The sequence below is a fragment of the Narcine bancroftii genome, chromosome 9, assembly GCF_036971445.1.
Source record: "Narcine bancroftii isolate sNarBan1 chromosome 9, sNarBan1.hap1, whole genome shotgun sequence".
NCBI lineage: Eukaryota > Metazoa > Chordata > Chondrichthyes > Torpediniformes > Narcinidae > Narcine > Narcine bancroftii.
The window spans coordinates 6,051,208-6,123,296 of NC_091477.1; the positions used below are offsets into that span (position 1 = coordinate 6,051,208).

At 42.4% G+C, this 72,089-nt stretch overlaps 1 long non-coding RNA gene across 1 annotated transcript; it reads right to left on the bottom strand.

Moving 5' to 3' along the window:
• Positions 1–16,930: 16,930 nt before the first annotated feature.
• On the bottom strand, positions 16,931–37,030 carry LOC138742809 (uncharacterized). Its single transcript, XR_011344416.1, has 4 exons — positions 36,875–37,030; positions 36,199–36,348; positions 22,211–22,287; positions 16,931–18,605 (listed from the first exon to the last, which is right to left on the bottom strand). It is a non-coding gene; the product is annotated as an uncharacterized lncRNA (long non-coding RNA).
• Positions 37,031–72,089: the final 35,059 nt, after the last annotated feature.

Consider the following 72,089-nt stretch of genomic DNA (forward strand, 5'->3'; position numbering starts at 1 on the left):
GAGTGAAGAGTGAGTGGTGGGGCCTTTGAGGATAGAGGCTGCTTTTTTAAGACACTGACTCATGTAGATGTCCTTGATGGAGAGAGGTAATTCGACAGATACATGGACAAAAACTCACCTACTAACCCGATAGCATTTCATTCCCTTGCTGTGAAGACATGTCTTTCATGTATGACTGCTTACTCTAAGATAAACTCATTTATGCCATCCTCAATGTCTACCTCAGAATTCTGGAGCGGAGGAACTGCTGAGAGGCCAACTTTGTCTTTCCATCAAGAGTCTTCAATCCGTCTCTTAACGCATTTCATCCAAATATTTATTTCTAAATGATCTCGCGTGAACAAATCTTGTTGCTTGATAAGGGGATTTAAGATCAAGATTCAATTTATTGCCATATTATAAAAAAATTGTCACATTACATAAAATTGCCTTTTGCCCGCTGTAAGGCAGACAGATTCACCATCAGCAGAAATTGCCTGAAGCGCCTCTTACAGTCAGAGAAAGAGAAGTAAAAGAGAGGTCCCCTCCAGAGTCACCAAGTATCCATGGATTCGCCTCCAGTGCTCCCACAGCCTCCGAAGCCAGACAGTCCAATGTATTGGCAACCCGAGCTCCAGAAACGAACCCCTGACATGATTAGGAACCCTTCAGCACCCTCTTGCATCCTGGTTCTGACACCTGGTTCAGTCAGATTCGCGGCAGTCTGCAGCCTGGTGCGAGTCACTTGGCCACAGTCATCAGCAGGCCCACAGCCTGCGTGGGTTCCTGAAGTCACCAGCAGCCCCACCACCAGTGCAGATCCTTCAGCTGCAGAACCCCTCACTGGTCCGCCACCATGGTCACCGTCCCATGCCTCTCCTCTGCTTCTCCTTCTCAGAACGTGAGGTGGGGGAACTAATATGGAAATGAATGCATAAGAAGAACTGCTTTTATAATCATCTTAATCTAAGTGCTGTAGTTGAAGCGCATCCAATTCACAGGAGGCTGATTAAATATGGATAGAGACAACCTCCATGTAATATTTTATAATTGATATGAATAATGGAACAGTGACCATCTATATAAGAGAATTGGCAGCCCTGCGAATGGGTTGTATATTTTGTTGAACAACTTGATAGGTCTGAGGTCTGAATCCATTTTTATGAAGGACTGCAACAGCCAAATTATATAGTGCTTAGAAAATCAACCAAATTTATCAAGGAAAATATCTCTTCAGTGATTCTGCCTTATTTAATTTCTGTCAAATATCAACCTGAACCTCATTGATTTGTTTTTTTATTCAACATCTCTTGAAGCAATAATTATATGGCCTTGACTAATTTTTTATGAAATCAGCGTGGGATATCAATCATCATTATCTATTTCTTTTAATAAGGTTAACGAGAGAAGCTGTTAACATTTCAGGTTGAAAACCTGAAAAGAATTTTAAAATATGTAATGGCTTCCGAGGAAGGGTCTTTGATCTGAAACATTAACTCCATTTCTCTTACAGCAAATGCTGCTTGAAGGGCCTTGTGCTTCCAGAAGCTGTTGCCTCACTTCAGAAAGGTCCACGCGGTTAGAACGGTTAGCGTTGCGGTTGTAAGAAGTCTATGCTTTCTCCTCGTGTCTGCATGGGATTTCCCCCAGCGTTCTGGTTTCCTCTCATGCTTTAAGATGTACGTTTGGGTGTAAATGGCTGGAATTGGCTTCCACTTTGCGCTTTTAAAAATAAATGAGAAGTGGATTCAGGACAAAAGACAGACGGTCAAACTTCAGTTATAAAACGAAGCAGAAACTTCAACGGGTGAATAAATTGCTCGACTGAGTCAGCTGCATCTCCCCTTCTCTTTACCTTAGTCAAATAAAGGGTTTTCAGTTGCATTTTGTTGTTTAGGATATTCCCTGGAAACACACAAATCTGCAGATGCTGGAATTTGGAGTAAAAATAAGGAATTCAAATATCAGGTATCAGTTTTTGGGTTTCAGGTATCAGGTTTCAGGTATCGGGTATTGTTAATTTATCACGTTTAACACCATATAGCATTAAAACCGAGATAGCATTCCCCTGACCCGGTACAAAATCTGCCTAATAATACAATCAATTTTCAGAAACCTCTGAACGGTAACAAGGAGACAGGTTACATCTAGATGTTATAAAATGTCCAGGTGAACTTAAGTCAGATCAAATACAAAAATGTCCCTTTACTGCTTCAATATTTTTATTAAATTTTACAATAATACAAAATGTAGAAGCTATAATTATCTAAATATAAAGAGGTAAATATCAAAAAGGAAATATACAAATGAGAAACTTATTAAAAAAATCTGTTAAATATAAACTAGATATTAGTCAGTTATAACATGTGGCTAATTGAAAAAGAATTTAAAAAATAGATAAATTCACACTATACTACAAGCTCTACACACTTCCCTTCCGGTTATTTGGTAAATATATAAAATTTCATTGATATTTTAAAAAAACACAAACTCACAAGACAAGATCTAAATTAAAAATGTCCCTTTAGAACAGAGATAAGGAGGAATTTATTTACCCTGAGGATGGAGAATCTATGGAGTTTGTTGCAGTAGACTGTTTTGGAGGCCAAGTTATTGAGTGTACTGAAGATGGAGGTAGATAAGTTCTTGAGAAGGAAAGGAATGGAGGTTCATGGGTAGATACATTGATGAAGGGCTGAAGCCTGAAATGTTGGTTCTGTATCTTTATCTTTGCTATATAATTTACACTGTTTGACCTGATGAGTTTTTCCCGCATTGTGTTTCCACAGTTATGGGCAGAATTCAGGAGAATGGAGTTGAAAAGGATAGTAAATCACCCTTGATAGAATTACGGGATAGACTCGATGGGGCAATTGGCCTAACTCCACTCTTATTGGCCTTATACAATGAACTGTGAAAGCTGGCACATGTTCAATGTTCAGAGGACATTTGGACAGATATGTGGAGAGGAGGGAGTCGAGAAGGATATGTGGATAGGAGGGGGTTGAGAAGGATATGGACTAAATGAAGGAAAATGGGACTAGCACAGAATGCCAGAGACCAGGGGGGGTGGGGGGGGGGGGGAGGCTGATTGAAGTTCATAAAGTGAAGAGGGTTGTCGACAGAGTAGGCAGTCAGAGTCTTTTCCCCAGGGTGCAAATGTCAAATAGCGGAGGGTGTAGCTTTAAGATGATGAAGGGGTAACAATGGAGATGAGCAAGACAACTTGTTTTTAAGTAGAGTGGTTAGTTACATACCCCACTGTGTATTTGGATCATGGATTTCCTCACCTCCAGACCACAATCAGTGAATATTGGTAAGAACATCTCCTCCACAATCTCCATCAGTACTGGAGCACCACAGGGCTGCCTTCTTAGACTCCTGCTCTACTTACTTTACACTGTGTAGCTAATTACGACGACAATACCATCTACAAATTTACCGGTGACGTCACGGTAGGGGGTTGTATAAAGGACGGGCAAGAGTCAACATGCAGAATGGAGATTGAAAACTGGGTTAAATGGTGCACGTCCTCTCTACTTCCATGTTCAGTAAGCAATAAGCAATGCAATTCTGTTTGCTTTCCCAATTTGCTTTATCTGCCTAAGAACGAGAAATAGAACAAGAAGTTAAATCTGACAAGCCTGACATTTGATAACTTGATGTAGTCCCTGTCACTTCTGCTCTTTTGAATTGGCTCATTTATTGTTTTGCGCACCTAATTATAGTGAAAAATAAAACTGTGTGTTTGCGTGCTATCCAGGCAAGTCAGCTCATCCAGCAGATTGTGCAATAATAACAAAGTAATAAACAGTGTAGGGAGTAATCTTACAATAAATGAATAGAGTAGGATAGGATAGAAATACAGTCAAACACAATGTAAAAGCATTTCCTTTTTCTATTGAGAGATTCATTCAACAGTCTGATAACAGCAGGAAAGAAACTTTCCCTGAATTTGGATTCTTGTTCCTATATCATGTAAAATACATTGCTTTTTTCCTCTTTTACTCCTTTGAGTAAAATTAATCTAGCTCATAATGTGTACAACCTCTTTGGCAAACCACAAAGTATGACTAAAACTCTTGGGGATTGATACAAACCAGAAAGCTGAATAAATGGTTGGTTACTTAAGAATGTGAATGAACAGAGGGACATTGGTGTCCAAATCCATACATCACTCAAGGTCACTGCACAGTTTGATAGGATAGTTAAGCCTATGGGATGCTGGGCTTCAGGAGTAGAGAGGTCATGTTGTAACTCTACAAATCTCTGGTAAGACCACATTTTACAGTACAGATACACAGTCCTTTATCCGGACATCTAAAATCCGGAAAGCTCCAAAATCCAGCAAGTTGGGAGAGAGACGGCAGCGTGAGTCGGGCTGACGAGGGAGAGAAACCGGCAACGTGAGTCAGGTGGGCGGGCGGGGTGGGGAGACCTGCAGCCCGAGTTGGGCGGGCGAGGTGGGAGGGAGATGGCAGCACAACTGGAAGGGGGTGGGGGTGGATACAGCAGCACAATTCGGGTGGGTTTAAATCTGGGTTTCCGAAATCTGGAAAAATCTGAAATTCGGGACACACTGTCCCCCAAGGGTTTCGGATAAAGGATTGTGTGCCTGTATTGTGTTCGGTTCTGGTCACTTCATTACAGGAAGGATGTATTTATACTTTTTTTTAAGCATATATGAATCGGCATAACATCGAGGGCTGCATTATAGTGTGCTACATTCTATTACAGAGGTTCTGCAGGGATCTACAACTTAATTACTTCTGATGTTAATTTCAAGCATATTTACTCACCAATTGGCCAGCGTATTAACTGAAAATGCTGTGTGCTACAGATTGAACATTTTTCCAAGAATGAGAGATCACACTTTCAAAACTTGGCCTTTATATATTTGGGATTCAGTGCCTAAATGTTTTTTTCCAACTCTGAGAATGAGGTCACCTCTAATTATAGCCGTTGAAGGTCCCAAGACAAATGAATTTTTAGTTGCTGTTAAATTAGTCCCGAGCATCAAAGATTTCTAATTTAACACTCTTTGCTACGAAAAACTCCATTAACGAAAGTGTGAAAATTCAAATCACACATTGAAGTTTGTTTCCCGACCATAACTCCAGATGATGTTACTCACACTTTCCTCTTCATTAGTGCAAACTAAACTCTACTGTCCTATTCAACTGAGAAGCAGCTTTATCTCATCCAAGGTTGCCAGCATTATTTTCAATTTAGTTACAAGCACATATTTATTCAACACGTTTAATAAAGTAATTCAGTGTGGTGCACTCGCCATTCTGTAGACTGATAGAGAGTACAAATGGGATTGATGGACCTACTCGTGGATATGAAGATGGAGCTAAGTAATTACACTCACTGTCAACAGTCATTCAACAACTCAATAAGATGGTTATTCGAGTTTAGGCATCTGGATAATATTCATGCTGTCACGTGCAAACTAAACAACTTGCATTGCTTTAATATGTCTGATGGCCATTGTACGACATGCTTTGAAACTACAGATGAGAAGACATGAAATGGAGGTTTATTGTCATACACATGAGTAGAATGTACTGAAATTCTTCCTTGTTGCAATCACACGGGTATGTCATCTATACCAACTTCAATGGTGCAAACTAAATTTATGCCAAGAAAGAAAAGGAGATCATAAATATAACAAGGATGGATAAATAAATATTTATAATTGCAAATAGGATTAGAAAATAGAGACATTTAATAGTGCAGGCAAAGCTTTTGATTGTTCTGGTGTAGTTCATGGTCAGTGTTAAGTTGATAGCCTTTGGAAAGATACTGTTCTTGAACTTGTAGGCTTCTCTACCAACTGATCTTACTTGGTGTAGTATGTATGAGATGTCCAACTGGACTGTTCATCAAACAACCTCGAACACTGCACCTTAGTAAAGCGACAAGACTTGAACTTGAACGTAAAGGGGTTGTACTTGTACACTAATCAACTACAATACGCAAAATTTTTCACCTATAATATTCCGAACAAATCTGGATAAAACGTTTTGGATCTCACAGTCAATGTCTCTCCAGATTTAGAACCATAGAACACTACAGCACCGAAATAGGCCATTTGGCCCATCGAGTCTGTGCCAAACTGTTCTTCTACCTCATCCCATTGACCTACACTTGGATCGTAGCCCTCCAAGCCCCACCCATCCATGTACCTATCCATATTTTTCTAACATTTCTAAATTGAACCCTCATTCACCACTTCCGCTGGCAGTTCATTCCACACTACTCTCTATGTGAAGAATTTCCCCTGTTGTTACCTTAAACATTTCACTCTTAACCCACATCCACATCTTGACTCACTTATTTCTTAGTAGAAAAAGACTGCTTGCATTTACTCTGTTTGTACGCCTATAATTTTATCCACCTCATTGTTCGATGGTCCAGGAAATAAAGTCCTCACCCATTCAACCTTTTCCTAAAAGCAAGCTCCTCAAGTTGTACAACAGCCTTGTCAATTTTCTATGTTCTGCTTTAATCATTTTTCAATTTAAAGTAACAGCCCATTCCCAATTAAAGATTATAAAGATTAAATTTATATTTTTTAAAAATTTAGACATATAGCACAATAACAGGCCACAACTCCGTGCTGCATAAATACACCCATTTGACCAGTTTACCTACAAACCCTATACAGATCGCATGGTTAGGGTAGTGGTCAGCACAGTGCCAGCGACCAGGGTTTGAATCCGGTGCTGTCTGTAAAGAGCTTGTATGTTCTACACGTGTCAGCGTGGGTTTCCTCCGGGTGCTATGGTTTCCTTCTACCCTTCAGAATGTATGCGGGTTGTAGGTTAATTGGGCAGCACGGACTTGTGTCTACATTTTAAAAGTATATAAATTTAATCTTTGTATTCTTTTTGATATCCAATTCACGTTGAATGCTTTCTCCCACCCTGTTGAACTTTGGGGTGTGTTACTCAGAAAGCAACCTGCAGCAATGCTATGGAGGCACTACAACTCCCAGAAGGCATCGAACGGGCTATGTGACATCAGTACATGATGATGTCAGTGCGTGCCGGGCGTGTGATTCAGAATTTTAATAGGTTGTGTGGGTTATGAACAGTAAATCTGTTTGATTCTCTCGAAAAACACCTTGTGCGATTATTTCATGGTGTCCACTGTGATCCCAGTGGGTGCAAACCTTCAAATGAGAATTAGTATCAATTTTAAAAGAATTAAAAATAATTTTGACAGTAGTCAGTAAAAACCAGGGGAAGCTTAGAGATCTGAAGGGTAGAAGGAAACCATAGCACCCTGAAGAAACCCACGCTGACACAGGTAGAACATCTAAGCTCTTTAAAGACAGCACCGGATTCAAGCCCTGGTCGCTGGCACTGTGCTGACCACTACCCTAATCATGCGATCTGTATAGGGTTTGTAGGTAAACTGGTCAAATGGGTGTATTTCGGCAGCACGGAGTTGTGGCCTGTTATTGTGCTATATGTTTAAATTTTAAAAATATATAAATTTAATCTTTATAATCTTTAATTGGGAATGGGCTGTTACTTTAAATTGAAAAACGATTAAAGCAGTGCATAAGCTTAGAGATTTGCAAGCCCTATACAAGGCTGACATGATACCCTTAAGGACTCACGTCATGCTCTAATAGGCCTGCTGAATAGATTTCTGACAACGATAAGGCACTTCCTTTTGGTATTTTCCAAATTTCATTTATTCCTTGTGATCAGAATGAGGCTATTCAACCCATCCAGTTTGTGCTATCCTGTGCATCCATGAGTAATGTCAGGGAAAATTATTGTCCTGGCAGACCCATAATGCCATTATCCATTGGCACAATTTGCAGTGGCCAATTATCTTAGCGATGTGGGAAGGAACCGGAGCACCTGGAGGAAACCTATGGGGTCTTGGTGAGAGCATGCAAACTCCATGGAGGCAGAATGGAAGGCCAGGAGCAAACCCACCTGGCAGCAGCTCTGCCAGGTTGTCACCTCTGACAGCAGTCGACTTTGGTCGAGGAACAAGCCTGGGGTCAGGAAGAACATCCCACCCGCAAACCACCCCCCCCCCCCATCATTCTTCAAAATAGTGCCCACAAGTCCTATGCATCCGCCTGAGACATGGGGCTCTGATTTACTGCTTTAAATCTTCTTTCTTTTCCTCTATGTCTTCTCATCTCCATTGTGTAAACAGGTCACAGTTTATCGAGATTCTTCCTGAGCAGAAAGTGATGGATGGTTCCTCTCTGGTGGCTAGTTAGAGTTCATAAGACAAATAAAGTCAGCTATTCCTTGTGGACAGATGTTAACAGCTCAGAATTACCTTGCAAGTCGAGCGCTAACCAGCTTGAACTGAGGAACCCTGCTGGACAAAGGCCACGGGTGACACAATACATGAGAAGTGAAAATGACATGCCTCTTCAGGAGGGGCGGGTTGCTGAGGTGAGGCTTAATTAGCAATGCCAGGCATATGGAGCAGCTCACCCCCATGCTGGAGAGAGAAATACTCGGCCTGTAAAGGGACGTAGAAGGAAAGCAGCAGCTGTCGTCTGCCGATTTTTGAATAAAATTCGTTAAGCAAAGGATCAAATTCATGAACACGCACCGGAGACTGCAAATCCTCAAATCTGAAACCAGATGCAATCTGCTGGATGAGTTACTCCATCGGTTCAAATTCCGGCTCTCCAGCCGGATGGCATTAACATTGACTTCCCAGTTTCTGTTAGGCCTCTCCCCTCTCTCCATCTCTTCCCCATCCTTCTGTCCCCTTTGTCCCCTTTCCTCCAGCTCTCTAACCCCTCCCACTTACCTCTCCATTTGGAGTGCTATCCCCTCCATCCATCACTTTTCAGTTTTTTGCCCTCCCACCCATATCTACCTGTGACCTCTGGCCTGTGGGATTGTGTTCCACTCCCTCCTCCTGTCCCTCTCTCTGCTCAGGCCAGGCCTCAGGCCTGACCTGTTGGTTTTGCATCTTTAAGAACGTCGCATGACCTGCTGAGTTTCTCCAGCATTTTGTGCAAATGTAGGTAAACTTTTGAAAGGGCAAGATTAGAATGAAGAGTCTGAGAATCTGCGTCCAAAAATGAGCAGGGATTCTGCATCATGCAGGAGGAATTCAGCAAGTCCATTGAAGAGGCGGATGGAGTTCAATCCGGACAAGGACAAGGTGATGCGTTTTGGAAGGACAAACCAGAAGGCTGAGTACAGGGTTAATGGTCGGTTACTTAAGATTGTAGATGATCAGAGGGACCTTGGGGTGCAAATCCATACATCGCTCGCTGCACGGGTTGATAGGATAGTTAAGAAAGCCTATGGGACACTGGGCTTCATTAATAGAGGGACTGAATTCAGGAGTAGAGAGGTCATGTTGCAACTCTACATATCTCTGGTGAGACTACACCTAGATAGTATTGTTTTTAGTTCTGGTCCCCTCATTACAGGAAGGATGTGCAAGCTCTGGAGATGGTGCAGAGGAGATTTATCAGGATGTTGCTTGGATTGGAAAATGAGGCAAGGTTAGCAGAACTGGAACTTTTTCTTTGGAGTGTAGAAGAATGAGAGGAGACTTAATTGAGGTCTACGAGATTATGCGAGGCATGGATAGGGTGGACAGCCAGCATCTGTTTTCCAGGACAGGAATTGCAAACACTTGCGAAAACATGTACAAAATGAAGGGAGTGATGTTTCGGGGAGAACGTCAGGGATAAGGTTTTTTATGCAGAGTTGTAAGTGCCTAGAATGCATTGCCAGGGGTGATGATGAAGTCTGAAACATTAGGGATAACTTAAGAGACTCCCAGATAGGCCCATAGATGGATGAAAAATACAGGGTTTGGAGTAGGGAGGGCTTAGTATTTTTTTAAGGAATAGATGGGTCGGCACAACATCGAGGGCTGAAGGGCCTGTACTGTGCTGAAGTGTTCTGTGTTCAACGTCACGCAGTACTTGTGGAAATAGGCAGTCGATGTTTCAGGCCTGAGCCCTTCCTCAGGTGCATGATATTTGTGGCTAACTTCATCCTGGCAGTGCTTGAAATCATGGACAGACATGCCAGTGTTGCAACGGAGTGTGGAATTGAAATTGTTGTCCAATGGGAAGACTTTCTGCTGTTTCCATCTTATTCATAGAAAATCTGATCATTTTCATCAGAACCTTTTTTACATCGGGGTGTAAATTGGGCAGCACAGACCCGTGGGCCAAAATGACCTTTTACAGTGCTGTAGGTCTAAATTGTGTCCCTCACTTGATTGAACAGAATTTCATGGTTTTTCTGGAAAGGAATAAGAAGCTAAGTTGTCAGCATGGCGCTCCAAAGAAAGAAAGAAAATTCTTTTGCAGCCTTTATAATTTCCTTCTCAGAGGAGACCTTAACTCCGGATCTCATCTCCTCTTTCACATCCACTTCATTTGGACAATCTCATGACCAATTGGAAAGGGAATGGACACTCTGACACCATATTGGCTCATGCCTTGTTTAATGCTTCAGAACCATGAGTAAGACTTGGCCATCGAGCCTGGCCTCCGATTAAATGAGGTCATGGCTGATGATCCCCCTAATCATAATTCCACTTGAGACACAAAGACTGCAGACACTGGAAATTCCTGTAATGTCCTTTCAAACTGTGTCTTAAATACTTTCAATAAGGCAGACTCTACTTCTTCCTTGGGCAAGTTCACACCTTCACTACTCTCTGGGAGAAGCAGTTCCTCCTCATCTCTTAAATCGGCTTCCCCGACACCTTGAGGCCCCCATTTCCAGACTTAACCATCAGTGGAAACAACCTTTCTGCTTCTATCTTATGCATATATTTATTAATTTTATATATTTCTATAAGATCCTCGAAACTCCAAGGAGTATAGTCCCATGTGACTCAATCTCTCCTCATCAGCTATCTCCTTCATCTCCGGATTCAACCTGGTGAACCTCCATTGCACCATTTCCAAAACCAGAATACCCTTTCTGGAGTAAGGAGACCCAGAACTGCTCAGACAACTCCAGGTGTGGCCTCACCAGTTTGTATGAGTTTACTCCTTTTCTTCCAATAGTCGCTAAGACTCCGGGATAGATTGGCAACTGTATTCCTGTGGCCCTTTTGGCTGCGATCTATATTCATTTCACTTTACAGCAGCTGTGTTGTCGGTGCTGAGCAATGAAAGGTCAATGTTGTTTTCTACTTCTCGAAATGCAGGAATTCACCTGAGTGCTTGCGAGAAGCACTGCCCTCAGAATGAATCAACCTGCGATCTCTGAGACTGGAAACAGAACAGCCTGCTCAAGTGCTGCAGTACAAATTAAATTATATTTTACACAAAACATGATTGGAATTATTTAAGAGATGCAAGCCAATGAGCAATGTGCACTTGCCTGTTTGGGATAAGCAATGCTGGCTTGGAAGAAACACATTAATGTAGGTGAAACTACTGGAATAAATCTTCAGAAGCCGAACTAAATGTACAAAGAAAGAATTTATACAGGGCTTTTCATAACACCAGCGGTTTCAGGAGAAAACAAGCATATGGATTAAGGGCAGCAGTTGCCCACAGAGATCCTGCGTCAAGATTAAAATTTCTAAGTTTAGATTTGTTGTCAAAGTACACACCTGAATTTTTTAAACATTTTTATATTCAGACATACAGCGTGGTAACAGGCCATTTTGGCCCAAGAGTCAGTGGTGCCCAATTACATCCAATGAACTTACAGCCCCGATATGTTTTGAATGGTGGGAGGAAACTGGAATCCCCGGGGAAAACCCACGCAGACACAGTGAGAATGTACAAACTCCTTACAGACAGCGTAGGACTCGAGCCTTGGTCCCAGTCGCTGGCGCTGTAACAGACAGCATGGGACTCGAACCTCGGTCCCGGTCGCTAGTGCTGTAAAGGCGTGGTGCTAACCATTAGGCCAAATGTGCTGCATTTATTTTATGATCTCACATAAAACGCTGAGATTCTTTTACCTGCGGACCAGATATAATTTCTACAAATCACGAGTGCAAAAAACTGTACTCAAGACATGAATACTAATGAGAAAAATGTAAACAAAGAAAAAATGTAAACAAAATGACTGCCAGTTAAAAAAATTTCAATAATAAACTATATGGAAAATAAGAGATCTTAAATGAATCTCTGATTGAGTTTATCACTGAGGAGTCTGATGGTGGAGGGGGAGCAGCTGTTCCTGAACCTGGTGGTGCGGCTCTTGTGGCACTGAGACCTCTTTTCTGATGGCAGCAGTGAGAACAAAGTGTGTGCTGGGTGGTGTGGATCCTTGATGATACCTGCTGCTCTCCGATGGCACCGTTCCCGGCAGTTTTTTTCCATAGTGAGGAGAGTTTTGCCTCTGACGCCCTGGGCTGCATCCATTCCCTTTTTCCAGTCTTTCTACTCAAAGTTTGCTCCACCATTTCAACAAGATCACCGTTGAGCTGATCTTCAGCCCTGCTTTTCCTCTTGGATGTTGATACCATGGTAGTGGGTTGATTAAGAAAGGGCGGTGAGTTAGCATACAGGAAGGAGATGGAAAATTTGGCTGAATGGCGCACCAACAAAAATCTCGCCCTCAGTGTCACTAAAACCAACGAGCTGATTGTTGACTTCAGCAAGGGGAAGCCAGAGGTGTACGATCCAGTGATCATTAGGGGATCAGAGATGGTGGGGGCGAACAAATGTAGGTTTTTGGGAGATCCTGGAGGATCTTTCTTGGACCCAACACACTAATGGCATTGTGAAGAAAGTGCGTCAGCCCCTCAACTTCCTCAGAAGTTTGCGGAGGTTTGGTATGACACCAGAAACCCTGGCAAATTTTGACAAGTGTGGTGGAAAGTGGGCTGAATGGCTGCATCACAGTCTGATATGGGGACACCAACACCCCTGAGCGTAAAGCTCTGCAAAAGGGGCAAAACACAAATGTCTGCAGACACCATGGTTGAATTGAAAACACAATGTTCTCACTACTACCATCAGGAAGAGATCTCGGTGCCACAAGACTTGCACCACTAGATTCAGGAACAGCTGCTCCCCCTCCACCATCAGAGCCCTCAACAACAAACTCAATCAGGGACTCATTAAAGGACTTTTATTATTCCACATTATTAATATTTCTTCTCTCTGTATTGCACAGTTTGTTTACATTTCTTTATTTGTTTACAGCTGTACATTCAGGGTTTTTTTTGCACTACCAATAAGTGTTAATTGTGTCTGGCCTGCAGGAAAAAGCTCAGTGTTGTATGTGATGTCATGTATGTTCACATGACAATAAATCTGAAATCTCACTAATCAAATTATTGAGTATAGGATTTGGGACTGTTATGGATAGTTATGACATTTTTCAGGCCAAATTTGGGATATTGGGTTGGAGAATGGACTTTTCCTCACCTAACTCCAGGAAAGATATCAATAAGATTGAAAGAATGCATAGAATATTTACTATGAAGTTGCTATGACTTGAGGGAAAGGTTAAACAGGTTAGGACTTTATTCCATGGCAGGTAGAAGAATGAGGGGAAATTTGATAGAGGTAAACAAAATCATAAGGGGATAGCTCAAGTAAATACAAGTAAGTTTTTCCATTGAAGTTAAGGCAGATACAAACGAGAGGGTATGGTTTACAGGTGAAAGGGAATAAAAGTTAATTTGGAGCACAAGGGGGATTTCTTCATTTAGAGAGTAGTGGGAGTGGAATGAGCTGCCAGTTGAAGTGGTGAATCTGTGCCTAATTTTAACATTTAAGGAAAATCTGGACTGGAACATGGGTGAGACAGGTATGGAGGGATAGGGTCTGAGAGCAAGTTGGTGAGACTAGGGCAAAAGAATAGGCATAGACTAGAAGAGCCAAATGGCCTGTATTTGTGCTGTAAATATTCAATATTTCTGTGGTTGAAACCCTTCTATCGAAACTAGGAGCAGGTGTCCATCCTTTCAGAGCCACTTTACCGTCCATTGTGCTGATCAATGTTCTTGCTTTCGAGAGAACATAGAAACAGGAGAAGGAGTTGGACCTCTCCCCTGTCGGGCCTGGTCTGCTATTCAGTAAGATATGGCTGATCTGGCTGTGGACTCAACTCTACTGATCCACCCTTTACTATAGCCCTTAATTCCGCAACCATACAAAAGTCTTTCTGTGCCTTAAATATATTTAGTGAGGCCGCCTCTACTGGTTCCTTGGGCAGAGAATTCCACTGATTCATTGCTCTTCTCATCTCTACCATAAATCTTTGTCCACTGCCCTGAATCTTGAGGCTACATCTCCCAGTTCTAATCCTATGTCCGTTACTGTGCTGTATGTCTAATTTAAAAAAAAATTAAGGTAACTCCTCACATTCTTCTATGCTCCAGCAGCCTAATAATCCCAATCCTACCTCGTATCTCAGTACCGCAAATAAAACTTTGCTTGCCACCCTCCACTTTATATCAGGGGTAGGAAAAATGTTTGCCATTTTGGAAGGCCTGGTCAGACAAGGAACAGTTATACAGAGCAGGCCATGTCTTTCAAATTTGATTGAGTTTCCTGTGGAGGTAATAAAGGCGGTTGTTGAAGGTCAGCAGTGGATGTCATCTACATTGTTGTTAGTAAAGCATTTTACAAGGTCCCTCTTGGTTGGCTGATCCAGAATATGGAAACCACTGCTTCTTGTGAAATGTATTTGTGTGTGTGTCTATTTAACTATCCACGCACATACTAAACATATATGCATAAACACCAACACACTCATATGTGCACATGCACACGCATGCATACATAATGTGTGCACACTCACACATACACACAAACAAAACAAACACACACACACACCATTACATTTTCCCAGACATTCTTGCACATACAAAGACATGTTTACAGCTAAATGAAGGCAAATTTGAGGCTATCCTATGTTGTCCCCCAGAGAGTCATGCTGGATAAATGTCTGTCAGGATAGATGCCGGTGACGAGTGATGTGCCTCAGGAATCGGTGTTGAGTCCCTTGTTGTTTGTCATTTACATTCATGATTTGGATGATAGAGTGGTAAATTGGGTTAGTAAATATTGGGAGTGATACAAAAATAGAGGGAGATGTGGATAGTGAAGATGGTTTTCAGAGATGGCAGAAGGCTTTGGACTGCTTAGAAAAGTGGGCTGAAAGATGGCAGATGGACTTTAATACCTGTAAGTATGAAGTACTTCATTTTGGGAAGAATAATCAAAACAGGACATATGCAGTGAAGGGGAGGGCATTGGGGAATGCAGAGGAACAAAGGGATCTTGGAATAATGGTTCGTCATTCTTTGAAAGTGGAATCTCATGGGTAGAGTGCTTTTGGATTGCTGGCCTTTATAAATCAAAGCAAAGAATATAGGAGTTGGGAAGTGATGTTGAGACTATTCAAGGGATTGGTGAGGCCAAATTTGGAATACTGTGTGCAGTTCTGGTCTCCAAATTATAGGAGGGATATCAATAAGATAGAGAGGGTGCAGAGAAGATTTACTAAAATGTTGCCTGGATTACAGTATCTAGATTACAAAGAAAGATCGATTAGACTAGGTCTTTATTCATTGGAGCGTAGAAGGTTGAGGGGGGATTTGATAGAGGTATATAAAATTGTGAGGGAGATAGATAGAGCAGATGTGAATAGGGTCTTCCACTTGAGGGCAGGTGAAATGGGAACAAGGGGTTGGGGGAAAAGATTTAGAAGTTACATGAGAGGGAGCTTCTTCACTCAGAGAGTGGTGGTTGAGTGGAATGACCTTCCGGAAGAGGTGGTTGGAGCAAGGTCAATTTTGTCATTTAAGAAAAAGTTGGATAAGTGCATGGATGTAAGGGGGATTGGAGGATTATAAGCAGGTTGCAGAAAAGTGGGACTAGAGAAGATCACTTAAATCAGTACGGACTTGAGGGGGTGAGATGGCCTGTTTCCGTACTGTAATTGATATATGGTTATATAATTCTACCAATATTATCTCCAATAGTCTTGGTAACTTATCCACCTTCTTTACCCCGATGTCAAATCCCCTGGACTTTAAATAGTTGCCTCGTTGTGATGTCTTTTTGATCTGTACAGGACTTTGGTCAATGTGAGTTGTTTTAAATGTGCTACATAAATAAATAAATTGGACTAAACATGAGCATGTGTGTGCACACGCAAACACACACACATGCGCGTGCGTGCACACACAAACACACATGGACTCATTCTATTAGAGCTTTTAGGATCTGTGGTTGTTTTTAACATTTTCAGAAATTAAACTTATAACATTCCTGCAAAGATTGTTTGATTCACTTCCTCGCAGAGTTGAAACCAAACCCCAGTGTGTTGTTCACTTTACAAGACTGCGGTAAGTTTTCTGAGGTGAGTTTCACTTTGCTTTCTGTATTAGTTACCTGCCCCTCAAATTGCTCTTTGTGCTTGGCGCCTCACAGTTTGGCGGGCAGCAACCTCCTTTGAAGAAGACCGCAGAGCCCACCTCACTGACAAAAGACAAAGGAGGAAAAACCCAACACCCAACCCCAACCAACCAATTTTCCCTTGCAACCGCTGCAATCGTGTCTGCCTGTCCCGCATCGGACTTGTCAGCCACAAACGAGCCTGCAGCTGACGTGGACATTACCCCCTCCATAAATCTTCGTCCGCGAAGCCAAGCCAAAGACTTCAGAGATTTACTTAAGTGCCAGCAGTGAGGAAAGTCATCTAATTTCTTGTGGTCCAGGCAATGAATGATCATCTTGAAGATTATTTTAAATAGTTTTTTTTGTGCCGGCTGGTAAACAAATGAATTTTGCTTTTAAGAAATCATTCCATGTCTGTAGAGGAGGTGAGATAATCTATCTAGTTACTTTATATTTTAATGCACGGTGATCTTATTGCAAACACTGGGCAGTCACCATATCAGCCACAGGAGGCAAAAGCAGAAAAATAAAAGGAGCTTAACTTGTTTGATGATGAGTTTTATTACCAGAAACCCTTCTTTTCACTGGCTCCAAGATTCATTTCACTCAGAAGTGCTTTGACCAAATCCTGGAATGTTGTACGTTGGCAGAGTGGTTGGTGAGGCTGGTTAACAAAAAACAGGATCCAAGAGGCTTTTTTCTGCTTTTCTTATTATCGATCTGCTTGGTGATGGATTTCCCTGAGTAAATCTTTCATTGCTTTTCCTGGACGATCTATTCATCACAAAATACTTCATACAATGAGAAGGATTCTTCTGTATGCAGTCCCACTGGCTGTCTCTAATATTCATGCAGCCAAAGAGCACGTACAGAGACCAAGTAGTACCAAGTAGGGCAGCATGACAGTGCTCATGTGGGGTTCATTCAGGAACCTGATAGCTTCAGGGGAAGAAACTGCCTTAAACCTGTTGGGTGCACACTTGCACACTGTCGAGGTGCAACACAAAGCAGCCACTCACACTCAGCTCAAGAAATCCAGGTTCAATCCTGACCTTGGGTGGTGGGGAGGGGGGTTGCCTTTGTGGAATCTGTATATTCTTCCTGTAAAGAAGTGTCGGTATTTAAAGTGAAAAGCAACCGTCTCGGATCATTTCAGCTTGAGTTTTGTGGGTAGATCACAATGTTTTTGTGATTGGTTTGGCTAACTTTTATTTTGACCCAAAGACAAAAATCTGACAATGGCTTAACAAGGTCATGTGGATTTATGTTATGCTGGGTTTGAGGAGGTTCAGTGAATTATTTGCTTGCAATGTGATTATAACAGGAAACCCCATGACATTTGCACTTCCTGGTTTTGGACACACCAGATCCTAACCTCCATAAAGTTCTCAGCCACCTCTAGTTTTATGCATATGTTTTAAACATGTGCTTTTTGGCAACATTCCTCCCTTGCAAGAATGCATAGGATACAATCAGGAACTCATGACAACCCATCAACCCAGAAAAAAAAACTTCTTCATTACAATTTACGAGGATGTGACCAGGTCACGGGGGCCTGAATTGTAGGGAGACATTGAGCAGGCTGGAGCTTTATTCCTTGGAGCACAGGAGGATGAGGGGTGATCTCAAAGAGGTGGACAAGATCATGAGAGGAGCAGATTTGGTGAATGCACCCTATTGCCCAGAGTAGGGGAATCAGTAACCAAGCGAGACAGGCTTACAGAAAGGGGTGGAGAGATTTAACAGGAACTTGAGGGGAACCTTTTATACCCAGATGGTGGTGGGTGTATGAAATCGGCTGCTAGAGGCAGTGTTGAGGCAAGTTCTATTGGAATGTTTAAATTTTAAATTTAGGTGTAGAGCATGGTTACAGGCCCTTGCCCATGTACCCGTGCCACACAAATACACCCAATTAACCTATAAACCCCATATATTCTGAAGGGTGCAGAGACATGGGTAAAATATACAGACAGTGCCGGATTAAAATCTGGGTCACTGGCTCTGTAGTAGTAGTAGGCATCGGAATACAATGGTAGCACCATGGATGGTCAGTTGGCTTTAGAGCAGCATCTGGAATGGATCATAAGGCCCATTCTGGTGTGACAGTCCCTGCCACACTTGCTGCAGATGAAGTCAGAATGATGGGTTATGGCCAACTGGCTCTGTCATCTCTGCTTCCTCTGTGTCCTCTTGTCCTCCGGCTGGCATGTCTGCTTTTCCTCACCGCTCTTCACGCCCTTTCTGACAGCGCTTCTCCAGGTCATCAGCTCTGTAATAACATTACATTTAAGAAATAAAATTGAACAGAAACACAGATAGGATAGATTTAGAGATAGGCTTACGGGCAAAATGCAGGCAGGTGGGAGGAGTGTGGGTGGGACATTTTGGTTGGCGTGGGCAAGTTGGGGCAAAAGGCCTTTTCCCACGTTGGGCGACTCCATGACTCTCATGCACATACTCTGAAAGTAAACAATAAAAAAAAATCCAAGTTGCAATTTTGTGCTTCCAATGAGTATCCTCTGCAACTCAACTTTACACCCAGAGTAATTAGGCTAATGTTGTCACTCAGTATACTTAATAGTTATTAACATTGTAATGGAGTACTGGGATTGATGCCAATCTTTGAACGTCATCACTATAAAATGTTGCTGGAATTGAAAAAACTTCTGGAGTATACTCTTCATGTGAAAACTGACACCTTTGTTTTTCGAATTTTCTTGTACAAACTGGTGGTCTCTCATAAGAACCAATTTATAATTAACTCTCTGATACCCTTTGTAATTCCCTCCTCCCAACATATTGTTTTTTTTTTTGGAAATCCTTACCACAAGAAAGAGATCTGATTACCGGCACTTTCTACTTAGACCATAAGATAGAGGAAGTAGGCCATTCAGCCCATCGAGTCCACTCCACCATTCAATCATGAGCTGATCCATTTTCCCACTCAGCCCCACTCGCCCCTGCCTTCTCCCCATAACCTTTGATGCCCTGACTATTCAGCTAGCTATTCATCTCTGCCCTAAATGCATCCAAAGACTCAGGCTCCACAGCTGCCTGAGGTTCACCACTCTCTGGATAAAGAAATCCTCTGCATCTCTGATTGAAATGGGTGCCCTTCAATCCTGAAGTGGTGCCCTCTTGTCCTTGACTCCCTTACATAGGAAACTTTTGCCTTATCTACTGTGTCCAAGCTTTTCAACATTCAAAATGCTTCTACAAGGTCTTCCCTCATTCTTCTGAACTCCAAAGGGCCATCAAACATTCTTCTTATGCTAATCCCTTCATTACGGGAATCAATCTGGAAATACTTTTCTAAACTCTCTGCAATGCCATGTTAAATGAACGTAAAACTGTACCCTGTATTCCAAATGCCTTATAAAGTGTCAACAGCACATCCCTGCTCTTATATCCTTTAGATATAAATTCCAACATTCCCTTCTTCACCACCAACTCAACCTAGAGGTTATCTTTGGAGAATCCTGATCCAAAATCCTTTGGCACCTCCAAATTTTGAATTTTCTTCCAATCCAAATAAGAGTCTGCTCTTTTATTCTTATTTCTCTCTGGTCACCCCCTCAGCCTCTGATGCTCCAGAGAAAACAATCCCAGGCTGTCCGATCTGTCACCAATACTAATGTTCTCCATTCCATGAAATCCTGTTTAATCTCCTCTGCACTCTCTCCAACACAGCCACACCCTTCCTACAGCATAGCAACTAGAACTGCACTCAATATGTCCTCTTCGTCCGGTCTATCTTCCTTCTCCATTCTCCGCCCTGATGCTGGGCCCTGACCCCAGACCTCAATTCCATCACCCACCACTACCACCCTCATACGACACTGCTCAACCCACCCTTCCAACAGGGATGGCAGTTAGCATAGCTGTTAGCGCAACACTGTTACAGTGCCAGCGACCGGGGTATGACCAGGGTTCAAATCTGGCGCTGTCTGTAAGGAGTTTGTATGTTCTCCCTGTGCCTTCTTGGGTTTCCTCTGGATGCTCTGGTTTCCTCCCACCTTTTTTTTTTGAATACTTTATTTAAAATTTTGAATATATAATGAATAATCCCCCTGTTCCCCCCTCCTCCAACCCCCATAACCCACCCACATCCCACCCCCAAAGAACCCCCATAAAAAGAAGGAAAATGGAGATTTAACATCTTTGGCTTGGCTTCGTGGATGAAGATTTATGGAGGGGTAATGTCCACGTCAGCTGTAGGCTCGTTTGTGGCTGACAAGTCTGATGTGGGACAGGCAGACACGGTTGCAGCGGTTGCAGGGGAAAATTGGTTGGTTGGGGTTGGGTGTTGGGTTTTTCCTCCTTTGTCTTTTGTCAGTGAGGTGGGCTCTGCGGTCTTCTTCAAAGGAGGTTGCTGCCCGCCGAACTGTGAGGCGCCAAGATGCATGGTTTGAGGCGATATCAGCCCACTGGCGGTGGTCAATGTGGCAGGCACCAAGAGATTTCTTTAGGCAGTCCTTGTACCTCTTCTTTGGTGCACCTCTGTCACGGTGGCCACTGGCGAGCTCGCCATATAACACGATCTTGGGAAGGCGATGGACCTCCATCCTGGAGACGTGACCCACCCAGCGCAGCTGGATCTTCAGCAGCATGGACTCGATGCTGTCGGCCTCTGCCATCTCGAGTACTTCGATGTTAGGGATGAAGTCGCTCCAATGAATGTTGAGGATGGAGCGGAGACAACGCTGGTGGAAGCGTTCTAGGAGCCGTAGGTGATGCCGGTAGAGGACCCATGATTCGGAGCCGAACAGGAGTGTGGGTATGACAACGGCTCTATATACGCTAATCTTTGTGAGGTTTTTCAGTTGGTTGTTTTTCCAGACTCTTTTGTGTAGTCTTCCAAAGGCGCTATTTGCCTTGGCGAGTCTGTTGTCTATCTCATTGTCGATCCTTGCATCCGATGAAATGGTGCATCCGAGATAGGTAAACTGGTTGAACGTTTTGAGTTTTGTTTGCCCGATGGAGATGTTGGGGGGCTGGTAGTCATGGTGGGGAGCTGGCTGATGGAGGACCTCAGATTTCTTCAGGCTGACTTCCAGGCCAAACATTTTGGCAGTTTCCACAAAACAGGACGTCAAGCGCTGAAGAGCTGGCTCTGAATCAAAAATACAGTAAATCACCATGGATCAAAGCAACACCACCACAACGAGCTTCAGGAAATTCAAAATTTTATGCCCATATAGACTGAATAAGGGCTCCACACTTTAGAAACAAAAAGATAATTATCACGTAAATTATACATTATATTTTCCAAATGAATACATGACCTCACTTCCATTTGCCACCTCTGCAAACCCAAATCAATCTCATTTTTCCAAGTAATAGCTATAAATTTCCCTGCAACCACCAGCGCCAACCTTAAAAACGCAATTTGATACTTAGTCAACCTCAAAATCAAACTCAACCTTTTAACATTACCCAAGGTTGGATCTATTAGTAATTAAATCTTTAAAACTTCTCCCACATTTTAAAATGAACCAGGGTTGTAGATTAATTGGGTGTAATTGGGCAGCATGGACTCGTGGACTGAAAGGGTCTGTTACTGTGCTGCATGTCTAAATGTAAAAAAAATAAACATTTAAATATATAAAAAATTTAAAATTTAATAAATTAAAAATATCGCTCCAGAATCCATCATCTGAACTCTGCTCTGTCTGCAGTCTAACATTTGTAAAGTTACAGCATAATGCCCCAATTTTCATATTGACAGCTCAACCTGGAATGACAGCCTAGCCATCCATCTTCATTTGTCAATCTGTTCGTGTCGTTGTTTAACGGTAACAATGGCTTTGTGATCCAAAGTCCCTTAGTTCATCAAGATTCCCTTGCGCCCTATGCTTACCATACAAGTCCTACCTCAAGTTGACTTCCCAAAATGCATCACCGCACACTCGTCAGGATTAAATTCCATCTGCCAATGTTCCTGCTTCTTTCTACAGTGGAGAAGAAATGATAGGATTAATGATGGTTTGGAAAGGACTTGGATGGCCACGAGGTGTAAGATTCTGTTGCCTAATGAATGCCAAGGGGTGTAAATAAAGTGACAATGCTCAATATTGCAGTAAAGCTTTGCTGGATAGACTAAACGCCCAGTACAGAATCACAACAGTCATTTATGAGGTGTGTTCGGTTGGCCTGACAGCTTTGTATGCTGTATTACTAATCACTGACAATCTAATTTAAACTTGAGTTATTAGAGGGGAAGCAAGTGGGGCTGAGTGGGTGGAAGGTGGGAGAGTGAGAGCATAGTCTCCTATTCACCAGCAGCTGTGACCATGTTTGTCATTTATTAAATGCAACTGAGCTAAAGGGAATGGTTAGCAAGGAAATATCAAGATTGGCAATTAGGCAAAGTTAGGAGAACAAATTGTTTGCTGTCACAGCCTGTAACCATTGTGAATTTTAATTTAAAATTGATTTACAAAATAATTAAAGATGCATGAAAGTGCAGAGATCTCTGATGTATGGCTGGATGTTTTATACTGAGCAGAATTGCAAGGAATATATTCAATCAATAATGCATCATAATATATTCTAAACGAATGAAGATTACGCCCCTTAACTCTTCTCTATCCAATGATGTTCTTGGACATTTTTCTTCAGTTCAGAATGACTCACTGCCCAAGATGGTGGCAGCAGATGTTTTCACGAAATTTAAGAGGCATCTGGATAAGTACTTGAATTATTACAGCAGTCAGGAGCAGGTCAAGCGTTGATGAATGTGGGGACTATAGGTAGACTCTTGATGGGCCATGAGAGCTGATCCTATGACATAGGACTTTGTGACTCTAAAGTCTACATCAACCATTAGCTATGACTTCCTGCTCAACGTTTATGGGCTCCCTCCCCTATGTTGCAGTCATTTAGTTGGTTGCTTCCATATTTCTCTCTTACCAACGGGCATTAAAAAAATTATGATTTCAGCCCTTGGCCCTCTTTAAACATGCTGTGGCCCCTTTGAAAATGGCGGCTCTAAATTCTTGGCAAAATAATAACATGAAATAGGCCAACCTCAAAAGTGGTACACCCCACAGTTAATTGCAAAGTATTAGATTGGCCTTTCTCATTGTAATTTTAGTTCTGGTTCAACCCAATTACAGCTAATTTTTACGATCCCTTGATTTTGGACTCCAACCATCCTGAGGTATGGGAAGCTCAGTGATTAGCAATGGCAATAAGGGAAGAGGATGGAAATTAATGATGTGTTTGGCTGGTGAGTCATTGCAATCTGGAATGTGTTGCCTGGGTGGTGGTAGAATCAGAATCCATAACATTTGGGAAGAACCTCGATTCCTCTTTTAGCAGGGAATTATTACAGAGAAAGATCCAGAGGTGTGGGATCATTACTTGATCCTTTCAAGAGCTGATGGAGCATTCGGTGTCTTTGGCCACCTGCCCCAAATGTGTGAAACCAGAAACGGACCTGGAATGTCCCATTAATGCATCATTATCTCCTCACAGTTGAGGAAAGGCAGAGACGTGTGTCCATATCTAACATCCATTTTTAAAACTCAGCTCATCTGAAGTTAACCAAAGTGAATTATGAACCTGTGCCTCTTAGCCCAGAGCGAGAAAAACAAAAGGGAACTTTAGCTTTTCTGTACCTCAGTTAATTGATGCCATTGCAAGGTAACTGAACCCTGTAGGCAGTGGTGGGAAGGGGGAAGCAATCTCCTTGGTCTACAATGGTTTTCAAACTTTTTCTTTCCACTCACATTACCACTTTAAGTATTCCCTGTGCTCTGTGATTAGTAAGGGATTGCTTAAGGTGGTATGTGGGTGGAAAGAAAAGGTTTGAAAACCACTGTTGTAATTGTACTTCATTCACTCGATATGTGCATGGTTTCATAATTCCAAAGGAAATAGGGCAATGACAGTTTTTCTCATGCAAATTATTTCAGTAACAATTGGGTCTAGCGCAGTGGTTCTCCACCTTCCCTTTCCACTCATAGACCACCTTAAGCAATCCCTTACTAATTATAGAACACCAGTTGCATAGGGATTACTTAAGCTGGTCTGTGGGTGGGAAAGGAAGGTGGAGAACCACTGCTCTAGACCCAACTGTTACTGAAATATTTTGCCTGAGAAAAATTGCCATTGGCTCATGGGGTTATGACACTGTGTACATAACGAGTTTGAAAAAAAGTTGGAAAACCACTGGTTTAAACCAATTCAATTCAAAGGTCAGAGAAAGGGTGGCGAAAGAATGTATAGCATGGAGGCACACATCAGGTAATTCATACCTTTCATGAACAAACAGGCCTGTTTCATTTGCTATGGTCCATTTGATGTGAGCTTTTCCAGTGAAGGAACTGAACAGTTATTTATATCGGAAATGAGAAATACAATTCAGGCAAGTAGATTAGTTGAGATGGGCATCATGTTTGGTGTGGAAAATGCATATTTCTGTGCTGAACATTTCTATGATTCAAAGGCAAAGACATCTTGAAATAAATGTTAAAATTAAAATTTAGACATATAGCATGGTAATGGACCTTTTAGCCCACAAGCCCGTGCCACTTAATTGCACCCAATTAACCTACCACCTCTGTAATTTTGAAGGGTTGGAGGAAACTGGAGTACCTGGAGATGCTCTTAGTGCACCTAATGCAGACCTACCCCACACGAATACAAGCTAGGCATTCCTCCACGTTGATTATCGCCAGGTTGGATTTAAGCTGTGACCGAAGGGATCATAAAAGAATTTTTTAAAATCTCCCTTTGTTTCAAACTGGTAATTTTACCTCTCAAATGTGTAGATCTATACCTGGAGAATATAGTGGTATGAAGTTTTCTATTTAACATTCACAATAGTCAAATTTAGGGCTTGCTATTAGCTTTTGCTTTTATGTAATAATATAAACTAACAAATATGCTATATTCCCACACTTAGAACACAGAACATTACAGTAAAGAATAAGCCTTTTGACCCATGATGATGTGTTCACTCATATATACCTATAATGTGGGATGGTGGAAGAGGAAGTGAGATGGTGGAGGGGGGGGGAAGAGAGAGAGAGAGAGAGAGAGAGAGAGAGAGAGAGAGAGAGAGAGAGAATGTAGGATGGTGGAGGAGAGAAAGAACATGGGACTATAGAGGAGAGAGAAAAGGTGGGATGGTGGAGGAAGAGAATGCAGAACAGTGGAAGAGAGAAATAATGTGGGATTGGGAGGAGAGAGAATGTGAGACAGTAGTGGAGAGAGAGAGAGTGTGGGATGGTGGTGGAGCGAGAGTGAATTTGGGATGATAGAGAGAGATTTTGTGGGACAGTGAGTTAAAGAGTGTGTGTGATGGTGGAGAAAGAGTATGTGGGGATGGTGGTGCAGAGAGAGAGAGAGAGAGAGAAAGAATGTAGGAGAGTGGGGGAAAGGTAGACCAGGTGTTGGCAGAAAGAGAGAGGGTGGGATGCTAGTGGAGTGAGAGTGAATGTGGGATGGTGGAGAGAGAAAGAGGACATTGGACAATGAGGGAAAGAGAGAAAATGAGAAATAGTAGTGGAGGGAGGAGTGTGTGATGGTGGAAAGAGAGAGAGAATGTCTGAGATGAGGACCCAATGGCAGTACACTGGGTCAGCACGAGCTCAGAATCATGACTTTATAGACCTGCTTTGGGTTTTGTTGTGACATAGTTAATCTGTAATATTATTTCTTGGCATTTCCCACCACCAATGTGGTATTTGATGTACTTGATGGCTGATTTTTGTGGTCCAGACTCTGTTCTAACATCAGAAACAAGCCGGTCAATTCGTGGGAAATAGTTAACCAATAGTGATCAGATCGCCACATTTATTATATTGTTTGTTTGATAGGGTTTGACCAAATCGCCAGCTCTGTCTCCCATTTGAGCTCCGCTCTTTAACATCTACCTGATAGGGCTCAAGATTTCACCTAGCATAGTCCCTCTGCCTTTCCTTCCTAAAGTCCACAACGTGCTTTGTGGTCTTGTTGTCATTAAGAGGAAGATCGTTCTGGCCCCAATACCACATTCTTGTACTCCATCCGCTGTCCCGTTATTCAGCCAACAATGGTGGTGTCAGCAAAGTGATAGACTGCCTGCTATCCCAGCAGATCAACTCATCCAGCAGGAGGCAGTCATAAAGTGTTCAGGAAGGTGGAGGTGCGCGAGAGAATGAGATACAGAAAAGAAGGAGGGACTGAATAGCGGCCGTGGAAAAGAAAAGGTGATGGTGAGAGAGGAAGTATGCAATATTATGGAAGAGGGAGAGGAGAGAAGAACTAAATAAAGAGAGTGGATTAATTTGCCTGCTACAGAAGGATAGAATCAGAAAGTGTATGCAGAGACTTTGGGAGGGAAAGAAATGCAGAGGAAAAATAGATTGCAATGCAAAGAGAGGTGGAAGACTAACGCTTGTCAACTTGGATTGCAGGAAGCAAAGGGCCTTCATGTACTGCCACACAAGGAGAGGAATGTATTTTCCTCAGCAAATGTAATCTCTGTTTCACAGCACAAGAGCAAGTAAAGCTTTTCAGATCAATACTACGTGTAATAAAACACCAATTACTGTTTGAGGTACCCAGAGAACAGGGCCTCTAAACAGCGTTAACAGCAAGGCAGACAATCTTCCACCACCTGTCTATTTAAGAGCTTCATATATTAAAGCTGTTATGAAGCGTGTATATTTATTAAAGAATGATGGATGGTCGAAGGCATTTTTATTAAAGCAATAATGGTGAATGCCCTGAAGCATTATCTTGATTTAATAATGATTGAGAACTTGTGTGTTACTATAGGGGCTAAGTGCCTCATTATAATATTGTAGTAATATAATCACAAATAGTCCCCAAATTTTCATTCATTATGACTTTAATGTGAAGCCGGCGAGCATCACTGGGGGCACCAATGATTACCCCGGCATCTTCACTGCTCCAAATCCATCCGGACAGAGCCAGATGAACACTAAGGATAATAGTTGTGTTCCATTGCCAGGATAACATTAACCATTCACACAGCACGAGATGAGGAGTTGGAGCTTGGAAGTGAGCAACTAATGTGGGCGACGCACTGTCAGTAATCATAAAAAAGACTGGAGTTGTGAAACTGATCGCCTTTTATGAACCATCGACTGGAACAGCTGTCAACCTCATCGACTGGTCAAGGCAGAGTGGAATGGGGAGCATGCAAAGGGCTTTGGGTAGGATCGGTCTCAGGAGGCGTGTCCAGCTGGCAGCAGCCAACCATCACGCAACAGTGGTTTACCACAGTGGGTTAAATTGTTAAAAATTTTAAATGTTATTTGCAACACGATTCCAGCCATTTAAATCCATGAGTCTATTTACAGAGGAAATGAGGGGTAACCTCATAGAAGCATTTTGAATGCTGCAAAGGCCTGGACGGAGTATTTTTTTTAAGTTTAGGCATACAGCACAGTATCAGGCCCTTCCGGCCCACGAGCCCAATTACACCCAATTGACCTACATCCCCTTTAAGTTTTCGAGGGTGGGAGGAAACTGGGATGCCTGGAGGAAGCCCACATAGACACAGGGAAAACACAGGGAGAAGGAACAAACTCCTTACAGATACCATTGGATTCGAACCCTAGTCACTGACAATGTTACAGTGTTGTGCTAACTGATGTGTAGTTGTGGCAAAGTTGTTTCCCTTGGTAGAGGAGTCAAGATCAAGAGGGAAGAAATTCAGGATTGAAGGGTGCACAATTAAAAAAGAAATGTGGAGTAATTCCTTTAGCCAGAGAGTGGTGAACCTTTGGAATGTATTGCCACGAGCAGCTGTGGAGGCCAAGTCTTTGGGTGTTTAAGGCAGAAGTTGATAGGTATCTGAATAATGAGGGTATCAACATCATGGCGTAAGGTAGGGGAGTGGGACTAGGGAAAACTAGTTACAGCAGTTCACTGGCATCCTCTTTTTCCACTGAGAAGATCATTCATGAGCCTGATAATAGCAGAAAAGGTACCGTCCTTGAACCTGGAAATTGTGTTGTGAAGCTCACAAACCTTCTGCCCAATGGATGTGGGGAGAAGAGAGGGTGATTGGGGTGGGATGGGTCCTTTGATGAGAGGTTATAGGTGCTAATCTGACAATGTTATCACCCTCAAAATCCATCGAACTGAACTACCTCAAACATTTAGCCTCCTCTAACATTTTCCTCCCCTTCTTGGTCTTCCTCTAGCATCAGCTCCATGTCTCCTCCTTCCCTCCCCCCATACCCGCTCTACAAGCCCGCCACCCACAACTTCCTCCTTCCAACCCTCCCCCCACTCCTTTCCCTTCCTTCAATCTATCAGAATGTGTCCTTCTCAGCTTGCTCCACCTCCCCACACATCATATCTTCCCCCTCCAGCCTGGGTGCTTCCCCCCTCCTCCACCCTTTTAATTTGGGATCCGCCCACATCATCTCAGATGCAGGGTTTTTGGCCTGGAATGGGCAGGTGCCTGTTGTCTTGCACGGGCGCTGCCCAACCCTGCTGAGTTCCTCCGGCACTTTGTGCGTTGCTCCAACACCTGCTTACTTCAGATTTTTATCCAACCCCTCGCTAGCCCGCCACCCACAGCAGAGCTGTCTCTGCCAATGCTCTGACCTTTGACCTAAGGTGCAGTTTCTCTCTCAGAGCTACAAGGTAAAGATCAGTGGCTAAATAAAGCTCCCTATTCACATTCCCTTCAGTGAGCCCTGGGTCATCTCTGTACACTTGAGAATGACCGCAGCAAGCCAGAGATTCAATTATGAGCATGTCCATCAGCACTGAAACAGCCTGCACAGTTCGGTCGGTTGTTATGTGGGGTGGGCAGTGAAACAAAGGAACCATGAGGTGTATTATTGCAGAGAACCTTAACACTTCCACATGAGCTGTTGAAATAACTATCACTGACCTTAACGTGAACCTGAACAACAATATAAATACCATGTTCAGGATACAAATGATTTCTTGGAAGGAAACTACACCAGGTTATTAAGGTCAATTTTAAACAAATGTCACAGTGATCTCATTGGTTAAAAGTTATGAGCGCACATTAACCATTTTGATGGCAATGAAACGGCACAGGAGCTGGCCCCAATGGCTGTCCAGAGGGAAAATGCTGCCGATGTTGAAAGCCACAAGAGAATGTTAGAGAATAATCAGTAGGTGAGTGGAAAGGAAGCAGAGTGTCTTAGTGCAGCTAAATGCGTTGTAACACTAAGGCACATCCGCATTGACAGATTGAAGGGTTCTAGCCAACAACTAACCTTTCTTTATTCTCTTGCTGGTGCTGCTCGAATTGTTGACTTTGTCCAGCAGATTGCTTTCTTGCTCCAGATTCCAGCATCTGCAGTCTCTTGGAGTTTGAATCAACCCATTCTGAAAATAGGGGCAGGAGAAACACCCCAATTGACCTAAAAACCACCCCCCCCACACTCCCATCCCCACCGTAGGTTTTGGAGGGTGGAAGGAAACCAGAGCACCTGGAGGAAACCTAGGGGGACATGGGGAGAACATAAAAACTCCTTAATGACAGCATTGAATTTGAACCCGGATGGCTGGTGCTGGAGCAGCATTGCGCTAACCATGAATCAAACCGTGCTGCCCAGTGGATGAGGAGCAAATTGTGGATGCTTAGGTGTGGCATTATGAATCCAGCGGGTATGAGAGGAAAGGAAGAACACAAAAATGACCCCTCAGAATCTACAGTAGTGTCTGAAATAAACGGGAATGAGCATGAGTGATCGTGTGAGTCAATTCACACAGTGAATGTCTGGAAATGGTTCACAATGCCAATAAAACTTAATAGCAGTTTTGAGGGACTCAGCCCTGGGAAATGGGATAGGAGGAGATAAGCACAATGTTCGGCATAGACATGATGGGCTGAAGGGACCATTTCTGCGCTGTAACAATGTTATGACCCAATCAGACTACAAGTTACTGGAATGAAAGAAAGAGGATGTTCTCACTGAGATAGGTTCTGAAATGTGCACCAGGTAAGCAAATCTATTCACACCACAGTGAATGAAAGATGTTATGTTGACTGAAGTGGTCTGGTCTCAACCATCCAAGGAAACAGAGGGATACAAGGATAAAACAAAATGAATAGCAGTCCATGTTTATTTCAAAGAGTTGAAAGATAGACTTATCAGGAGCTTAAGTCCCACCAAATTACACCAGACACTTGCATATGCCCATCTGAGTGTGGTTAAGGAGAGCTGAGGAAATAAAAGCTTCACAGCTTGGTATGGAGTCTGGTCCTCCTAAGCCCCACCACACACACACACACACACACACACACACCCACCCACCCACCCACCCACCCACCCACACACCCACCCCAGTTATGTTCCCCCCACTGTGCAACAACACCCCCCCCCCACCCCTGTCCTTCCATCCCTCCATCAGGCAGAAGATATACAGGATGGAAAACAGTAACCTCCAGATTATTAGATTCTTGAATGAACCTCATCTTGGTGAGAGATGAAACACTGCATGGAATAACTGAACTATGCTTTCTCCTGGTAGCACTGTCCTGCACTTTTAAATGACTCTAACACTACACCCGCATTTCTGTTAGTAGACTTTCTCCTCTACTTAAGTATGGGTTAACAGGCCTGGATAACACACAAAGAAAAGCTTCTCTCTGTTTTTGGTAGGCGTGACACTAAGCAGTTTAATTAAATTCAATCTCCAGGGATACGTGCTCCTGGTGAAACATACTACATTATGTGAAATCTTTGCAAAAGTTTTAACTACAAAGGGAAAGTTGCTACAAATTATGGATCATTGTCTGTGCAATTAAGTTGATCTACTAATATAGCCACAAGCACAACAGAAGAAGATCTTTGAGTGTTAGTTGTGTTGTCATGCAACTGTGTAGCTCCAAAGCTCTAAGGAAGGAAATGTGCATTCTAACGGAAAAAAAAGTCATTTATCTTGCCTTAATGTAAATGCAAATGGATCGCAACCAGTTAAAGAGAAAGTGGAAATAAATGTAGAAGGTGAAACATCTTTACTGTGATGGAAATAATCAGTGAGAGTTTTCAAAGAGCACACTTTGATCATTGGGAGAAGGCAATCAATAATATTTCAGCATTCATTGATAGTCAATCAAAGTGAATCACGTTGGGTTGCGTGGCACTGCAGAGTGCATTGACAGAGAATTGAGATCTATTTTCTCCTGTCATGCTTCACCAAAGGAGTTTGTCTCAGGCAATGGTCCAAGCTATTGTTTCATCCAATTTAATCTGAGTGCGTAATGAAGTGAAATGGTATTAATCACAAGCTTATTTCACTGTATTATCCAACCCCAAATGTCGTTGCAAAAGAGAACAGTGGGAATTTATAAAGAAACACAGAAGAGCAAGTTTTACAAGGGTGCTGATCCATTTCACGAACTTCTCGCTCAATTGCATGACAATACCACATTTTTTACTGTCGGTTATGCTCCTGAGGACAGAGAAAACTCAAGATTCCTTTATTGCCACATAATAGTACAGTACGTGTAAAATTACACAAAATTGCCTTCTACCTGCTGTGAGGCAGGCAAAGAGTTGCCAGTAGTGTCACACAACACCCCTTAAAGTATGAGAGAGTACAATGAATCTCAGCTCAGTCAAACCTTGTGGGAAAGAGGAGTTGAGACAGAACAAAATTATGGCTTGAAAATGTAAACCTGAGGACCAACATGGACAGCCTTAAACCTAATGGTGTGACTAATTAATTTCACCAATTTTAGGTAACCTCTGCATCCATCTGATTCCACTGCTTCCATCTCTTCTTCACCTGCTATTTTCCTCTCCAACCTTTTTTTTCCATTCTTGCCCTCTTCCGGATGGTTTCTCCTTCTACTTGTTTTACATGATAGAGGAATTAGGGGATATGGGGAGAAGGCAGGTAGGTGGAGTTAGGTCATAAATTAGATCAGCCATGATCGTATTGAATGGCGGAGCAGGCTCGATGGGCCATTTTTGGCCTACTCCTGTTCCTACTTCCTATGTTCCTATTTGTCTCTCCACTTCTGACACCTTCTGTCTTAAGTCTATCACCTCTGGGCCACTCCCGAGCTTCTTCCCCCCTGTTCTATATTTATATAGATGAAGGGTTTCAACTAAAACATGGACTGATTATCTCTACCCACAGCCTGCTGAGTTCCTGCAGAAAATCTTTGTCTGCTCAAGGTTCCAGCATCTGCGGCTTTTGTGGTTCAAATGAAGACAGGTGATGCATCAATCCCTTAACTCCTGTGAGGAGCAGACAAGATAATATCCAAGAACTTGGTAGCAATGTTCAAAGTTCAGATTTGTTGTCAGAGTACATACATGACTTCACATACAACCCCAAGATTCTTTTAGCTGTGGGCTAGGTGAAATTTCTACTTATTAGTAGTGCAAACAAAATTGTACTCAAGGAAAGATACGTATATGAAAGAAAGAAATATAAACAAGGAAGGGCAAACGAACTTTGCAATGCAGAAAATAAATATTCAATAACAAATAACGTGCAAAGTAAGAGTCCTGATTGAGTTGTTGTTTAGACATCTAATGGTGGAGGGGTAGCAAATGTTCTTGAACTTGAGGTCATGTGTGCATTCTTAAAATTGATCCAGGGGAGACTGGAACAACATGATTCTGTTGAACTGAAAATTCCCTTCTTCCAGTAGTCCTGGAGTCGTATGGCATGGAAGCAGGCCCTTCAACCCATCATGTCCATTATGCCCTTCTCTACTAGTTCCATTTTCCTAAGCTCCAATGGCTGGGACTCAAAAATAATGCTCTTTTCAAAAAAAGGATGAGGTAATTAGGAGGCAAACAATGGTACGTACAGGAAGAGATGGAAGCTCGACAGTGGAATAATTGAGACTTCAGATGCTCGAATCTGGAGCAAAACAGCAAACAACTGGAGGTGCTCTGTGTCTTAACCATTGAGCAGCATTTGTGGGTGGAAAGGAATTGTTGACTTGTCAGGTTGAAACTTTGCATCATGTTTGATGACGAGTTTATTGTCATACACATTTTATGATGTACATATGCAGCAAAATTCTTACTTGCTGCAGCTGAACAGGTACTTTGTGAGAAAAAAATAACTACATAAAAACAGACAACAACCTACTTAAGACTGATTTAATTAAAAGGCAATAAATGTTAAAAAGATAAATACTAAATATTTGCAAAAAATGTGACAGAAATAGTGCAGCCCTTTTGTGGTTTCAGAGTGTCAAGGCTGCGTACTTAACTTCGTCAGGAATGGTGCCAGCCACCACTGATGACATAAGCAAGGCGATGCACGGGGGGTAATAACGCGCATGCGTGGGTGTGTTAAGCGTCAGGATGCGGGTGATGAATCTCAGATGCTGGAGGAGGAGAGTGTCAGGGTCACCCATGTGGCGGTGAGTCAATGAGAAAGTCAGAGAGGTTTAGCTGAGTGGTGTTTGGGGAGATGAAGAATGCAATGTTGTGTCTAGAGAAATAATAAAAAGAAAGTTGACCTCATGGTGTGGCTGAAAGAACTGAGTTAGCATATTGTTTATTTGTTTGTAAGCTGTGGTAAATCAGATCCGTTACAGAGCAATCAATGATCAGTCTAACAAGAAGAGGTTCAAGAGCCTGATCACTGCTGTAACAAAACAGTTCTTGAACCTGGAGGTGCTAGTCTTCAGGCTTCTGTACTCTCTGTCTGAAGGCAGCAGTGTGACCAGAGTGAAGGGGTCCTTTAAGGTTGAAGAAACAACACAAGGTCCGGCTGAGCTGTGGTGATATCAGAAACAGAGACAGGAGATGCCATTCCTTCCCTGCTCACCCACGGACACTGCTCGACTCCCTGAGTTCCTCCAGCAGTTTGCACTTATATGGTTATATGGTTAAGAACAGGCTGGCACTGAAGAAAGGGAACACTATGATGGGCCCCCTGCTGAGTTCCTCCAACAGATTGTTTGAAGCCTCTGCAGTCTGCAGTCCCAATGGGTCGGGCATCATCAGTGTGGAAGGAAGGGGGTAGGGTGTTCGAAAGGGGAAGAAATTGTCCTTTTCTCTTTCTCTTAGTCTGCTACCACATCATCCAACTGCATCTCCCAACTCAACCTCACCCTCTCCCCCATCCACTCCTGGTGTCCGCCATCACCACCTCTCCTCTGTCCATCTACTGAGCTGTCTCCCTCTCTGCTTTACAACAGCTATCGTCACTCTAGGGCCCTGATGCAGGGTCTCCACCTGAAACATTGACAATTCTTTTCCCTCTCCTCCACAAACGAATGCTGTTTAACCCACTGAGTTCTTCAATTTTGTTTTTTGTTCCAAATTCCTGTACCTCCAGTCCCTTGTGCCTCCAAGTTACCAAAGATCTTGACAAATTTCTTGCTATGTTCCCATTCATCAGGACCAGAGTCTGATCAATCTCAACTCTGATGCCAGGACCTGCATGGGGGAACATTTTCATCATTTTTTCTTTGAGTCACAGAACAGGTCCTTCAACCCAACTTTCTTACTGATCAAATGAAAAAAATTGACTAGTTCTATTTTCCCCATACTTGGTCCATAACCCTTTCTGATCTATTTATCTGTGCTAATGTCTTCCGTAAATTGTAATTGTACCCACTTCTATAACTTCCCCTGGCAGCTCATTCCAGATACAGACCACCCTCTGAATTTATATGTTGTGACTTAGGAATCCCTTTCACCTTGATCATGTGGCCTGAGGTGTGGTGACCGACTGCATCACGTACTGGTATGGCGACACCAATACACCTGTGTGGAAAGCTCTGCTAAAGGTAGTGGACCCAGCCTAGGACATCACACGCTGCCGTCGGAAAGCAGCAGTCATCATTCAAGATGCTCTGTTCTCGCTGCTGCCATCAGGATAGAGGTATTGGTGCCACAAGATTTGCACCGCCAGGTTCAGGAATAGCAGCTCCCCCTCCACCATCAGACTCCTCAACAATAAACTCAATCAGGGACTCATTTAAAGGGTTCTAAATTATGAACTTTATTTTTTTTCCTCTCTGTATTGCCCAGTCAGTTTGTTTACATGTTTATGTATCTTCTCGAGTATGGCTTTTTGCACTATGCATCCGTGATGTTTTGCCTTACCCACAGGAAAAATAATCTCAGGGCCATAGTGATGTGTATGTATATACCGACAATGAATGTTGAGGATGGAGTGGAGACAACGCTGGTGGAAGCGTGATCCAACTGCGCTGGGTAGGTCACATCTCCAGAATGGAGGACCATCGCCTTCCCAAGATTGTGTTATATGGCGAGCTCTCCACTGGCCACCGAGACAGAGGTGCACCAACTGCCTAAAGAAATCTCTTGGTGCCTGCCACATTGACCACCGCCAGTGGGCTGATATTGCCTCAAACCATGCATCTTGGCGCCTCACAGTTCGGCGGGCAGCAATCTCCTTTGAAGAAGACCGCAGAGCTCACCTCACTGACAAAAGACAAAGGAGGAAAAAACCAACACCCAATCCCAATCAACCAATTTTCCCTTGCAACCGCTGCAACCATGTCTGCCTGTCCTGCATCGGACTTGTCAGCCACAAACGAGCCTGCAGCCGACGTGGACATTACCCCTCCATAAATCTTCGTCTGTGAAGCCAAGCCAAAGAAGACACACCGACAATAAATCTGAACTTTGAAATACCAAAATCATTTATCCTGGGATGTGCCCCCAAGTTTTACTGAGCGGCAATATGGTCACCTTATTTTTGTACTCAATGCCCTGCCAATTCAAGGCACCTATTACCTCCTACCTGTGGGATTGTTCTCCTCTTTCTCCTCTCTCCCACCCCATTATTTTGTTCGGGCGGCTGCCTATAATTTTTTCGTCCCTTGATGAAGGGCTCAAGCCTGAGACATTGGTTCTGTATCTCTATCTTTGTTATATAAAGGACATTGTTTGACCTACTGAGTTTCTCCGGCGTTGTGCTTTTACTTCAACCACGGTGTCGGCCGACTTCCACGTTTTGGCTTCTTCACCACCCCACGGAAGTTTCTTCTCAATATTGCAGAGCCATGAAACTTTCAAGCTTCTTTGGTAGAATTACCTGAAGAATTCCTTTGCAAAATTCAAGAGTTACACAGACCAGAGTTTATTTCTTGACAATGAAAAATATAATATATATTCACAGAACAAAATTTAATCATTTTAAGTGAAATCTATTCATTGAAATCTTTTTTTTACTATTTATCTCAACAAAAAGATTGGAATTTTAAACTTCAAGTCTTCAATCAGTACATTCAGTTCCTAGGTTCAATCATTTATGTTGTAAATGAATTGATACACTTTCAGTTTAATTCTCTTTGGAGATTAAAGAGGTTATAAGAATAAGAATTTGAATCAAATGAATTGAATATTGTGTTTGGTCTCTGGATTCACAGATGAAGGGTTTGTGATATTGCGTCTGCAGGGTATTTTTTTCTCTGGCACATAGGTGACACAGAGCACTAGATTGTAATCAAGCCAAGTATCAAAGCAGAGCATGCACCTGAAACACTTGCATTTCTATAGCACTCTGTCAGCTTCAGGCACCCAGTACCAGCATCGTAATGTAGAAAAACCAGTCAATTTTCACAGATCCTACCTCTCACAAGTAGCTGTGACATAAATATCCATGGAGTGAACATTTGCAAGGATACCAGCTGAACCTTGCTTCTGAACTTGGGATCCATTGAATTCAATCCTGCAATTCCAAATTTAGGTCAAATTGACCTTAGTTGAACCTTGCATGAAGAAACATTTTATTTCAATCTAGGACAGAGAGAACATGCGCATGGTGTAAATATGTTGATAGGCCTTTAGATACTGCACAGCTCTGGAGCCTTAGAGCTGCACAGCATAGAAACAAGCCCTTCGGCCCAACTGATCCATGCTAGACAAGCTAGAAATGCCCAAAACAGTCAGGAGGTGAAGGAATGGATTAAGAATTTTATGTCATGATCATTAATGCAATGAATTGTTGCTGGTTCCCTGGTACATAAAATGCATTCATAACAATTTAAACACAATTAAGCAAAAATATGTAATAAATATTCACAATGGCCTACAGTGCAAAAGAGTGTTTTAATGCAAAGAGCTCTCTGATGTTTTTGAACCAGTAGACAGTTGAAACAAAGAGGATCAGGAGCCTGATCATGGTTAGAACTTGCCATGTGGTGCTGGATTTTAGGGCTTTAGTGTCTTCTGCCTGAAGGCAGAAATGAGAAGAAGTTGTGATGAGGCTAACCCTAACCCTAATGAAGGCTCTGTCCCTCAGGCTGTACTTCCTGCTCTTTGTGGCTATTGGTGTGCATTCTGGGGCCAGGTGTGTGAACAGTGGAGGGGGTTCTATGTTCAGGACAGACAGGCTGCAGTGTTGTTTCTTCATGAGGCGTAGTGGGGGGTGAGGCCCGTTGTGCACTATTGTAATGTTTTCTAACTGGCACTGAAAATCTAACCCCAATAGTACCGGGGCACAGAAGTGAGGGAGTACTAGTAATTTGAACCCTGGATTTCTAGAGTAACCCTGCAAAACTGTTTTACCTCAACTGCAAGGCTGCTGGCTGCTAACAGGATCTGGTGCTCACTCAGGCATGTGAGAGATGAGTAACACTGATCTAAAAGAAAAGTGAGGATTGTGAGAGATGAGTAAAACTGATATAAAAATATGAAGGTGAGGAAACTAGTAGTATAGATATATGTGTAATGAATAAAGCCAGTATGAATAGGATAAGAATAGATATTAGAATGTAGGAAGTAAAGTTAGTCTGAATAAGATAAGGGTCTTCTAGCCTTAGACAGAATTAGCAAGGTTCTGCATGTAAGAAGTTAGTCAGCCCTGAGAGTCAGGAAGGTGTGAATAAGGACAATGACATGATGGGACACCGACAGGATACCCCCTGGACCTCCAAGTTCACAGAAACAGCACGTAGGTAGATAGGATTGCCTAATGCCAAACTCATCCAGGAGGCAGAAGAATGCAAGGGGGAGGGTACTTCTATACTGAAATAAACTGTATAAAAGTTTGGTGAGCCCCAGTGTATGTGTGTATTCCCAGGGTAAGGGGAAGCACCCAACTTTGCATTGTTGTATAATAAATATACTTTGTTCTCAATTTTTGTCTCGAGCAATTTCTGTGAAGGTCTTCTGTTTCTAACAGGCATGTGGAGAGGGCAAGGCAGTTGACTAACCCCTGGTCAATAAAATTTTCAGTGCTTCCACTATCTATTAAGCAATTTACCCTCATCATTAATTTTGATGCACACAGTGGTTGCAGATAAATTATGTGGACTCGCCTGATTCATGCGTAGGGAAGCAAGTTTGGCGTGTCCTTCGTGTCCTTCCATCCGATAGTACTCGGCGTCATATTCATCCCCTGAAGACTGTGTCCTCTGCTCTGTAGCATTTGTCTGCTGCACATGGCATTCTTCTTCTGTTTGTCTGTGGAGAAAGAAGAGCTTTCCTGCCTCTCATTAGCATGAGAATGGGCCTTGGCTGTGGACTTGGGGTTTCTGCAGACTTTTGCATAATGCCCACGTTTTCCACAGTTGGAACAGACATTTTCTCTGGCAGGGCAGAGGGCTCTGGGGTGCTTTCTTTGTCCATAGAAAAAGCACTTGGGACCCTCAAGGTGCTGCTGCTGTGAATTCCTGTGAGGCAGCATACTTTTCTTTTCGTGGGTCTAGAGAGTCCAGCAGAGTGACGTTTGTCCCAGCCCCAGGGTTCTGTGAGTACTCCTCCAATTCTTTCCTGGTGCTTTCTAAACCTTCTGCAATAGTCTCTGCCTCATCTAGCCCCACCATTCCTTTCACCACCATTCGATGTCTCGTCTCAGTGGACCGTATGTCTGCAACCATTCTGTCCCTAATAAGGTCCTCCGCATACTCCTGAGCTGATACTGCTTTAAAGTTGCAGCCTCTCGCCAGATGTTTCAGAGAGAGTATAAAGTCTCTGGCAGACTCCCCTACTTGTTGTGACCTGGTCATGAGTCTGTACCAGGAGTGGAGTTCGCTATGCCCCTCACTGTAATGCCTCTGTAAAGTGCTCATTGCCTCTTGGTAGAACCTGGCATCCTGTATAAGGGAGTAAGGGTGGACTCCCAGCTGGGCTAACAGCAGCATTAATAGCTCTTTATCCAATGCCTCAGCACCCTCCACGTAATTCAGAAAGCATCTCTGCCAACGGCTGAAGTGTGTGCCATTTCCGGGATTTCTGGAGTCGAGCACCAGCCTGTCTGGTGGCAACACATGGCTAAACCGCAGTCTCTGGTCCCTTAGGTGTAGCAAGAGTGGACCCTTGGATACTGGGAGCTGCTGGTAGAGCCTCTGTGGGCCTTGTGTCTGCTGGAGGAGTAACCTGGGTGCTTGGGGCTGTTGGCTGAGTCTCTGGCTTTGGGACATTTGCAGCTGGCTTAGGGGGGATCCCAGCAGTAGTGTCAGGTCTCCGTGGCACTGGGGAAACTGCTGCTGGGGGAGTGACAGTAGTGGTATCTGCTTTCCTTGGCTCTGGAGTGGTTGGGAATTTGGCACATACATAGCGATTGGGAGCATGACTTGTGGAGATCCTTCCACCTGCACTTGTAGTGGCCCCTTTCTGATCGGACCAGGGTTTAGGGTCAGCGGCGCCTGTACCGGCGAACCCACGGGCAGTCAGGGCTCTTGGCCATTTCTTACCTGCTCTATCGTACTTCTGTGGTCTTCCCTGCATTCTACCACGATTCCAGTACAGCAGTTCCTCGCTGTCTCTGTCCTCTGAAGCACGTACGTGCTAGTTGTCCCCGGATTCCATTCCTCAGGAAGAGTCTCCAGGTGGTCGGGAATGCGCATTGGAGCAGAAGCAGCTTCCGTCCTAGTAGCTATCATATTCGTTTATTAAATTGTACTGACAATAACCACACCAGCAGTGCTAGTATAAAACTGCTTTAATAAACTAATATGTACCCTAAGAGGTCTTGTCTCTCTGCAAGACAAACCTGGAAGGCTGGACTATAGCTCTGGACTGCTTTATAGACAAGGTCACCAGGATGACCCCTGGTGGCCTAGTGGTGAAATTAAATTACATGTCACCACAATGAGTAAAGTCTAGAACTCACACAGAGAGTGGTCGGTGCCAGCAACAGTGATGAAGGCAGGTACAATAGGATCTTTTAGGAGACTACAGTAAAACCCCTGGTATCTAGCACCTATGGGGGATTGGTAAATGCCAGATAGATACATTTTCCGGTTGCTTGAGTTTGCATGTTGGGCGATTGGCAAATTGTTTGGGGGAACAATTTTAAACTTTAATTTAAAAAAAAATCTATTTATTGTTCTGCTTTTTTTTTTTGCTGGTTGCTTCAGGTTGCCAGATGCTTGAATTCCAGATAATAGGGATTTTATTGTACATGGAAAAGAGACAAATGGGGGATTATGCAGCAGGGAAATTCTAGGCAGTTGCTTGAGTAGTTTGGCTCACCATGAGAGGGCATCGGTTTAAGTTGCGGGGAGAGATTTGAGATTCAATATCCTTGGACAGGAAGGGTTAAAAGGATGTGGAGAAAATGCAGGGAAAAATTGACTCACATCTGGAATGTCAACATGGTTGGCATGGACGGGTTGGGCTGAAAAGCCCGTCCTTCTTCATAAACTCACAACATGTAGGATCATGCTTTTGAATTTCTGCCCTATTCTCTGCACTCACATTCTGATTCCCACCCCTGCCAAACTAGTTTAAACCCTCCTCAGAAGCTCTAGCAAACCTCCCTGCCACAATATTGGTCCCTTTCCTGATCAAGTACAGCTCATCCTTTTCATACAGGTCAGACCTTCCCAAGAAAAGATCCCAATAAATCTGAATCCCTGCCCCAGTTCTTCGGCTATGCATTCATTTGCCACAACTTCCTGTTCCTACTCTGTGGTACGTGGCACAGGAAGCAATCCTGAGATCATCACCCTTGATGTCCTGCTTTTTAACTTCATTCCTAACTCCCTATACTCCAAGAACTCATCCCTACTCCCATCTATGTCATTGGTCCCCACATGGACCAGGACCATCTGGATACTCACCACCACCCCCCCCCCCCCACCCCCAACATCCCTGACTGGCACTGTACCATCCTGGAGTAAAAACACAAAGTTGGAGAAACTCAGCAGGTCAAGCAGTGTCCTTTATAAAGCAAATGTAAAAATACATAACCAATGTTTCAGGCTTGAACCCTCCATCCTGGAGGCTTGATCTCATTCACCTAACCAATGGGTTCAAAATCACCATAGCTCTCCTCTTCTCCCCCACCCCCTCCCTTCTGAGCCAAGGGGCTAGACTCTGATCCAGAGACATTACTACCACAACTCATCCCTGGTAGATCATTCCCCAGCAGAATCCAAAACAGTATACTTATAGTTGAGGGGAACAGCCACAGGGGTGCTCTGCACTATCTGCCTATTCCCCTTCCCTCTCCTAACAGTCACCTGATATTTGGGGGCTGACTGTCTCCCTGAAGCTCCTTTCTATCACTACCTCTGCCTCCTGAATGATTAGGAGTTCATCGAGCTCCATTTCCCTAACTTGGTCTTCCTTGAGCTACAGCTGGATGCACCTCTTGCACGTGTGGTCATCAGGGACATAGGAAAGATATATAACCAATGTTTCAGACTTGAGCCCTTCATCAAATGTCAGCAGGCATTTGAACAGAATGGTTGGGGGAGGAGAAAAGAGGAAGAGGAACATGGACCCAAAGACAGAAGGAAATAGATGGATAAGGGTGGTTGGGCATGACAGCAAGCATGGGGAGGAGGGATGCTTGTGAATAGAGAGGGGGAGTGAGGGGGAGTGAGGGGAAATTGACAAGGGAAAAGGGAAGGGAAGGAGAATGGAGAATAGACTAGCATAAACTGGAGAAGTCAATGTAATGCCATCTGGTTAGAGAGACATGTTAGCATAGACAGACATGTTAGCATGGGAGTGGGATGTAGAATTGAAATGGTTGGCCACTGAGAGATCCTGGTCACTGATTTTGACAGTGAAGGTGCTCAGCGAAACAGTCTCTCAGTCGGCGCCCAGTCTCCTTGATGTAGAGTAGGCCACAAAGGGAGAATCAGATGCAGTAGATCACATCTGCAGATACACACATTACTTCACTTGAAAGGCCTGTTTGGGGTACCAAACTATGGTGTGGGATGAGGTGTGGCCACAAGTTGGGCACTTTGTGGTTACAGAGGGAAGTTGCTGGTGGGGGTGGGGGGGGCGAAGGAAATGAGTGGATGAGGGAGTGGTCCCTACTGAAGGCAGAGAGGGGGGGGAAGAGGGAAGATATGTCTAATTGTTGGATCACATTGGTGGTGGAGAAAATTCTAGAGGATAATGTATTGGATGTGGAGGCTGGTGGGGTAGTAGGCAAGGGCATATCTAGAGGGGGCCAGGGCAGATGAACGGAAAATGGAGGAGATACAGGTAAGGGCTGAGTTGATGGTGGTGGAGGGGAAGTCATATTTATGGAACAAGGCAATTCACATGACCAGGACTAGAAAACCTCATCTTGGGAACAGATGAGGCAGAGACATTTCGAGAAGGGAATATAATCCTTGCAGGCGACTGGGTGTGAGGAAGAGTAATTGAGATAGTTGTGGGAGTTGGTGGGTTTGTATTATAGGTTGGTGGAAAGCTCTTTTCCCGAGATGGTGACAGAAATCAAGGGGAGAGTGTCGTCGGAGAAGGACCGGGTGAATTTGAGATCAGGGTGGAAATTGGCAGTGAAGTGAATGAAGCTGACGAGCTTATCACAGATGCATGAGGCAGCCCCAATGTAGTCATCAATTATAGTGGAGAAAGCCTGTGTGGGCTTGCAGCATGGATTGCTCCACAAAGCCCACAAACAGGGAGGCAGGCACAGCTGATACCCATGGCTACTCCTTTCGTTTGACGGAGTATGATGAGTCAAGGGAGAAGCTATTTAAGGTTACAGAGAGTTGTGAACTCAACCAGCTCCATCATGGACATCTACAAGAGGCGGTGCCTCAAGAAATCAGTCTCTATCCTCAAGGACCTCACCACCTAGGCCATGCTCTCTTCTCACTGTTACCATCAGGAAGGAGCATGAAGATGAACACCAAACGGTACAGAAATAGATTCTTCCCGTCGACCATCAGTTTTCTGAATTGACTAGGAGCCATAGATACTATTTCACTATCTTCTTTTTGCACTAATTTATTTATTTAAAAAATGTAATTTAGAGCAATATTTACACCTGCAATGCTACTGCAAAACAACAAATTTTATTACTTGTTCATATAGACTTTGATTCTGATTCTTTACTTCCTCTGAACCACGAATAACTATTCCTGTTATTTTCAGATTTTATTTCATCATTTTGCAGTGATTTTTGTGGCGATTTAGAGGTGTTAGCTCTTGAAAACATTATTGTCAAGCAATTGCCAAGGTGGAAAGAGTGAATTATTCTATGTTAGCAAAAAAGGAACAGCCCTGTAGTGTTACTTTATTCTTCTAGTAATAACCCGGTGGTTCCTAATTCAGGTGCTTGCATAAGCCCATCGCTCAGACATCTGAAGGTGCGTTAACACTGAACAAATTCACAGCTCAAAAGTCATGCATGAAAAATCAGCAGGCATCACTCAATTACTGAACTTAATGGAGAATGTGAACGGACCGCATAACAACCCGTTGCCATGGAAACCTCAGTCCATTCCATTTACCCACAATCCACGGCTAATAATTGCTGACTTCCTTCTGCCAACTTCGACTGAAATGAATTACATCTTTCTTAACTAAATATTTCCACTTCGGGGCCAAAGCTCAGCTGTGGCAATTTGTTAATTAATTTTTTATGTACCTCTCTCCATTGGTTTGCAATTATGGGTCGACTATATTGGATTAATTATTAATCTGGTCATACCCATCTGAAATATGTGCATCACATTGCATGAACTTAATTAAAATACGAGTGTTGCGACGTTGTTCAAAGGTCTAGCAGTGAGCTCTGAATAAAGCAATCCCTTCAATGAATCCCAATTTTACCTGAAGAAGCAAGGTCACCCATCGGTTTAACCAGTAACTATTTATTCACAATTGCACATTTAGATAGGTTTTGTACCGATATGAAGTAATTATTATGCAGGACATGGAGTTGAATGGTTATCCCATTTTTCTCTCTCCACAGCTCCTGTTTGCATCCATCTAGATGCTTCTTCAATGCTTCTCCATTGAATCTGCCTCCACTCCTGGGCACCTGTTCCAGACGCCTGCCACTCTGTGGGAGGGGGAGGTGGCGGGGGGGAACTTGCCCTGCACATCTGCTTTAAACTCTCCCTTTTTCACCTTTAAAGCATGTCATCTGGTATTTTTCCCCGGGTAAAATATTCTGACTGTCAACCCGATCAATGCTTCTCATTATTTTATGAACTTCTATCAGGTCTCCCCTCAACCTCTGATGTTCCATAGAAAATGGAACAAATTTTTCTCACCTCTTAGCTCCTACCCACAAATCCAGGTACCGTTCTGATTAATTTCTTGCCAAAAGTTCTCATCCTTCGAGAATTCCACACAAATATTTTCAGGGCAGCCTAATCAAAGTTTTAAATAGAAACAAATTGATTTCCTTATATAGTCAATGCCCCACCCACTAAAGCCAAGGTTCTTATCTACCCTATTTAGTTGCCAAGCCACTATCAGCGAGCTATGAACCAGAACCTCAAATCCTTCTGCACATCAATGCTGTGAAGAACTGTAATTAGTTGTATATTTTCCCCATTTATTTGACCTCCCCCAAAGTGCAACACCTCACACGTGTCTGGATTAAACACCATCTCCCATTTCTGCATCTGATCGATATTCCGACACAACTCGATGGAATGACCATTGAATTTTCCATTTTTAGGGAACCCATTCCAGTGTTCCTTTTACACTCCTTGATCCACCAGTTTATTTCTCCTTTGCCCATTCACATCCACCCCCATCCTCGCAGTCCCTCAATTAGGAAGATCAAATCTTACTATTCATTTCCCCATCTGTAGTGGGTTCCAGTCATCACTTTCCACAGCTCAGTGTTAGAGCACTGGTCTTGTAAACCAGGGGATGCGAGTTCATTCCTCACTGGGGCCTCATTTCTGTGAGGGGGTCCTGGACAAAGTGGCAACTCTGTCTTCCTTACAGGAGACAAAGGAACAGAATTCTATGTAGGTTATGTTCTAAATGTAGTATTATGGGACAATAAAATGGAACCTTTACCCATCTTAATCTTCTCCATCCCCTTCAACCCTCCCCCTGCAAATATGGCCCCATCTACCTACCTCATCTCTCCTGGATCTACTACTGTGTCTTACCTCTCCCTCTCAGATCTTTACACTGGGTGTCTTTCCTCTGCACTCATTTACAATGCAGGGTCTTAACTCAAAATGTCAACTGCCCCTTTACACCCACAAATGCTATTCAAGCAGCTGAGCTGTTCCAGCTTGTCAGGGTTCATCTTTGCTCCAGATTGAACCATCTGGAGTCTCAACTCCATAATTCCTCAGGGGCAGAAAATACATGGAACAACAAGTGAAATATAGGGAAGAAGTGCAGAGTTTACAGAGAGATGAGTTGACTCGCTCCAGGCCATAGACTGGCTGTTATTCTAAAAATCAGAATTGGTGCCAAGGGGGCTGACAGCTTTCTGATTGTGTCTGAGGTTTGGATCTGCAGCTTGGCTTGCTGACGGTTTGGACTGTGGTCTGTGTGGCTGCGGGAACACTGGACACATTCATCCTCCACATCTTCCTATTTCTACCCTCACTAGCACATGGCATAGGCAGCAATCCTGAGATTGCCACCCTTGAGGTCCTGCTTTTCAACTTCTTCCCTAACTCAATGTAATCCCTTTTCAGGACCTCATCCCCACTTCTAACTATGTCATTGGTCCACATGTGAACCATGACTTCTGGCTGTTCACTCTCCCCCTAAAGAATGCTGTGGACTCAATCAGAGACATCCCTGACCCTAGCACCTGGGAGGCAACATACCAACCAGGATCCCCAATCTCATCCAGCAAACCTCCTATCTGCTCCCTTAACCAGCAAGTCCCCAATTACAAGAGCCATACTCTTTCCTCCCCCCCTTCCCTTCTGAGGAAAAGTTACAGCCCCTGTGCCAGAGACCTGACTTCCATGACTTGTCCCCTATAGATCATCTCCCCCCCCCCCCCCTAAACAGAATCCAAAGCAGTATACTTGTTGTTGAGGGGAGCAGAAACAGGTATACTCTGCAATGCCTGTCTCCCCACTATTCTTACAGTCTTCCATTTCCCTGACTGTTGGGGGTGACTTCCTCGCCTAACTCCTATCTATCACTGCCTCCCTTATATGACCCACAGTTCATCCAGCTGCATCTCCATTTCTCTCACCCAGTCTTCCATGAGTTGCAACTGGATGCACCTTTTACAGGTGAAGACATCAGGAACATTTGTGCTGTCTCTTACCTCCTACATCCTGCAATCAGAGCTCTCACCTGCCCTAACTGCCTCCATCACCTGCTCTTCAAATTGAATTAGAGTCATTTAGATAAACTTTAAAAAAAGACTTCCTAAACCTTACCTCCCAGGGAGCCCCTCCTCAGCCTCTCATGCCAAAGCCTTGCAGTCCCACTCCTTCACTGGGCTGCCCCTTTAGCGAGCCCTCCTTTTTATTGGTCCTGTTAATTTTATTAATTAGCCAGTTAATGCCTCTCACAAATAATCAGTCACCAGACCCACCTGGGTGAAGACTCCTCATCAAGGGAACAGCAAGGTAAGTTGGCCTTCCCTTTTTAAATCCTCACATGCCTGCGCACTAGGGCCCCCACCCGACTTTCAAAATCAACCCTTAAAATTAAATGAATAAATTCCTTTGTGATGGATAGAGAAGGAAGACAGCTTGGTTGACGTGGGAGGAGTCTTGCTTATCATCCTCCTTACCGCAATAATATTCCTCTATACCTGCACTGATTCATTTTCGCCAGCCAAATTTATCCATTCCAATATGATACCTCATCCCCCACCTGCTCTATCTATCATGTGAACCTTTAACATCTAACCTTATAAATATCTTCTGGTCTTCCAAGTATAGTACACTCATCAGTTCTTTGTTTATAGTGTATTTTCCTTCCACAAATAACTTCATCTGATTGTATAAGTACAATCTGACAAAACAACATTCTCCAGTCCTCTGTGCAAAGAAAAAGCAGGCATACAACCAGACATAACACACATACAGACAAATAGAACACATGCAGGACAAGTATTCATCTATTTAAATAAATGTTTTTTTTTATGAATAGGAAAGTCTCGGATGGCTAGTGTGAGCAGTTCCTTTGGTCATTCAGCATTCTCACTGGCCGTGGAAAGAAGTAGTTGTTCCTCAGCCTGGTGGTGCTGGCACTGATCCTCCTGTATCTCTTTCCTGAAGGGAGCAGCTGAAAGATGTTGAGTGCAGGGTGGAAAAGGTCCACATGATTTTGTGCACCTTCTTCAGAAAACTATCTCGGCAGATCAAGTCTATGGTGGTGGGGGGGGGTGGTAGGGAGGGAGATTCCAGTGAAACTTCTCTGCCACTGTTATGGTCCTGTAGATTGACCTCTGATCCATTTCTTTGCAGCAATCATATCACATTGTGATGCAGCTGTCTGGGACACTCACAATAGAGCTCCTATAAAAGGTTGACATATTGGTGGCCGGTAGCCTTGCCCACTTCAGTCTTCTCAGGAAGTGCAGTTGCTGTTGCACCTTCCTGACAAGTGAGGAGATGTTGAGTGTCCACAATGGGTCACTAGTTAAGTGAATACCAAGGAATTTGGTTCTCTCCACTAGAGTTGTTGGAGGGTGGTCATTTCTGGTCCTCTTGAAATCCATGATCATCTCCTTCATCCTGTCCATGTTTAGACTCAGCTTGTTAGTCTCACTCCATATCACAAGATTTTCTGCCTCTTTTCTGTTGTCCAACTCATCATTTTTGGTAATGAGGCCAACGACAATTGTGTCACCTGCAGACTTGATCACACTATTGGAGCTGGATCTGTCAAGGGTCAGTTGCAAGAACAGGAGCGGACTGAGCACGCAGCCCTGAGGTGCACCAGTACTCAGCATGATGGTGCTCGACGTTCTGCTACTGACCTGGACAGACGGTGGTCTTTCCTGAATGAAGTCCAGGATCCAGCTACAGAGAGGGGTGTTGAGTCCCTTCTTCATTTTCCTTTCACTAAAACATGTGGAATTTGCCTGGTTACTCCATTTTATTTCCAGCTATCCTTGAATTGAATTGGTTATTGTGATATGCCCTGAGAAACAGTGAAAAGCTGTTTGTGGAGGGGAGAGAAGTTTGTATTATTTATTGCCTTCTTTAGCTTCTTCTAATCTTTGACAGATCAGCTCCCATCGCACATGGTGATATATCTAGTATTTGTTCTTTCTTTTTTTTTTAATTTTTTTTATTTTTCACACCACAAATCACATTAGCCATGATATACACTATTTCTTTTTCACACATATACAGTGACTTTTTCTCCCCCTCCCTTTCCTCCCAAACCACCCCCCCACCCCCCCCCCTCTCATCCATTTTAGGTATACAATCTAGGTTGCATTAAGCCAGTCAGACAATGTTGTCATTCAACAAAATTACACCAGAAATTCTACTGAGTCCATTCTTTTCTTTCCTTCTCCTTCCATCAACTTAGGTAATGTTTGTCCCCGGTAGGTTTTCGCTATTGTATTTAATGTAAGGCTCCTATACTTGTTCGAATATTTCAATATTATTTCTTAACCTATATGTTATTTTTTCTAATGGAATACATTTATTCATTTAAATTTGGTAGTTTCTTCCTTTTAATTTGGTTATGTATTCCATTAATATTTAAAGACATCCCCATGCTACTTAAAAGACAGGATTTTAGAGAATTTATTGAAAAACAATTAAAAATGTACTTTGAAGTAAATACGGAATCAGTGGAAGATAAGTTTATACTATGGGACGCAATAAAAGCATTCATTAGAGGGCAAATAATAAGTTATGCAACCAAGATGAAGAAGGACTATAATCAGGAAACAGAGCAGTTGAAAAGGGAAATAATAAACATAGAAAAAAAATTAGCAATAAAGGAAGATACAACCAAAAGAAGAGAATTGGCGGATAAAAAAATAAAATATGAAACATTACAAACATATAAGGTGGAGAAGAATATAATGAAGACAAAACAGAAATATTATGAACTAGGGGAAAAAACACACAAAATCCTAGCATGGCAGCTTAAGACAGAGCAAACTAAGAAAATGGTATTGGCATCAAGGAAAAAAGACAAACAAATTACATATAATCCAAAAGAAATTAAGGAAAACTTCAGAGAATTCTATGAACAATTATACCGAACCGAAAACGAAGGGAAAGAAGGGAAAATAGATGAATTTTTGACTAAAATTGAACTACCAAAACTACAAATAGAGGAACAAAATAAATTAACAGAACCATTTGGAACAGTAGAAATACAAGAGATAATAAAAAATTTACCAAATAATAAGACACCAGGAGAGGATGGACTCCCAATAGAATTCTACAAAACATTTAAAGACCTAATAATACCGCCCCTCCTGGATGTAATCAACCAGATTGATGAGACACAAAACTTACCAGATTCATGTAAAACAGCAATAATTACAGTGATACTAAAACAAGGGAAAGATCCACTCTCACCAGCGTCATATAGACCAATATCGCTGCTAAACACAGATTATAAGATAATAGCTAAACTATTAGCGAACAGATTAGCAGAACAGGTACCGAAAATGGTAAATTTAGACCAAACTGGATTTATCAAAAAAAGACGCACAACAGACAATATTTGTAAATTTATTAACTTAATTCATGCAGTAGAAGGAAATAAAGCACCGGCAGTAGCAGTTGCTTTAGACGCAGAGAAGGCCTTCGACAGAGTAGAATGGAATTACTTGTTCAAAGTATTGCAAAAATTCAGTTTACCGGAGAAGTATATTAATTGGATTAAAGCATTATATAAGGGACCGTTAGCGAAAGTGACAGTAAATGGACATGTATCAAAGCAATTTAACTTAAGCAGGTCAACGCGGCAGGGATGCCCACTATCACCATTATTGTTTGCGCTAGCTATAGAACCACTAGCAGAATCGATAAGAAGAGATAATAATATAAAAGGAATAAAAATAAAAGACAGGGAATATAAAATCAGTCTGTTTGCGGATGATGTGATAGTGTACTTAACAGAACCAGAAATATCAATAAAAGAACTATATAAGAAATTGAAGGAATATGGAGAAGTGTCAGGATACAAGATAAACGTAAATAAAAGTGAAGCAATGCCTATGAATAACGCGGATTTCTCAAAATTTAAGGAGGAATCCCCATTCAGATGGCAAACGCAGGCAATAAGATACCTAGGTGTGCAAATAAACAAAAATCTAGGCCAATTATATAAACTCAATTACAATCCACTAATGAAAAAATTACAGGACGATTTAGAGCATTGGAAAGAGCTACCACTAACACTGATAGGAAGGATAAACTGTATTAAAATGAACATTTTTCCAAGGATACTATACTTATTTCAGGCATTGCCAATACAACTGACAGAAAAATTCTTCAAAGAGTTAAAGAAAATAATAAGGAGATTTTTATGGAGAGGGGGGAAACCGAGGATAGCACTAGACAAATTAACAGAATGGTATAAACAAGGAGGCTTACAATTGCCAAACTTCAAAAATTATTATAGAGCCGCACAATTAAGGTACCTATCAGATTTTTATCAAACAAGGGAAAAACCAGACTGGACGAGACTAGAATTAGATAAAATAGGGGAAAAGATACCTGAACACATATTATATAAATGGGACGAAAAATTGGTACAACATAGAACTTCTCCAGTATTACACCATCTCCTCAATATATGGAAGAAGATTCATGTAGAAAGAAATAAAATAAATTACCAAATACCAAAACTAATATTGACGCAAAATAAGCTACTCCCTTTTACAATAGACAACCTTGCCTTTAGAAAATGGGAAAAAAAAGGGATTAAAAGAATAGAAAATTGTTTTTCAGGAAGTAGATTCTTATCCTTTGAACAAATGAGAGATAAGTACAATATAACGGGAGATACAGCGCTGGCATATTACCAACTGAGATCCTACTTGAAAGATAAATTAGGAAGCAACTTGAGTTTACCAGAGGGAAGTAACCTTGAATATGTGATTACAGATACAATGTTAATCAAAAGATTTATAAAAAATATGTATATTAAACTGCAAGAAAAGGAAAATGAGGAAACAAATGGTAAAACTAAACAAAAATGGGAACAAGATTTAAATATAAAGATAAAAAAGGAAACATGGGAGAAGTTATGCTCTGGAACGATGAGAAATACAATAAATACGAGGCTGCGTATGATACAATATAATTGGTTACACAGACTATACATTACACCGCAAAAGTTAAATAAATGGGACCCAACAGTATCTGATAGATGTTTTCGATGTAAAAAAGAAAGGGGAACAACAATTCATGCAATCTGGACATGTGAGAGAGTAGAAAAATTTTGGGATGATCTCAATCAGATATTAAATAAAATAACAGAAAACAATATACCAAAGAATCCAGAGATCTTTCTCCTAAGTAACATAAAAAATAAAGAATTTGGAATTGACTTGGAGGATGCACAAAAAAGATTTGTTAAGATAGCCCTAGCCGTAGCAAAAAAATGTATTATGTCAACCTGGAAATTGGAAGATAATTTGAAAATACAACAATGGTATATAGAAATGAATAAATGTATTCCATTAGAAAAAATAACATATAGTTTAAGAAATAATATTGAAATATTCGAACAAGTATGGGAGCCTTACATTAAATACAATAGCGAAAACCTACCGGGAACAAACATTACCTAAGTTGATGGAAGGAGAAGAAAAGAAAAGAATGGACTCAGTAGAATTTCTGGTGTATTTTTGTTGAATGACAACATTGACTAACTGAATTAATGCAACCTAGATTGTATAACTAAAATGGATGAGAGGGGGGGTGGCTTGGGAGGAGGGAGGGGGGAGGGAGAAAAAGTCACTGTAAATGTGTGGAAAAGAAAAAGTGTATATCATGGCTATTGTGATTTATGGTGTGAAAAAAAAAAAAAAAAATATTTAAAGACATATAGTTCAGCGTAGCCCTTTTATATTTTGTTTATCTTCTCTTTCCGTTTTTCCATCATTACCTTTCCTCCTTTTCCATTTCTGTTTTCTTATTTTCAACTCTTTACAAGACAACATTCCTACAACATCCAACATTTTCCTTATTCTCCTATTTCTATCTTATTTATCCCCAATCTCCCCTTCACCTCCTGAGTTGTCCTTTATCCCTTGTCGGACAACCACATCTCCTCTCTCCATTTGGATTTGCGAATCCACTCGCAAGCGTCAACTGATTTTGCAGTGACCGCTATTTCCCCCCACCCCGCCTCCCCCAGAAAAGATTTCACTTTTCATATGTCACAAAGGTCACTCTTTTAATTCCCTCCTTATTCTCTCTATTCCATTACCTTTCCTTATTAATTCTTGTCTATACTATCTATATTTTCCTCTAAGTACAGATACATTCATGTATGCTCATTGTCTCTATTCACTCTTATACCTCTTTACCCGCATACATATCATTCGTGATCATTTTTACTCTCATTACCCGTCTTCATCCCTCAGTCTATTTTTGTCTTTACCCACATACATATCAATCATGATCAATTTAACTCTCATTACCCGTCTTCCTCCCTCAGTCTATTTTTGTAATTGTTCTGCAAATTTTCGTGCTTCTTCTGGATCCGAGAATAGTCTGTTTTGTTGTCCTGGAATAAATATTTTCAATACCGCTGGATGCTTTAGTATAGATTTATACCCTTTCTTCCATAAAATCGCCTTTGCTGTATTGAACTCTTTTCTCTTCTTTAGGAGTTCAAAACTTATATCTGGATAAATGAAGATTTTTTGCCCTTTATACTCCAGTGGTTTGTTGCCCTCTCTTACTTTTTCCATTGTCTTCTCCAGTACCTTTTCTCTTGTAGTATATCTTAGGAATTTTACTACAATAGATCTTGGTTTTTGTTGTGGTTGTGGTTTAGAGGCCAATACTCTATGTGCCCTTTCTATTTCCATTTCTTGCTGTAGTTCTGGACATCCTAGGGTCTTAGGGATCCACTCTTTTATAAACTCCCTCATATTCTTGCCTTCTTCATCTTCCTTAAGGCCCACTATCTTTATGTTATTTCTTCTGTTATGGTTTTCCATTGTATCTATTTTTTGAGCTAGTAGTTCTTGTGTCTCTTTAGTTTTTTTATTAGATTTCTCCAATTTCTTTTTTAAGTCTTCTACCTCCATTTCTGCTGCTACTGCCCGCTCTTCCATCTTGTCCATTTTTTTTCCCATTTCTGTTAAGGTCATCTCCATTTTATTTATTTTCTCTTCTGTGTTGTTTATTCTTTTTCTTAAATCCTTAAATTCCTGTGTTTGCCATTCTTTAAATGACTCCATGTATCCTTTAATAAGAGCAAATATATCCTTTACCTTGCCTTTCTTTTCTTCTTCTATTTCACCGTACTCTTCTTCTTTCTCTTCTTCTTCCTCTGGGTTGACCATCTGTTGTTTCTTTGTTGCCCTTTCCTCCTCTTCTTTCTTGTTTCTATTGTCTTCTGTGGTCTCTTCTTGCTGCAGGTGTTCTGCAGCTGTCGTTGCCGGCTGTGGAGATCGACTCCCCAGCTGGTCCGCCCTCCCGTCGGTGTGTTTTTTTTTTCATTCGCATCGCGCATGTGCGAAGTATCGCGCATGCGCGGTTGCGCACTTTTACTCGGCTCTGCGAGCCATTTTTGTAGTCCATTATTTACCGACCTGAGGGAGCGGGTTTCTCTCTCCGCAGCGGGCCTCTTCGGACAGGTAAGGCCTTCACCTTTTTCCTCCTTTGTCTTCTCTTCCTCTCTTCTTACCGTTGCTTTCGATTTTTCTTTTTTTGTCGCCATCTTCTTTCCACCTTTATACTCACTTTTCTGTAACTTTTATTTCTGTGCCTTTGTGTTTTCCTTTGTTTTTCCCGACTTTTCTGGAGAGGGCTGGAGTTCACCGTCCGGCCACTACTCCATCACGTGACTCCTCCGTATTTGTTCTTTCCATGGAGGATATGTAATGGTTGTTGGGGGACAAGTGCTATTCAAATTTCAGATTTATTGTCAGAGAACATACATGACATCACATGCAACCCAGAGATTCTTCTTTCCTCCTCTCCTTTCCACTCTCTCTCCTCTCCCCTCTCCTTTCTCTCCTCTCCCCTGCTCATTTTTATTCAGGCACCTGCCTGTTATTTGTGTTTCCTTGATGAAGGGCCCAAGCCAAAACGTCCATTACCATTTTCTTCCTTTGGATGCTGCGTGACCTGCTGAGTTCCTCCAGCGTGCTTGTGTATTGGAAGATGGGGCTGGCAGGCTGATTGGGTTTTTAAGTTGCCTTGTTTTCTGAGGGTGGAGTGTGGGGAGATTAGATCGGAGGGGAATGGAATTGGTTTGTGAACTGAGGGCCATCATTCTATATTGTCGAGAAAATTTGAAAAATAAAACCAATCGCAGGAGCTGGGAGCACGTTTTGAAATGTTACATTTCTCTTTAAGTGTGAGCTTGCATTGGTCTGTTAGTTTTCAATTTCCAACCTCTTTGCAGTTTTCTTTTAATAACTGCAGACAGGCTGACATTAATATTTAAATGATTTGTAACAGCATAACGGACTTCATATTCTGCATTAGTTTATGACAGAACCACAGCTTTATTTCTTCCAGTGAAACAAATGGAGTTTTACAAATTAATTTCAGGTGCCAATGGCAGTTTTCTGTGCAATAGAGCAAAGGGTTTCATTTCAAAGACAATTGTTTACTGGGAGGCTATTTTATTCTGATTGAGCTAATTCACTGGTAAAGCAGACACAATGATGGTGTCTGGCTAAACGTGCGGGAGATGTTCAGAGAATTGTGGTGGCTCAGTTAGCAGAGCCGCACCACAGTACCAGAGACAGTTAACTGGACACTGCAAATTGAAACCCGTCCCTTCCCATCCCTCCCCATTCAACTTCCATTCTACCCTGCCCTACCCCATTCTACCCTGCCCTACCCCATTCTACCCCGCCCTACCCCATTCTACTCCACCCCTGCCCAATCCCGCACTGCCCCACCCCACCCTGCCCCATCCAACCCCATCCCATTCTACCCACCCCACCTTGCCCCATCCAACCCCATCCCATCCCAAGAGAGTGGTGAAGTCTGGATAGTGTTGGTGACAATCAGATAAAAAGGGAAGAATGTAATTGGTGAAAACACGGAAATGCTCAAGGAACTCGGCAAGTGACACAGCGTCCATGTACATATAAAGATATACAGTTAAATCCTGATACTGGGATTCGAGCAAATGGCAAAAAAATCGAGGAAAATAAAAATAAACACGTATAAAATAAATAGGTCAAAATACGTGTTAAAATTGGAAAAGTAACTGCTCTCTGAAGTATCACAAAAACAGTTGGTGAAGAAAGGAGCAAATATTCAGCCAGCTGAGTGTCTTCATTGGGCTTTGCTTCTGTTTGAATAAGGTTGTGTGAAACAGCAATGGTGTCACCTAGGATGAAGAGCTGGTTGATGCCTCTTGCCGTCAGGGTGATTCCCTTAAAGTGGCTCTTTATCCTTGCTTAGTAAGAGTTTCCCCAGTCAGAAGCTTTACCTATAAATGGGGGAGGGATGGTTTAATTATCTATATTGTCATTGTTCATCTTTTGGATGCTTCTGTGGAGGGGGAGGAACCTGCATATGCAGCGACGATTAAATGTTTTCAAAGAATGTGACTGAAAATAAAGTAAAATGCTTTAAGGTTAATATATTCATGCAAGTTAAGTTTATTTGGTGTAAGTACAGTACATTATTTTTGTCTTTTAAACTGTTTACTCTTAATGCAGGTGTATTAGTTAGACATTGTAAGAATAAGTCTCAAGCAATGGGAAAATACACTTATCCCCATAGGTGCCAAATACCAGGGATTTTGCTGTATAATCAACATTTCGGGCCTGAGCCCTTCCTCAAGTTAAACTTATTTATTGTTGTCATGTGCACAAACCAGTCGAAATCTTTCTTCTGTGGACCATTCAAAGTCTTGCAAAACATCACCAACTCCAGTGCCATCTTGCAAAAAGAAAGAATATTTAAAAAAAAAATTTAGACATACATCACGGTAACAGGCCATTCCGGCCCATGAGCCTATGCAGACCATTTATACCCAATTAATCTACAACCTTCAGTACATTTCAAACAGCAAGAAGAAACTGGAGCCCCCAGAGGAAACCCATGCATATAAATTCTTAAAGACAGTGCCAGATTGGAACCCTGGTCCCGATCACTTGTTCTATAACAGTAAGGCCTTTTTTTGTTGTCTGCGAAAGTTGCCCAGCAGCTCTGTAAGGTGATTGGCTCTGCTGCGATGGACCTGCTACTATGCTGTGCCTTTCCCATTCTCATTCGATAACTCTCAGTAGGTCCCTGTTCAGGCCCAGAGGAAGGACCTGAAACCATTGAGTTTCTTCTGACTCCTCCCCTTGATCCCATTTGCCTGAACTCTCTCTGTAGCACTGCAAAGGTTCGACCTTCAAATAGTCTTTGCCATTTGAAAGTTAGTCACAGTGGACTTTCAGGCAGTGATTTACCAATCACAGAAAATGGAAAATTGCAGCATGAGAAGGCCATTCAGCCCTTCAAGTCTGCTCCACATTCAGTGGTAATCCTATATATTCACTACCCTATTTCTGTTTTCTTTCCATCCCTCATGATCCCTTTAGCCATAAGAGCCACATTCAACTCCCTTCTGAATATATCCAATGAACTGGCCTGAATAAATTTCTGTGGTCAGGAGTTCCATAAGGTCACAACTGTCTGAGCAAAGAAGTTTCTCCTCATCTCAGTCTGAAATGGTTTGCCCTTCTCCTTAGACCAGTGGTTCTCAACCTTTTTCTTTCCACTCACATATCACTTTAAGTAATCCCTCTTCCATTGATATTCTGTGATTAGTAAGGGATTGGTTAAGGTGGGATGTAAGTGGGAAGGGAAAGTTGAGAACCATGACTTTAGACCCAAATGTTACTGAAATATTTTGCTTGAGAAAAATTGTCATTGGCCCATTTCCTTTGGAGATAAGAAACCAAGCACATAACGAGTCAATTAGGTGCGATTAAAACAGTGGCTTGGAATGAAAAAGGTTGAGAATCATTGCCTTAGACCCTTGTTCTAGACTTGCCCAACATCAGAAACATTCTTCCTATCTCTAACTTGCCTAGTCCTGTCAGATTTTTATGTTTCAATGAGGTTCTCTATCATTCTTCTAGATTTCAATGTGTGTAACCCTGGTCTATCCAGTCTTTATTCATCCATCAGTCCTGCATCCCAGGGATCAGTCTGGTCAATAGCAAGAATATCCTTCCTCAGATGAGGGGACCGAAACTTCACACAATATTCAATGTGTGGCCTCACCAAGGTCCTAGATCAGTGGTTTTCAAACTGTCCCCCTCAACATTCATTCCACCTTAAGCAATCTCTATGCCATAAAGTGCTCTGTGATTAGTAAAGGATTGCTTACAAGCCTTGTTTCAAGCCTTTCAAGTCCAGAAGAAGGCGATTCTAACCACCCTGGACAATCAAACATCAAGCATTACTCTTGTCTCTTTGCACTGACTGAAACTATGAATATTTATTTAGCCATCCTTTAATATTTATTATCTGTTTTTCTGTTTCATGTCATATTGCAGAAATTTTAATTTATGCTCTTGCTGTATCTTGTGTACCTGTGGGGCTGCAGCACGAAAGCATTTTGGTTCCTCGTGTAGTTATGCACAAGGCAATAACCAAGTTGTGTCTTCCAACTGAATTTTTCAGGGCAGATAGAGCAATTTCAGTAATCACTTAAAATAGAACAAATTAAATCATCATTTACTTACAACAGGATGTGTTCACAAATCCAATGAACAAATAGAAATAATTGTGCCAGGTTGTTTGTGGAGGACACAATAACTAGGGATGAAAAGTATGATAAAGATATTATGATGGTACAGTAAGGGTTTATTCGACCTATTTTGTTCTGTGCTTCCATCAGTCTAATTTCCCTATACCCTCATAGAGTGCTAATCTAATTCTTTCCTTGAAACCCCAGATTGATCTTGAATCCCATTTTCCTTACAACGAGGTGAGTCCCCTACTATTCTCCCTGAGGTAACAAAATAAATTGATGAAGGTAGGGTGGTAGATCTCGTGTATATGGACTTTAGTAAAATATTTGACAAGGTTCCTCTTGGGATACTCATTCAGAAAGTCATAAGGCATGGGATCTGTGGATTCAGAATCGCTTGGTGCTAGAAAGCAGAGTAGTAATGGATGAAAGGTATTCTGCCTGGAAGCCAGTGACTGGTGGAGTGCCACAGGGATCTGTTCTGGGACCCCTGCTCTTTGTGATTTTTATCATTGACATGGACCAAGATATACAGGGATGGGTCAGCAGATGATACTAAGGCTCGAAGAGTTAGGGATAGTATTGAAGATCATCGTAGGTTACAACAGAGTATAGAGAGGATACCGATTTGGGCGGAAAAATGACAGATGGAGTTCAATGCGGATAAGTGTGAGGTGCTGCATTTTGGGAATTGAAATTTGAAGGCAGTGTACATAGTTAATAGTAGGGATATTTAGCAATGTGGAGAAACAGAGTGACCTTGAGGTTCAAATCCACGTATCTCTCAAGGTTGTCGTGCAGGTTGAAAGGATAGTTAAGAAAATCACTGATCAGCTGGGCTTCACTGGGCAGGGGGTTAAGTTCAGGAGTCATGAGGAAATGGTCCAGTGACAATTTTTCTCCAGCAAAATATTTCAGTAACAATTGGGTCTAAAGCAGTGATTCTCAAACTTTACAGTGAGTGTTTTTAATGTTTTAATAATTTTAAATTCAATCAATGATACATTCCATTATATGTAATTAACATAACAATTACAGCACGGAAACAGGCCAAACACTCCGCACCAAACCAAACACTCCTCTCATAACATAACATAACAATTACAGCACGGAGACAAATTAAACACATAAATATAATAAATATATCTTTATAATTTACCAAAATCCCTTCTTTTTGATTGTTCCCCAACTGTTTGTAATAATTTAAATATATTGCTATTTAACTATGAAAACTCCTTGTTTGCCAGGGGAGCAGTTTTCTGGGGGGGGGGGGGCGGTGGGAGCTTCTGCAACGCCAGGGGTTCAGGCAGTGCAGCAACGCCGATGTTTCAGGCAGTGCAGCAGGATGGAGTCGGCCAGCAGGTAGTGAGTGGTGTGGCGGGCCAAAATCTCTAGCGCCAAATTGCGAGCGCCAAAATGTTCAATACCCTCACTTGCGATAATTCTTTTGTTTCCCTTAACCTGCATTACTCCAATGGAAAGAATCCCTGCCTCTCCTGTTAAACTTTGGAGCTGAAGTCCCTTATTCCTGGAACCATTCTAGTTAACATAGGTAGTGATGAATCCAATAAAGAGAGCAGTTAGAATGTGGAGTTTCAATTAGTTTAAGCTAATCGCTCGACTGCATTCAAGAGAAAGGTTTTATTTCACGTGGGAGAAAGAATAATGGTACCAATGATTGGCAAATGATACAAGGGGGAATGTGAGGAAAACTTCGAACATTAGAATACTACAGCATAGAAAACAGGCCCTTCAGCTCTACCAGTCTATGTCGAACTATTATTCTGTCTAGTCCAAGTCCTTGTGAATCTGCAGGGGTCATCTTCTGCAACTTGTGGCCTCCTCTACATTGGAGAGTCTAGCTGGAAGTTCATTTCGTTGATCACTTTTGCTCTGGCCGCTGCAAAATCGGGGAACTCCCAGAGGTCAACCATTTCAGTTCCGTGTCCCACTTGCGCGTCAACATGCCTGTCCATTGCCAAACGGAGGCCTTGTACAAACTGGAGAAGCAGCACTTGATATTCCATCAGGGGAATGGATGACATTAACATGGACTTCTCTGATTTCATTTAGGTCCCTCCACTGACTGTCTGTCTGTCTGTCTGTCTGTCTGTCTGTCTGTCTGTCTGTCTGTCGTCTGTCTGTCTGTCTGTCTGTCTGTCTGTCTGTCTCTTCTCTTTTTGTCTCTCTTTCTCTTTCCCTATCCTTTTATCTCCTTTTCTCCAGTTCCCATCCCCATTCCCCCTCCATTTAACAAGTTATCTACCCCGCCCTCCCCCCCCATCACCACAACTTTTTGTGTCTTCTGCACTCCCATCCTTATCCACCTCTCAGCTCTTGACCTGCGCTCCTCCCCCTGCACCTTCCTCCCTCCTTCCTCCAGTTTTATTCAAATGACTACCTGCTTTCTCCTTATATCTTGATGCAGGGCTCAGGCCTGAGACATTGGTTATGTATCTTTGCCGTTAAGAACACTGTGTCAACTGCTGAGTTGCTCCAGTACATTTTTGCACATTAAAAAAATGAGTAAATTCAGTTTCTTTTTCCAGTGATCCATTGCTTTCATTTTCTTTTGTTCTAGATTGGCTTCGCTAATTTGAATTATTAAATTTAAATTCTTCAGGTGTCAAGGTAGGATTTGCACTCTGTCTCAGGATGAAGAGTAGATTATTGGATCAATGCTATAAACATTAAGCAAGTGTTACTTCTTCATGATTGACTTGAGTCATTGATCAAATGGTACTCTCGGGAGTTGAGATTACTCCCATTTGTCATTGGACAGGCCCATGAGCTGTTGATCCAATCACAAGAGGAGTATTTGCAAACAATGAGCTCGTGGCCCTCCTACAATAAGCTGTAACAGTTTCAAACCCAGTGTTTGTATCTGGGAATAATTGTGTCCAAATTCTGGGCTTCAACAGGAATATTTGCAGATGCTGGGGTCGACTGCAATACACAAATTCACAATACACAACGACTGGATCATCAAGGACCCACACCACCCAGCAAATGCTCTGTTCTCACTGCTTCCGTCAGGATAAAGGTATAGGGGCCACAAGACTCGCACCATTAGGTCCAGGAACAGCGGTTATCCCTCCACCATCAGTCTCCTCAACAACAAACTCAGTCAGGGACTCATTTAAGGACTCTTATTTCTGCACTTCATTGATTTTTTTTTCCTCTCACTTTATTGCACAGTCAATTTATTTACATTTTGTTATTTGTTTACATGTGTATGTTGAGTACAGTTTCCTTTCCACTACCAAAAAGTGGTAATTCTGCCTCATCTGCAAGAAAAAGAATCCTGCGATGTCATGTATGTACTCCTACAATAAATCTGAAGTTTTAAATCTCAAATATGCTTGAGGAACTCAGCAAGTCATGGGAAGTAATGGTTAACCAACGTTTTGGGCCTGTGTCTATAGTCTATTGTCAGGGCCTTGTAAATTCCAACCAGTTTCTTTGTGCCAATAGGGAGAAATTGGGAACTCAACCTATATGGATTTCATGAAACATTCGGTTATAGGGAATGAATAGTTTTCTTTCTTCAAGTTGGACAATTACAGTTTGCCAAGGTTTCTGATAATGGCTCTCCAACCAGTGACCTTTGTTATTGAAAGGACAAGGCACCAGAGACATGGAGGTCACTGTTGCTTGTGGCTGGATTGTCTAGAAGCAAGAGTTCTTATAATCAGGAGGGATGTGGGAAGCAAGTTCTTCACCCAGAGGAGATTGAAATTTTGGAATTCTCAGCTACTGAAACTTTTTAAGGCAGAGAGGGATTGAATTGTGGATATAAACCCGCTGAGTTTCTTCAGTGTCTTATTGTGTGTCTCTGTGAAATGATGTTGCGTGTGCTCTATCCTCACTGTGTCTCCACCCGCTGCACTGAGCTCATACTGCTGTACAATGTTTGGATTGTGGCAGAGAGGTGGCAAATGAAAGACAATGTTGGAAAGTGTACGGTCATGCACTTTAGTAGAAAAAATAAATGGGCAAACTATTTCTTAAATGGAGGAAAAAAATTGAAAATTTCCAGGTGCCAAGGGACCTGGGAGTCCTCGTGCAGCATAGCCCAAAGTTAAACTTTCATGTTGAGACAATGGAGAAAAAGGCAAATGCAAGGTTGGCGTTCATTTATATAAGAACAGGAATATGATGTTGAGGCTTTATGAGACACTGGTGAGATCTTGGTTGGAATATTATGAGCAGGTTTGGGCTCCTAATTTGAGAAAAGATGTTGGAGTGAATCCAATGGAAGTTCCCTGGCATGATTCCAGGAATGAAAGGGTATTCATATGAGGAAAAATTTGCTAGCTCTTGGCCCAAATTTATTGGAAGTTAGGAGAATGGGGGGGGGGGGGCAAGGGAGAATCTCATTAAAACCTATCGACTGTCAAAAGAGCAAATGTAGAAAGATTATTTCCTGTGGTGGGAGAGAAAGGGCACAAATTCAGGATTGAAGGGCATCAACAGAACAGAGATGCCTAGGAATCTGTGTAATTTGTTGCCACAGGTGGTTGTGGAGGCCAGGTCAATGGCGGTATCCAAAACAGAGATTGATAGATCTTCATTAGCCAGGACATCAAAGGTGATGGGGAGAAGGGCGGGCAGTGGGGCTGAGTGGGAAACAGATGGTGGGGCAGGCTCAATGGACTGAATAGCCTATTTCTGTTTCTATATCCTATGGTCTTATGATTGGCAGGCTGGAATGCCCACTAAGTCAACTTTCTCACTGTACCTCAGTACCCAGGACAATAAAACGGAACTTGAAAACAGGTTTCTGTTCCTTCTTCTGGGAGAGAGGCACTACTCTTTGTCAAACACCATCCTGATTTGAAAGTGCTGCCTGACCAAACGCCTTGCTATGAAGAGCTGGAGGAATTCCATGGACCAGCCAATGTCCAACAACCAACGAAGAGCTGGAGAGAGAGGATCAGGCATCAGAAGGAATTTCTTCACACAGAGAGTGCTGGGAGTATGGAATGAGCTGCCAGCTGCAAGTGGGCTCAGTTTTACCATTTAAGAAAAACTTGCACAAGTACATGGATGGGGAGGAGTATGGACAGGGTGCAGGTCAGTGGGACTAGGCTGAATAATAGTTTGGCATAGACAAGATGGGCTAAAGTATCTGCTGTGCTGTCGTGTTCTATGGTTCTAAACGATGAGGAGGAAGAGAGACTCAGAGACAAACAATGAAGAATTTGAAGGAGTGAACATCTGCAGAATTTGTGTCAGGATTCCAGCATCTGGAGTTTCTTGTGTCTCTAAGCAGCTTGCCATCCAGTTAATGAGCTGCACGATGAAATATGACCTCGGATCTGGGGTCATTCTCCACCGTCAATAAGGTCGGGCCGCATGTTTAGCTTCGCGGTTAGCGCAATGCTATTGCAGCGACAGTGACCCGGATTTGAATCCGACCCTGTCTATAAGGAGTTTGTATGTTCTCCCCATGTCTGCGTGGGTTTCATATTGAATTGACATCTGTAAATCTATTCCTCATCAATTTAATTCTTCCCTATCTTACAAACATAACCCTTTTTTTTTTACATCTATTATCTAAGAGTGTTTGGAATGTCTCTACAGTACCAGCCACCACCACCACCCTTGGCAATGCATTCCGGGCACCCACCACTCTGTGTAAAGAAGCTTACCTGTGATATCTCCCCTCAACCTTCGTCCACTCACTTTGAACAGATGTCCTCTGGTATTTGCTATTGTTGAGAAAGTAGATTAGAGACTATAATGTGAATGTAAGTTTTAAAATGCTGATTGGTAGCGAAAAGGGGGGCTCCATTTGTGGACTGCATGTCTTTCTGGTTATCAACTCGGGAGCTGATAAGAAGCTCCACATTTGATAAGATAGCATGAGACTCACTAACGAATCCTGGGAGAACGTTAAGGAATGAGTAGTTACATGGAGCAGTCTAACGAATATTCCAGAAAAGTAGAGATTAGAAAGTATAAACAAGGTGACAGTGTAAGTCATGAGGCAGTCTCATTTGTAGTACATTAGCTGCTCGTGTCAGTGCTTTTTGTTGTAACGGAATTCTCATGCTTTGCAAAATGATTAAAAGTTTGTTTTTGCAGCTGTATCTGTGTTTGCTTCCGAGCAACCTCTGATCCACTTTAACATTGTCACACCAGCAAATAGTTACTATCTTTGCCAAAACAAAAATCAAACCACATGTGAAACTCAATGGGTCAGGCAGCATCCGTAGAGGCAGGAGGATGGCTGACATTTAGGGATGACCCTGTGTCAGGGCTTGGTTGATGTTTCAATGTTAGACCTGTAGCTTGGTCTCAAACCCATAACATTGACTAACCTCCTGCTTGACACACTGTCCACACCCAACAGTTTGTATTTTGTTTTCAGAATATTTACTGTTTCCTCAACAACTCCCACAGGTCCACCACCCAAAGACCACTTGCTGGATGTTTCACAGTGTGATGCAGGAGCTGCCCTGCACAAGGTCGTAAAAAACCGCAGAAGGTGGTGAATGTGGCTCAGAACATCAGGCAGTCTTTCTTCCCCTCCACAGGCTCCATCCACTTCTCTCACTGCCCCAGAAAGGCAGCAAACATACTGAAAGGCCCAAGTTTATGGTCATCCGATTTTTCAAGTATAACACGTCGAAGCATAATTTTCCAGACCTCAGTGCAAAACACGCAAATGCACAACCAGACATAACACACATAGACACAATCAATACAAGTGCAGAACAAGTATTCATACAGACAGATAACTAAATAAGTATTGTTTCATTAAAATGAGGGTCTCGGATGGTCAGTGTGAGCTGACCTTTGGTCATTCAAAAGCCAGAAACCCTCTCTTCATCCTCCTCCCATCAGAGAGAATACTCCGAGGGATGAAAACATATTTTCTTCTCTGAAACCATCAGACTCCTGAACGAACCCCAAAAGAGAGTTAATTGATTTTTTTTTCATCGCAACTCTACGTAAATTGAGATCTTCACATGGCTGTATGAATGTTATTGGTAACCTTTTAAATTGCTTGCAGAAGAACCTTTTTCACTGTAATTGGCATAATGTGGCAAACTAAGTTAAACTTTGAGAGTCGGCAACCTGGGTTTAAACGCAGTGCACATGAAGTTGCTGTAATTATTTTCATTAAGGAGATATTTTATAACCTGATTAAGACAATGCAATCTTTCAACCTGATACTTTGGTGCCTCTTTTGTTTGGTTAAAGTAATAATGTGAAGGAACCATGTCGGATTCCTTATTATCCCACAGAGACATACCACAGGACTTGCCACAACATGGATTAAGATGAGACAGTTTTAATAAGGCTTTAGGCTTCTTGTTAATGGGATCAAATTGTTTAATTAAACACTGGCCATCTGTTGTTAAGGGCTGCCTGAGAAAGCCTCTGCCACCCCCTGTGGAGAAGCTTTGTCAAGAATCAATTGATTCTTTCATCCGAAAGGAAACTAGATAATACAGGGCTCATCGCGTAAATATGCCTGAACGTGAGATTGCTGCCTCATCTTTGTCGATGAGTGACAATATGTGTACTTATGGTTAAGTGCCCCTGAAATTGTTTGGCTGGATGTATAAATGGTGCATTGATTAAGCTGAGGAGGGGCAGCAAGAGTCAATAATCATCTCTCTAACTTTCATCCAACAACAGATGGTCTACTTCTACAATAATGATAGCTCCTTCATTCAAACCAGTCATAACACATCAGAATAAAAGACACAGTGAAAACACAGAAATGCTGAAGGAATTAAGTAGGACTTGCAGTATCCTTGGGAGGTAAAGATATATAACTGACATTTCGGGCCTGAGCCCTTCTTCAAGGTATCCAAATAAGAGGCATACTTAATTTTCTCTTGGATAGTTTGTGTAATGATAGCATGCTAGTGATCCTCCTGACCACTAGAGGGAGTTGGAGATTAGGTTGTGGCAGCTCGAGTGGATTTGAGATGGATGCCTCTACACAGTCGTATGAATACTTTAGCAAATAAAGTAGTTTTAGAAGAAGCCAAGTTTCTTTATTACTATAAAAGAAACATTGCATGGTACCAGGAGTGGTAGAAACACCAGGAGTGAGCAGAGAGAGAATCAGTTGATATAGTAGGCTCCTGATGCTGTAAATTGGACTGATCCACAGCAATATGTTTTACTTTTGTGTTCCTTGAAATGGCCCAGCGTCCATCTTTATCAGGGTAATTGGGAAGGATAATTCATGTTGTTTGGCTTTTTCCTCCACCTCCTCAACCCTTCTCTCTTTCTCGCTCTCTCTCGCTCTCCCCCTCTCTTTCTCTATCCCTCTTTCTTTTCCACCAGCTCTCCATACACTGAATTACATCCCCTCCCTGGATCAGTTTTCACCTTTTCTCTCTTGTCCACTTATGGCCTCTTGGCTCCTCTAGTGCTCCTCTCCCAGGCCCTTCTTCCCTCCTCCCCCACCACCCCCACCATTTTATTCAGGCTTCTACCTGCATTTTGCTTTTCTTTTAAAAAGGGCTCAGGTCTGAAACATCAGTTACATATCTTTGCTTCCCATGGATTTGCTGCTTATCCAGAACTTTGGTCTATTTACAAGAATGCCCACAGTCGTTTTTAAGAGATACATAATGGTAAAAAGCTCTACCACCAGCCTACATTCCCGTGCTCTACAAATAAACCCATTCGACCAATTAACCTACTAATCCCATATCAGAATCAGAATTTATTGTCATGAACAAGTCATGAAATTTGGTGTTTTTTGTGGCAGCGTCACAATGTAAACATTCATATTATAACCATCTTACAATATTACTACTGAAAAAAGTAATAAAGCGTGAAAAGTAAGGCAGTGTCTTTGGTTCATTGATCATTCAGGAATCTGATGGCAGTGGGGAAGAAGCTGTCCTTTTGCCACTGAGTGCTCATCTTTAGGCTCCTGTACCTTTTTCACGATGGTAGCAGAGTGAAGAGGGCATGGCCTGGTTGGTGGGGCTCTCTTATTTAAAACACCGCCTCATGTAGATGTCCTCGATGGAGTGAAGTTTGGTGCTTGCGATGTCGCAGGCTGATTTAACAACCCTCTAGAGTTCATTCTTGCCTTGAGAATTGGTGCCTCCACACCAGGCAGTGTTGGAGCCAGCCAGAATGCTCTTCACGGTACACCTATACAAGGTTACCAGAGTCTTCGGGCCAAAGACTCTCTTTGGAATGTGGGAGGATTCCGGAGCACCCAGAGGAAATCCAAGCAGGTCACGAGAAGAATGTACAATCTCCTTTTCAGACAGTGCTGGATTTGAACCCACATCGCTGGCACTGAAATTTTGAACAAATGAAAAAAAAATTGTGTTCTCCTTTGGAGGATTCCTTCATAGCATTGCAAAACTACTTTGCAGCTTCTCACTTCTGTAATGAAAGACATTCAGCAGTAAATGCCTGCACAGTAAGAACTCATAAAAAGCTATGTGATCATGGCTGCATAAATCTGGTCAAGATGCAGGTTGTGAAAGTTTGCTGAAGGCAACCTGGCTCCAGGTATTTCAACCTGCTGGTTGTGTCATGGAGAAGGAGCAGGATTTGTGCAAATGACTTAACTAATGCAACTTGGTCCTTTTATATCAAACAAATGTGTTATCTGATGACCGTCTATATTGCATTCCACAAAAATGTACACTCAGGCAAGGTCTAGTATGTGAAAGAGGAGCAGAATAAATAGCATAATAAAAATGAAGAATGAAATTCACAGGGAGTTAAAACTGATGTTTCATTGTAACGCTGTGATTCTACCTTAACGATAATAAATTTATTGACCTTTACATTGCAAGATGCATATATGAACCAAATTCTTACAGTAGCTGAACAGGTACTTCATAAAAGCATTTCAACTACATTAGAAAATATTAAATTAATATTAAAAGAGACCATATATACAAAAGTTGCACCATAAATATTTCTAGTCACCATTTTGCAAGATATAAAGTGGAGTTACAATAGTGCCAGATAATCCTCATGTCGTGTTGATGCAGTCTATGTTTACGCTGGACAATAAAGATTTTGCTTCATGAACACTTTTGGCTGTATTTTATGGACTTTGGGCTGCTGATCATGGAAATATCCTTTAAAAGTTTCCTATCTCGTACCATTTTGTTTAGATATACACTATTTTCCTGTCCTATTTTAAGACTATTTCAAGCATACAAAACCTTGAAGTGCCACCTGTCTTTAAAAATTAATTTTCTGTATTCGCACTTGGACTTCTCTGCTGATCTTTGTGCGGTCAGTGAAGGACATGGTAAAAGGTTTCACCGGCACATGGCCACCATTGGAAAGTGGTACCAGGGTAACTAGAATCCATCAATGTTGGCCAACTATTGTTGGACACCAACAAGAGAGGCATCAGATGCTGAGTACAAATGAAAATCAGTGGCATTTTTAGGTTAGTTGAGCAAACACCGTGGGTTAGCATCGTTATGTGATTAAGGATGCTAAGTTCTATTAAAGATAATTTAATGTTTCTCCAACATCCTATGTGATTATAGAAAATCAAAAAATATCTTGGTGCTTGTCTTAAGGTTGTCTATTATAATCCCTACTTTTTCAGGAAGCGCACCTATTGAAAAAAATTGTAGTCCATAGTGATACAAGGGGAAGTTCAAAAGCCAGATAACAATGGTGGAGGGAACTGTTCTTAAACCAAAAGATGTGTCCTTCAGGGTCCTGAACCTTCTGTTCACTTGTTTGACTGAATAGGTCAGGAGGTCGGAGCCTGTGGTGGACTTGTTTGCTTTCTCCCGCTGATAGAGTTGACCTGTTAGAAGGTTTGTCGAAGCACACTTCTTACTGTCTGTTGTGATGAAACACTTAATGTGGCTGGAAGCAAAAGATTGCAGATAAACATTATCTGAAATAAGACAGTAAAAGTGGAGACTATTCAGAATTTGGATAAGGAGCTGTTTATCACCACAGATGCTGTTTGACCTGTTAAGTGCTGTCAGCATTTTCTATTTTGCTTTCTTCCTTGTGAAACCTTCCTGGTCGATCATAGGACAAAAAGATTATTTAATTCCAAACCTACAACTTGGCCTCCGCAGATCTTAGAGCACAGCAGGAGGTAGAACTGCAGCCTCACAGATTCAGTGACCGAAGTTCAACCTGACCACCAATGCTTTCTGTCATGAGTTTGCAGGTTCTCTGTGTGACTACATGGGTTTCTTCCCACATCCCAAAGACAGGCTGGGAGCCTAATTGACCATTACAAATTGCCCCCAGCATGCAGGTGAATAGTAGAATCTGTGGGGAAGGGGGTTGACTAGAATGAGAGGAGAGTGAACAAAACTGGGGATTGATGTAAATGGGAAATAGCATATGTTGAAGTCATCGGCGTATGTGAGGCACTGCCTCAGGAAGACCCCCAACCATAAAGGACCCCCACCATCCTGGTTACAACCTCTTCTCACTGCAATATTCAGGCAGATGGTACAGAATCCTGAAAACCTGAACCTTTAGGTTAAAGAACAGTTTTTATCCAACAACTATTAGCATCTTGAACCTTGCCTGAACATAAATTTACCCAGGGACCACCAAAATATCTACCTGGACTATTAATAAATATTTTTGTGCATTAACTGCATCTTTGTATAGAACATAGAACTATAAAGCACAGTTCAGGTCCTTCACAATGTTGTTCTGACCCATTTATTCCCTGCCAAAAAAATACAAAACCCTCCCTACTCCGTAACCCTCTATTTTCCTTTCATCCATATGCCTAAGAATATCTTAAATGCCCCCCAATGTTTCAGCCTCCACACCCATCCCTGGCAAGACATTCCAGGCACTCGAACTCTGTGTAAAAATAAACTTAACCCTGACGTCTCCCCTAAATTTCCCTTCCTTCACTTTGGACACATGCCCTCTGGTGTTTGCTGATACTGCCTTTGGAAACCGGTGCTGGCCGTCCACCCTATCTATGCCTCTCATCATCTTGGAGACCTCTATCAGTCTCCTCTCATCCTTCTACGATCCAAATGGAAATGTCCAAGCTCTGCTAATCTTGCCTCAGAAGACTTGTTTCCCAATCCAGGCAACATTCTGGTAAATCTCCTCTGCATCCTCTCCATAGCTTCCATATCCTTCCTATAATGAGGTATGTTTATTGATTTATCTATTTATTTTCCTTTTTTCCCTTTCTTGGCACATTGTGGTCACTTACATACTATTGCAGTTTGTGTATCTGCATGGCTCCAGCAATAAGAACTTGGATGCATCTGTACATTATAGTTTTGTGTACGACAGTAATTTCTCAAGGGTTCCTTTTATTGTCACATAATAATACATTAAAATGTAATATACCTGATGTGCTTCAAGCTTTATCTACCGCTAGGCAAAGAGTCTCCATCTCAATGCAATCATGAAGAAGGCTCGCCAGCGTCTATACTTCATGAGGAGGTTTGGTATGTCACCGAAGAATCTACGGGTGCACTGGGTGAACGTCCAGATGGGTTGCACCACTGTCTGACATGGACGTATCAAATCGCAGGACAGGAAAAGACTACACAGTGCTGTACCCGTCCAGTGCCATCATGGGCATCTGTTTTAACTCCATCAAGGACATTTACAAGAGGCGGTGTATCAAGGAAGAAGCCTCTCTCCTCAAGGACCCCCACCACCCAGGCCTCTTCTCACTGCTGCCATCAAGAAGGGGGTGCAGGAGCCTGAAGACGAACACCCAACAGGACAGAAACAGCTTCTTCAGAAACAGCTTCTTCCCCTCTGCCATCAGATTTCTGAATGGACAATGAACCACAGACACCACCTCACTCTTTCTCCTCTTTTACACCTCTTTATTTATTTTTAAAATATGTTAATTTACAGCAATTTTTTCACCTCACTTTCTCTTCTTTGCACTAATTTTTTAAAATGTAATTTATAGCAATATTGACACCTGTGACGCTGCCACAAAACAACACATTTTGTGACATGTTTCTGACAGTAAATTTTGATTCTGAGCATTGCCCGGAGCCCCTAACCATAGGAGAGAGAGAAGCAAAGTTCTTTTACAGTCATTGAGTGTCAGTGGATTTGCCTCCAGGCTCCTGCAGCCTCTGCAGCCACATAAATTCCATTTCAAACCATCAGCAACCCAAGCTCTAGATCCAATCCTTTGATAAGATCAGGAAGCCTTCAGCATTTCAGGCCCCTTAGGGTCATTTTCTTGCCGTCAGCACCCTCTCGGATCCTGGTTCCAATGAACCAGTTTATAGCAGCCCACAGCCCGCGAGAGTCCTTCGACTGCAGGTTGCCAGCAGCCTGCGGCCTGGTGTGAATCTTTCGACCACAAGTCGCTCACAGGCTACAGCGAGTCTGGGTCATACAGCTGCTGAGCTCCTCGTTGGTCCTCTGCCGTGGTCACCCATCCTGTAGGGTCATCTCCTCTGCTTCTTTTTCCAAACAAGGGAAGGGGATAGTGTTTTTCTCCCCGTTTCTGGTGCCCTGTGCTGGTCCACTTCGAGCCTCTTGTGCTCACTGCCTTCTTGGGCACAGACTCCCCTCCCCTTGCTGTTGCAGGATTTTAATTAACCCCACCGCCAGCTCCTTTAACAGGCCGTGTAAAGGCTGCACAGAGACGTCAGGTTTAGGACCGTGTGGTTGGACCCTCAGCTCCATCATTATTGAATGGGTTATTTATGATTGGCATTAATGACAGGACAAACAGCCAGCTGTCATGCCATACGAACCTATGGATGGAATGGCTGTCATGCCATACGAACCTATGGAGGGAATGGCTGTCATGCCATACGAACCTATGGAGGGAATGGCTGTCATGCCATACGAACCTA